The sequence below is a fragment of the Asterias rubens genome, chromosome 21 (genome assembly GCF_902459465.1).
Source record: "Asterias rubens chromosome 21, eAstRub1.3, whole genome shotgun sequence".
Lineage (NCBI taxonomy): Eukaryota > Metazoa > Echinodermata > Asteroidea > Forcipulatida > Asteriidae > Asterias > Asterias rubens.
Window position 1 is genome coordinate 7,031,110 of NC_047082.1, and position 72,089 is coordinate 7,103,198.

Genomic DNA, 72,089 nt, shown 5'->3' on the forward strand with positions numbered 1-72,089 from the left:
AATACAAAACACCTTGTAAAGCGTGGCGTACCAATTTAGAGTTGCTTTCATTGTACACCGGCAGAGTTTGAGTTTACGGTCAGCGCGTTTCTTATTGCAATTACTTACATCATATTATTTATAGACTTTCTCTCCAGAAATAGCACGACCATTATAGTTCAACACGTAATAATCGTTCTGCATATAGGCCTATCCGTTGAATTTTCGAAACATATTCTTGAAAACTAGAACTATCAAATTTGTTTGATAGTTTAATATCATTCTAGCGTTTTTATATGAACGAGCAGACACACAATACGACTTTAAAGGAACACGTTACCTTGGATCGGACGAATTGGTCTATCAAATGCGTTTATAACCGTTTGTTATAAAATGCATATGGATAGAAAAATGTTGTAAAAGTAGAATACAATGATACACACAAATATCCTTCGAAATTGCGTGTTTTTCCTTTATCGTCGACGACTCCCATAAATGGCCGACCGTGTTTCTTCGCGACTCAAACGTAAAACCGTGAAATTCCGAGGCATGTTCATGTGTGGATCATTATATTCTACTTTTAATATTATCTATTTAACCATATGCATTTCATAACAAACGGTTTCAAACGCTTTTCAAAGACCAACTCGACCGTTCCAAGGCAACGTCTCCCTTTAAACATGTCATTGTAAACAACCACACCCAGTGTTCTTCGTTAAACCATGGAGGAAGGAAGAGAAGGAGTTCGAAAGACGGGACTTCAAAAGTCGAACCCGTGGTACCGCGGTCGTTTAACGACACCTCGTAATCACCCACATACCTTACACAAACAATGGGCGACCAGGGCCCAATTTTATGGCTCTGCTTACCGTAAGCACAGAATCGGCGCTTACGGAAGCAGGGAATTCTGTGCTTACGGCAAGCGTGTTTCACGGGTTAGCGGCGAATTTGGGCTTCTGCGCGTGCGTACTTCACGTTACTAGGCATTCTACGCTTACAAGGCTCTTGCACGTAAGCGGGGAATCGCGATCGTAAGCGCAGAATTCGGCGGTAAGCAGAGCCATTAAATTGGCGGGCCGTTCATACCCCTTCTCTTTCTTCCTCCATGGTTAAACAGACACCCAGACATTATCTCTGTCATTTTGTATTGCTGTCGGAATAATAAGTCTACCCGCAGGTCGCTCAATATAATAAATTCCCTTTGTGATTTATCTGCATGAGCGGGTGTGATTTTTCGTGCGTGACCTCTGTGTCAATATATAATTAGTCAAAAGAGCTTTTGGAATTTGGTAGTTTTCAGCCTTTTCTGAAAAGTCTCAACCAAAATAATGTACCAGTAAATTGAAATGAAGAGCATATATGTCGTTTTGTATGAACAAAATCGGTGCAACTGAAATGTTAAAAAGATAAATTTGTACGTAAAAATTGCTTCAAAAACAGAGAAAACAAGTTACAAAAACACGGCAAATTTAAAGTCACCTGGAAGTGGTATTTTTTCAAAATAAAGCTTTTGTCACTAATATATGTGTTTTGATGAGTGGAATGTGAATAAACAGTTAACCCTTTAGTCCCTGCACCGCCCGAGTTTGCTGAAATCCAATTTCTCAAGATTCTTGCAGTAAATTACTGGAACCGTAGTTCAAATTTTAAAAGATAGCCATGGCTTAATGTGTATGCACAATTTGAACCTTGATATTAGTATAAAAGTACAAGTTATCATGGGAACAACAAATGCCTCTTGTTAAACGGCTACGGTAATTTTTATGGCGAATATTTTTATGCACGGATAAAATAGACACAATAGCTTTTCAAGGCTTTTGTCTGGCTCAATGCTCATACTGATTAGGCGGCTGGGCGGTACAGTGGCTAAATGGTTAACTAAGGTTTTACAAAAATCAGTTCTTATGTTATTTACAAATTTAAGAGTAGACCCCGACCCGTGTATCAGTCTACCCGTTATACTTTACCATCCTCAATTAATAGTATATTTACACACAATCATGAGATTCACTCACACTTTACTCGTCAAGCCTCCAACCTTCATATACCATATACCCGTACTTCTCTTGCTTATAAAACAGTTAAACTTGAGGGACCCAAGCTCTGGAACTCGCTCAACTCTCAACTTAAAGCCTCAACAAGTCTTTCTGTATTTAAGCGTAAATTTAAGTGTACTTTGTTGAATTCATATTGTTGATAGATAATGTCTTTCCTACATTGTAAATCTAAGTGTACTTTTCAATGAATTCATATTGTCAGTAGACGTTGCCTTTCTTACTTTGCTGACCCGTCTTTGTTTGTCTTTGTTTGTTTTGTCCATTGTTCGTTGTTACAGGTAACTACTTTCATTGTTAGCAGCTTGTGCATTGAGCCTTTTTGAGTACACCTGTCCTTTCCGGGACATGTTTCCTACCTGGAGGGGTATCTTCTTCTACAACACATCAATTTAAATAAATATCGGCTCAATGCACAAGCTTGCTCAGGGAACCATACCCTTACAAGCCTTGCTTCTGTATGGGTCCCCCACAGTTTCACGAATGTCAATGCTTATTATTCATTTAATTAATCTTATCAAACAACTATTTATTTGTTTATTTCCAACTAATACATTGCCTATGATTTGATACTGATTGTGATTTTGAAACTGTGGAAATAAACTGATTGATTGATTGATTGATTGAGAGGGCGCTGTTCGTGACGTCAATCGAGGCAGACTTTGCCTGTAATGCGTATAGTAAACACACGTGCAAAGTACATGTACGTCCAAGTCGTGAGTTTTTTTTTTTTTAAACGTACAAACTCACGCCTTGGTCCGTACATGTACTTTGCAATTGTGTTTACTCTACGCATTACAGGCAAAGTCTGCCTCGATTGACGTCACGAACAGCGCCCTCTCGGGTCGGGGTCTACTCTTAAATTTGTAAATAACATAAGAACTGATTTTTTAAAACCTTAGTTAACTGTTTATTCAACTTCCACTCATCAAAAGCTTTATTTTGAAAAAATACCACTTCCAGGTGGCTTTAAGTAGGGCCTACAATATTTACGATGTATCGGCCAAAACTTGTCTACTTTTATAATGTTCACTTTAATTAACTAGTCCGCGTAAAGATGTGATGGTCGTCAAAAAATAATAGTTCGTTACAAGACGGACTTTTCAATTAAAAATGAACTACATTTTCTTAGCATGAAGGTAAACACATGTTCTTATGTATACACAAAGTTCCTAAAACTAAAATATGCCTTAAGCCAAAATTTCCCTTTTTTATTTATGAAAACCGACATAAATTATTACATTTAGAGCTAAAAACATTGTTAAAACATTTTGACTCTAATTTACCTCAGTGCGCACGGTATAGGCCTACTGGAGCATGGTAATGAATGATTACATTACTTACATTGACTTCGTGGCGCAACGGTAGCGCGTCTGACTCCAGATCAGAAGGTTGCGTGTTCGAATCACGTCGGGGTCAAAGAGTATTTTTGTTCAATTGTTTCTCTTTCATATGGTAGCATAATTTGACACTAACAAACAAAAACCACTAGGCTTTAAGGAAGTCCAAACGCAGACAGCATCATTGCCAGGGCAATAGTCAGACTCATTTTTGTAGAGCCCGCGCCGTTGCACTTGACGCCGTCGCAGCAGTACAAACAGAATTCACGTTGTGTGTTGGTGTCGGTTGTGCAGTATCCCTCAGGCTTTTGGCACAATGCTTTCGCGGAGGAAGTGCCGACGAAGCACCCTCTGAAGTTCTGGCCGTTATCCTGGAATACTGCTTTCTGTAAACAATGGTATGTATGAGCTAATATTTCAAGGCTGTGTTTTAAATTAAAACCAAACAAATAATAAGTTTTTTTGTTACTTTGGACGTCTCTGATTTGCTTTCATTTACACGACTGATGGGAACGTTGCTTAAAAAAAACCGTAAAATATTTACTCTATGATTTACCGGGTCCACAGGCATAATTGATATAGTACCGATCTGTCAGAAGAAAACAAATATTATTTTATACCACTGAAAAAAACTTGCATAATGAAGGCACTCCTAAAAAAATAATGTTACTTGTTTCGGTTGCAGCCGTCGAAATATGCTAAGTGCAAACGTGTTAACCCCGCCTGCCCAAAACATGAATTGCTTGTCACATTTTCCAACAATAACCGTTTACAAATGAATCTTGAAGTGACGTCTCCATGGGCGTCACCGTTTAGCTTATGCCAGTGACACGGAATAATAGTTCAGCTCACAATAAATGAGTTCGTGATTTAACAAATGCTACTGAGTGTTCTATGTAATGTAGTTACAAATACTAGGAGTAATTTACTACAAACGTATAAGGAAAAGAGCAAAAAAAAAGATTTCGACGTTAACAAAGATAACCCAACACAAGAGGGCGCTAAAGCAACTACTGGCTGTGATTGATTCTATTATTCCAAAGAGCAAGCCACGTGTTTTCCCTTACCGAGCATCCTAATAAACATTCTGTTGTCCAACGTGGATGGTCCCCCAACAGTGCAGAGGTATCCATGCTGTTTCCTTTACAGTCACTACCAACAACACTGCTGTCACATAACCAACAAGTTTGGTAATTAGCTAGCACAGGCAATACTAAATGGGAAAAACAATGCAAACGTAGATCTTCCATTAAAATAAAATCACAAACTATTTAAAATAAAGGTTCGTTTCGTAAAAACGACATTAATATGTATAGGTTCGCCTCTTTTTTCAGGAATATCCATTGACCCCAAACACAATTTAGTTAAACCAACATAAAACATTATTCAATAAAACTGTTTGTTTTTTTCCAACTCAGTTACTCTTAAAGGGAAAGTACACGTTTGGTAATTGTCAAATACCAGTCTTCTCGCTTGGTGTACCCCAACAAAGCATAAAATATAAAGCCTGTGAAAATTTGAGCTAAATTGGTCATCGAAGTTGCGAGAATATGATGAAAGAAAAAATACTCTTGGTGACGAATTTGTGTGCTTTCAGATTGAATAAAAGACTTCTGGTTAGAAGTCTTTTATCATTTTAGTGAGAAATTACCTCTTTCTGAAAATCTCGTTACCAAGTAAATTTTTAAGTTAATATTTGTTTTGAGTAATTACCAAACGTGCACCTTCCCTTTAAAATGCCCAGCTATTTTATATAAGCTCATTTGAGTCCTTTAGACCCAGTAATGATTATATTTATCAAATTAACTATAAAGTTCAGTTCATATTTTAATTGGTTCAGGAATCAACGTTTAACACTTAAATCGTTGTACACGTTTTGTTATTACTAAACAAGTTATAATTATCACAAGTATTATAGTTAGTGTAGCTTTAGAGAAAGCGTACCTTTATACCCGTAGTTTGAATGTAAAGAAAGACCGTTACGAAAACCTTTCTCAGCCATCTGACTGAAAGCCCACAATCCATGCAACAAGGATGCTTGTTCCGTTCCTTATTTTATTGCAACTTCAATGACCAATCGGAGCCCAAACAACGGTTTGTTTTTTTGTGCATGTTGCGATACACCAAGTGAGAATATTGGTCTCTGTAAATAAATTATACCCTGCCTTTAGGCTTATCCCCCATGTTTGATACCAATCATCAAACATAAATCTCTATACAAGCACATCCACTTACCGCTAAATAAAAGCACCACTGTCCAGACGAGAATAGTCATGTTCACTATGTTAATAGTAAACAATTGGTGTATTTCTAGATTTGACTTCACTCATTAATTCAGATTTACAACGAACAGAACGACTGTGTGAGTGACATGGAACAAACGATGTCGCAGTAACTTCGAGCTCGGTCATTGTGAACTTGGCATTGAATCAAGTGTTTATTCCCTTCGTATATTATTATAATGCACAGACCATTAATAGTCAAAAATATTGTTTGTAACACTTTAACAATGGGTGGTATTGATTGTTCTGGATCGAGGTCGTTTGCTGTCAGCCAGCCCAGTATGGTGCACTATAGATAAATAACCATGGATCTGTAATTGTCGTGCTTCACATTTTGATGCAAATACGCCACTGTTATCATTATGATTTAAACAACTTAAATAGATGCCTACTTTGCAGTGAATACAAGAAGTCGGTGTGGTGCTAACAAGAGCAGCATTAGCAGCAGCAGCAGCAGCAACGGCAAAAGCAGCAACACCAGCAATCGGTATGCTAATCCGCAGCAGCAACGAACACTCAAAAAGGATTTATTTACTAAGAAGTTACTATATAGTGCCATCCGACTCATTTTTCTGAAATAAGTATTTAATGAAACAACCTCAGCCTAGACAGTGTATATTTTACGCTACCCTACCGCTGTAATGCAGTATACACATCTTGGCCTACAGTGCAACTCCTTAATCATTCAAGGATATCGTACCCATAACAACCTTTGTTGACAACAGAGAAAGAATTCTATTGGATATACCTCTTCGCTTCACCGCTCACTCAAAACTACTGAGATGAAAATTAGAAGTAAAGTTTAGTTCTTAATTAAGGTGGATACCATTATACATGTAATAAGGTATGCAGCATTAACATCTTCTTAAAAAACACCTGATCACTTCATTTTATTTTGTTTCTAGCAATTTGTTTAACAATAATAGTTATACTTGTAATTTTAAACCTAAATAATGTTAAACTTGTACAACAATTTACTGTGATCGAACCATGCTAAAACTGAGACGAAAATTGCTTGTTTTACTTATTTTTCAAAAACTACAGCACCTCAGTAAGTAAAATTTCAAGGGAAGCTTTCTACTACCATAATCTACAAACCGTGTAAGTTTAATGTAAACATTGTGGACATTGTGTTTTGTGTTAGGACAAAGTACATAGACCCTTTAAAGACACTGGACACTTACTATTGATTATTGTCAAAGACCAGTCTTCTCACTTTGTGCATCTCAACATATGCATACAATAATAAACCTGTGGAAATTTGAGCACAATCGGTTTTCGAAAGTGCGAGATAATAATGAGGTCTCGAAATCAAATTTGTGGAAAATTACTTCTTTCTCAAAATCTACTTTACTACAGAGGGAGCCGTTTCTCACATTTTCTTATACTATGTCAGGTTTTTTGCTAATAATTATTTTCAGTAATTACCAATAGTTTCCACTGCCTTTAAAAGCGTAATAATGTAGAAGTACGGAAAATTTTCAATTTAGATTGAGCTATGGAAGCAAAACTCCTTATAGTTCGCAATTTTACAGTAAGGCTTTGAGGCTTTTTAACTTCTAATTATCTTTTTTATTTGCTATAAATCGAGTATGTTATTTAACTGTCAAGGTGTTTCAATTGTTAAAACTATGTAGTATAGTTAAATAGTTGGATGTCCCCCCTCACATCAATCTGTTGGCGTACCAGACATCTTGGCATATATGTTTAAGTGCCAGAAGGTGACACGTATTTATGCCTTTTACATCCTTAGGGAAACAAAAGTTTAACCAAGCGTTTTTAGATTGCACAAACTCCATAAATGACTGCCCATCAATAAATTTGAATGACAATTTGACACACCTCAAAAACGCGAATTTGAATGCAGCTTTGGTGAATTGTGAAATTGTATGAATATTTTGTAAAATCAAATGACGCAACAGTACATTCGACTACAGTCCTAAAACGAAATCGAATGCCCTTTCATTAGCGTTCGATTTTGTGCGAAGTAGAATACCGTAGTGGTTAATGGGAGACTTTCTGGGACGATAGAGGGCAGCAGACTTACCGGGTAAATCCATTGTTCTCAGAATTATGCGCATGTTCAGAACTACGCAAACAATAGACCTTACCGCAAATACCGGGGCGCGCGCGTAAAGTTTGGAATTAGGTGCATTGTGGTCTTGCTGGTATCCAAATTTGATCCATATATATCCCACAATGCACCTCATTCAACAGTCTGCGCATGCGCATTGGTATTTGCGATAAGGTCTATGGAAATTTACCCGGTATGTCTGCTGCCACCTAGCGTTGGAATGTCTCCTATTGGCTGCTCATTTGCCGAAATTGACCGAGAAAACCTCTATTGTTTGTGCTACCAAGGGTCTCTTTCCCGAATAGCATTATTGGTGTGACTGGGGTAAAGATTCCTGTCCAATGTTAGAATTATTATTTTTTAAAGCGGTGGACACTTTTGTATGTTACTCAAAATAATTGCTAGCATAAAACCTTCTTGGTAACGAGTTATGGGGAGCTGTTGATAGTACACGAACAATGTATAAAACATTGTGAGAAACGGCTCCCCATGAAGTAACGAAGTTTTCAAGAAAGAAGTAACTTTCAACGAATTTGATTTCGAGACCTAAGAATTGGATTTTGGGGTCTCGAAATCAAGCATCTGATGAAAGCACACAGCTTCTTTGGACAAGGGTGTTGTTCTTTCATTATTACCTCGCAACTTTGACTACCAATTGAGCTCAAAGTTTCACAGGTTTGTACTTATTTTATGCATACAATTATGTTGAGGTACACTGGGTGAGAAGACTGGTCGTTGACAATAAATTACCTATAGTGTCCATGTATTTAAACCACTCTCCAAATGTCGTCATCGTGAGATAAACGATGCAACACGAGGTGAAGGCTACATTGGAGTTACATTAATGCACTTTCTGATCACAAGTCAAATGGTCCAGAGTCGGGAGTCCCAGAGGGAGATTCACATCCCCCTAAAGTGCTACCTCATTTTGTTTCTAATAATAACGATTGCAGTCAACGTCAAGGGCAATTATTTTTAGCACAAAATAAAACCCGCTGCAGTTAATTATAATTATGAAATGGCGTATCAGTTTCTAATCTAAGAGATGAATTAGTGGCGATGCGTTGCGTTAGACAATTATAAGGGAATCAATGTGTGGTGAAGAGGTTTTCTACTAGTGGTTTAATCCCAACGAGGCCTGGTTCTTGATTATTTTACCGAGACGAAGTCGCGCGAGGTAAAATCTGATAATGTATGCGGCGGCACGTCTAATACAAAAGCAGCAGCACTACTCATTAGATGTATCAAGATACGACATGCACGTCTGAAGCCTGTTGATCGCTCATTTAGCGAGTCACTGGTGAGCAGATAAAAAGTGACACAGAGCTATAGTGTCTTCATATTGATGCATCAGGCCAATGCAAAGTGGATTCACCAATTATTTACAAAGAAAATGTCAAGCCTTCTTTCTAACGCGACTTTTCTGAACGAGGCGGAACTCAGCCCGGCATTGGTGGTACTGCGAACGGCGTTCATCACCGTAACGAGCCTCACCATCATCTGCTTGAATAGCATGACCGTCGCCGTCATGCTGAGGATAAGAGGGGAGTTCCCACCAGATTCCACCAAAGTTGCCATGACCTCGCTCGCCATTTCAGATCTAGGGGTTGGGATCATGTGCGTTTTCTGTATCCCACTATCGACCTTGGACAGGTGGCCCTTTGAGGTAATGTGGCCATGCACAGTGATGTGCTCCGTGATCGTTCTACTTTGTGGTATCTCCGTTTTCAATCTACTGACACTCTCCATTGACCGCCTGTTTGCGATCACCAAACCTTTACTTTATCCAACTCTACTACCACAGAAACGCACGCTATTCTTCACCATATTCGGATGGGTAAATTCAACTGTATTTGTAGTACTAGTCATGGCGGCAGTGCAACCCATCGTGGAATATAACCGTGACGCAGTCATGGTGAGTTGCAGTACAGCGAAGCCAATTTTTACATTGATGTGATTTTTGTCTGCGTAATTTTCATATTCCCTGCGGTTGTCATGCTTGGTATCTACTTGAAACTCATCCACATCAGTCACGTGCAGGCTAAGAAAATTAACATGCTTTCCAATGCTGGCACGAGGCGGGAACCAGGCAACCCTGGTGCAGTTGGGAGCGGTAAGGCAGCCAAGTTACTCCTCGTAATTGTCGTGTTGTACACAATTGGCTGGCTTCCGTTTTGCTCTGTCAAGATTTACGCTGATCGGAACCCAGATGGGGTATCGGGTTGGTTGGAGTTCGTATATGTCTGGCTAGCCATTAATAATAGCTGGTATAATTTCGTTGTATATATTGGAATGAACAAAACATTCCGAAGTATGTGTTTGGAAACTCTAAGAGAACTAATCAAACACTGCAGACGAAACTGAAAGATCGATCAGAAACAACAGTTGTTTGCAGAGATTAAACATCACAACCGAGTGATAGTAATGAGAGATATTTAAAAGCAGTTGTTGAACGGTTCGTTGGTTGCGAAAGGGAAGGTATACATTTGGTAATCAATTAAAAGTAATGTCAATACAAACCACCTTTCGACAGTGCAAAGCATTTTGAGATCATTATGATAACTCATTTAAAAAATAAAAATAAAGGAATTGTGTCATAAAAGGTTCTAAGATTGTGTATTCTAATTTCGGATTATTCTCCCGGGCCCTGCGTGGACAACAGCTCCGGATGTTTTGGGTAAAAACGCCACAAACTTTGTTTTATTGTATCAATATTTGTATAGGATTAAAACTGTATAGGATCAAACTGTTTCAAAAACAAAAGGTATAACGTTCCCTAGACTTGTGGACAATCGGCCCCACGCGCTGAGATAGTGCTCTCGCGAGATCACTGCTCTCGCGCGGACTGATGGCTCCCCGATTTCGACTAATGAGGAGTCTATTTAATCCCCTTCGTTGTATAAAATTGTGTCCTTAAGCAAGACACTTGACCATTGCTTCGTCCTTCGGATGGGACGTAAAGCCGTTGGTCCCATGTGTTGTGTAACGCATGTAAAAAGCTTGAATCGATATTAAAGAAGATTATAAATACTAAATAGTAAACTTGCGGGTACACCAACTACAAGATCTTTCTTGAAGGAGTGTTGGCTCTGAAAAGAGCCGGTGTGGTCTCGACGTTTCGATTTGTATACTCTGCTTCTTCAGTTTCGACGTTTCGAAGACGAGCAAAGTAGACTGTTCGAAACGTCGAAACTGAAGGCGAGCGGAGTATACTGTTCGAAACGACGAGTGCGCCGGCTCTTCTGGCGCATAAATTCGGCGGCAAGCACGCAGCCATACAAATTGGGCCCTGCTCTGATTGGCTGACTGAATCGAAGCATACTGTCAGCTTGCCTGAACATCTGACGTCACACTTCGAGGCTCGTGAATTACGCCAGATACGGATATGATAACCGTATCCGTTCACGTCAACCGCATGTTGGATATTGTTTCGCAAACTATAGGTATGTTTCACTTGAGTGCGTTCGCATGTGTTTTTCTGACAAACATGACCGATAGAGACACTATACACTGCATTTTCTCATCGTTTTGCTTGCAAATGACTAGCAATTTTCTACATAATATCAAGCACGATACAAGTGAAAGCAATTCCGTAGGAAATGTTTTTGATCTGGGACAAAAATACAACTAAAAGTCTGCAAAACAGTATCCGTTTTTCTACGACGTGTATGAGCTCCCGTATCCGTCGGTAACGTGTATGAAAAATACGATAGTCGCGGATACGCGTCACGTGAACACACAAAGTGTCGACGTATCAGTATCTGTATCTGTATCCGTCGCTTGCGAAACCTCTCTATTAGCCGATGCCAATTACCTCTTCCATTAATTCACATGAAGACACGCACAGGCAATCCCTAATCAAAATTAACACTACACATGCAAGTACATGTACAAAATACACAATGCAGCCAGACGACCGAAGTAAACTTTCCATATCTGTGTTTTGATTGGTCGAGGTGATGTATGTCAGCAGCAACTACATCACCTCGGGACAATTAAAACATAGTATGGGAAGCTTTCCTAACTGCACGTTTATCGAATGAAATATTATTGTATCCAATTGAAATCATGCACTGGTTCTGAAAAGGAAGTACCCGTCTTTGCGGATGGACATGAGACCAGTCTACCCGTCGGCATACGTGAACCACATCGATTTCTCAACATTGAAATACTGAGACAGTGAATGTGTGCTGAATGTCATTGCCATGGCTCACTGCGCGGGAATCACCATGATGGAGAAAACCCGGTGGATATTTCTCTTTGGAACCCTTGGCTGGATTTTCCCGCTGTCCTGCTGGTGCCTCAATCTAACATGTAGGTATTTTCGATTACGTTTACATTCGGGAGTGGGAGAGGGTGGAACCGGTACGCCAAATTTCAACCTAAAATATCTTTGCATTAAGACGAATCGAAGAGCAGTTATTTTATACAACTTAATTTTAAGAAAAAGAAAAAAAACAAAAAAAAAAACAAGCGATGAATGAATGATGAGACGCAAGTTGTAAAATAGAGAAGGTACCCTCTATATATATTTAAGCAAAGTAGTGATGTTTTATGAGCATTTTTCAAAAGATTACGAGAAACTAGTTTCGTGTTTACGTGTAATACTTTCCGTAGCTTTGGATCTTCGGGGTATGGATGCCAGTCAGAGTTCCGATCTCCGTTACGACAGAGTTCACCTTAAGGCACAACTAGCGATTGACGGTGACTTGCGAACATCTTTGGGAGATTTCACTTGCGCGCATACAAGTGAGTTTACACCATGAACCAATTTCATAGAGCTGCTTAAGCACACAAAGTAGCTAAGCACACAAGGCATAATTATGGTTACCAGAATGAGGTTACCAGCCAAAGTACCATGTTGCATGTAGAATTTGTGGTATCCTGCTCATGTCTGCTTAGCAGAATATTTTAAAGCAATATTGTCTGCAGCAGCTCTATGAAATTGGACACAGGCATTACCATTAAAAGTTCACAGAATACATTGTAGATCTATATAAATTAGATGTATTGCACATGACGTCATTGGCCACCCTCTTAGATGAAACGTCACGAATGAAAGGCTATCATCGGCTGAGAGGTGCAGCGCGCACACGCGTGCACGTTCCCATAGTGTATCATAAAATATGGCGGTCGTTGGTGCAATCCATCTGTAGGCTACCATTGATCTCCTGTATAGACATTTCCATTGCAATGAATACAGCTCGAGTTTTTGTCAAACAAGGTTGGAGAACCATGGAAAGCCATAATTGCAAATCAAAAACAGATATCTATTGTTTCTAGAAAGGATACAAATATATTCAAAAATATATTGAATTTGTTGGAAACTAATCAACGAATCATAAGACATTATTTCAACTCATGAATCTTTTAAACAGATGTTGAATTTGGTCAATTGTTTTATCATGCGATTGATTGTTTGCCAACATTCAGCCGGCCATGCCAACTGGCATACGTCCCGTGTTTATCAATAATGGAAAGGTCTTGCATTGACCACCATTTTGAAAAGACTACTTTTGGTTCAGAGTCTTGCGCAGCGCGTAAACGCGTGCTCTTTTCTATTGTTTTACATCAAAGATGGTGGCCAATGACGTCATGTGCAGGGTTCGAGTCCCGGTCATGACACTGTTATCCTTTGGACGGGACTTTAAGCCGTTAGTCCCGTGTGCTGTGTAATGCACGTATGAAAGAGTCAATTAAAAGGGTTTTGTCCCGGTGTTCCTGGTTTGTTTGGCTGTATAGGCCTATTTCACCTGGTAAACCATTTGACAACAACAGCAACAACAACAACAACAACAACAACAACAACAACAACAACAACAACAACAACAACAACAACAACAACAACAACAACAACAACAACAACAACCACAACAACAACAACAACAACAACAGCAACAGCAACAGCAACAGCAACAGCAACAGCAACAGCAACAGCAACAGCAACAGCAAGAGCAGCAGCAGCAGCAGCAGCAACATCAGCAGCAGCAGCAGCAGCAGCAGCAGCAGCAGCATGCAGCAACAGCAACAACAACAACAACAACAACAACAACAACAACAACAACAACAACAACAACAACAACAACTTACAACGCAAGTGTTTCTTTTGTAGGTATTGGTCTCCATTCTTGGTGGAAGTTGGACCTGGGAACCAACCGCTGCGTGGGTCGTATCACCCTTGTCAACAGAGGCGATAGTGATAGTAAGTTCACACATTATTAAATTTCCCTCATCAGTAAAAAGAAGCTAACTAAGTGGCATTTAAATCAGTGACATTGAGTGAAATACATTATTTCACTCATAGGTGGTCGTTTGTCTGGCGCCATTGTAAAGGCAGGCAAGGAGAGCGACACTTCAAAAAATGCAGCGTGTGGGTTACCAGTGACAATGGACCAAGCATCGATCCCTGGGGCACACATAGACTTTGTATGTGATCCACCCGTGATTGCCCGGTACGTCAGTGTGGACAAGAAAGTTCGCGTGATCAGCGGTTTAGACAGCACCCTAACTCTGTGTGAAGTGATGGTTGAAGAGTACCACAAGGCAGACTGTCCTCAAACAAAAAGTAAGAAATCATTATGGGTGACATTACATAATTTCAAACCAGAACACATGGGTCTTCTACTAAACAATCATCGTCTTGGTCAAGTACCGCATGAGGTAAACATTGCTCATTAAATAATTAAGCAGGAATTCGTTCGTGCCTGAAGAAATAATAACAGATCTTTGAAACTGGGGATCGTCTTCCTTATAAAGGGACTGAAAACGTAATTGTCAAAGACCAACATTCTCATTTGGTGAATTCCACTGAGCCAGCATCTAGTCCTACGGTCTCCCAGAGGGAGACTGCTCGGAGCGCTGCCAAGTTAGTCAGGAGGTCGTTTCAAATACCGCTTTAGGCATAACTTCTCTTAGTCAAACCCAAATTTATTTATTTATTTTAAATCAAAGGTACGTGCACAAACACATCGTCACTCGCCACTCATTGCATGTCCACTTTGCTCTACGATGGGAAATGTGTAAACGACCTAAGCCCTCTATTGGCCGAAGTTAAAGTGAAGTCGCCAATGCAATGTTTCCTGAGGTGCAAGATGAATAACGAGTGTTGGTCTTTCGACTACGACATGACTTCTGGTCAGTGCAGGCTCTTCGATGTAAAGGCTGTAGACTTGAAGGCAGATGATCAGCCAGGCTGTTCGGTGTATACGGTAGTCCGTGGCTAGACCAGTTATGAATTACTCATAATCTGCAAATTATCGACGAATAGTCGTTCCTCGATTCTTGCAACTTCAACCGATAATTTTTATTTATTTATCACTAAATACAAAAGTCTAATTGAACAAGGAAAACTTATATTTCAAGTGACATTTTTGCAAATAAATTTACAAATAATAACCTTTAATGTATATGGTCATAGGTTTTGTTTTTATTTTTATGTGTAGGAAAGTCTGAAATAATAAGTTTTTTAATCAACTTCCGCACCAAACCAAATACGAGGTGCTTTGTACTAAAGATACTGAACTTAAGTAAAACATGTGGAAGTGGCTTATTTGAATAGGAAGTGACAAACAAAATAGCTATATCGTTAAGTTCTTTCACTTGACTGACCCCGGTCGGGTAAAGGGCCCCAGTTTAAAATCAATAGGAGGTACCTTAATGCAGGTGTACACACCTAGTGCACAATCATTGTGTGCATTGCCAGACCAGTGTGTGTTTAACTAAGTGTGTGTTTTAAAACAAATCGGTCGGAAAACGTGTATGTAGAGTTGTTGTCATGGAAACACATCAATACACCAACATTGACGAGTTTAATCTGACAGGTTTAATTCAAGTCAAATAAACTTGATGAAACTATTAATAAAAACAGCACTTATACACTCTGGTCCGGTTCAATTATGTATGTATGCAGTTGTTTAATTGTGTAATACAAAAACTATACAGTCAGGCACGTATGAAGATTCAATTTGTGGTGGGCGCAAACCGTGAAGCCACGTGGGTCGCGGTGCAAATTTGAGGGCCCGCCGCAGATTTCACAAAACTCTTCCTAACTTAGGATTAATCTTAGGACTTTAGGACGAGTTAAGTTCCGCATCCAAAGGCGTATGACGTATTGAACCTGTCCTAAAGTAGGACGGGTTACTCGTCCTAACTCGAGATAGGAATAATCCTAGCGTTTCGTGAAATCAGCTCATGGAAAGTTTTAGCTTATAGGGGTGCGGGTGGGGGGCTTTATAGATTATTTTTCATCAACATTATTTGGCAGTAGCACTAAAAACCTTCACAAAGTTAAAGGTTGTGTCAAATATGAAGCTTCTTCCTTTGACGAGCGAGACTCATGGTATTGAACACAAGCTTTAACAACGTATGGTGCGTCAAGTACTATGGTCATTATAGAAGGGGTGGTTTGACACTGTACACTGTTGTGAGCTCAATTGGTCGTCGCAGTTGCGAGATAAAAATGAAATAAAAAAACACATCTCTGTCAAACGAAGTTGTGTGCTTTCAGATGCTTGATTTCGATACCTCGAATTCAATTCAAATATTTTACTGAAACCCAATCTCAAAAACTACGTTACTTCAGAGGGAGCCGTTACCCACAATGTTTTATACTATCAACAGCTCTCCATTGCTCGTTAGGCAAGTAAGTTTTTATGCTGCGAATTATTTTGAGTAATTACCAATAGTGTCCACTGCCTTTAACGGCAAGTGACACGAAGAACGTGTGTAGTGGGGAGTAGGCGGAAAGAAGGGAGGGTGTGATGAGAAAGACAGGGGAGGGGGCTCCAGCCCCGCCCCTTATTACGCCACTGGTTATCTGCAATGATCAGAGTTGTGTATTGAGAGTATTTCGATATAGGACCATTTTCCTTAGATCACGTGGTTGCTGTACGTCATTTTTATGCCAACCTTCTAAATGTGCCTCAGGACGATGTTGAGCTCATGCGGTTTTTTTCTTGACCGAAAAAGGTTTTTTAATCGTAAGTTGCCGCAACTCTCCCAACTGTAATTTTTTGGGGAAAATGCAATGCTCTGGCAATAGTCGTCTCCACACTTTAAGGACTACCGCGATGTTATCTCCTTCTGGCCGAAGGAGCTGCCTCGAATTGAACTTCAGGTCGTGTTAGCTTAACGGAGCTGATGAATGGAATGCCGTTGTCACTCATATGGGATTTTGTCCCCCATCATCATGTGTATCCCCTTCCATACTGTAAATTATAATGCCGACTGACTGAAGTCGATTAAAAAGTGGGCGCCATCCGGTGAAGTTTGTCTACACAACAATTTGTCGTTGGGGGCCAAAATCTCCGGGTGTGAAAAAATAATCCTATCACAACAGTCTTGCCTCCTACCTTCGGTAGGCCCTATCAGGTGAGGAACCAGTACAACAAACAGACTATAGTACGCAGACAAACAAAATCAATAATCAACTTTAAAACTAAACTTTTGAAAAAATGCACATGTACTTTTCATTTATTAAAAGCCTCAAATGACAGCTCTTCCTTATTCTCCAACAAAACATAGTAATGCACAATACCACGAATAGACTAAGCCCATGTCTTAATCCGCACCCGAGCCTCTAAATGTGTAACCTAAGATGTTCAGGCTTTACCACCAACTCCAAAAAGTACGCCCTTTGACATTCACAAGAGGGCTCACTTGGTAAAATGTCAATAATCCAGGAGGGGCTTCACTTGAGTTTGCAAACGATACCGAACATTACACTGGCTATCGCCCACAGCACTGAACATGTGTAGTGTGACGTCTTGTACGTCCCCGTGACGTCATAGCTCAAACCTAAACACAGATTGCACTGAACATGAAAGTCTTTTACATGAAAATACAAATTCTAAGTCAAGTGGATAGTTAAAGTGTGCATTACGACACGTCGAAACACCAGAGTTCCATTTAATGTTTAATTATTTTGCATTTTACGAAGGGTTATATTCGCTCACTAAAAATATTAAGACTTCTTACCTACAGCAACCTCTGTTAAGTTTATGGCAGACAGTTGAGTGTTAGTAATAATTGCGTATATAAAGCCATTGGACACTTTCGGTAAACAGTATTGTCCAAAGGCCCAAACTTCATGTATCACAACTTATATATAAAATAACAAACCTGTGAAAATTTAGGCTTAATCAGTCATCGGAGTCGGGAGAAAACAACGGGAAAACCCACCATTGTTTCCGCACGTTTCGCCGTGTTATGGCATGTGTTTAAAATAAATCCGTTATTCTCGATGTCGAGAATTATGTTTTCTCAAAGAGTAAAGCATTTCATGGAATAATATTTCAAGAGAAGTCTTTCCCCATTACCTTCTGTAAACCCTGTAAGTTATTTGTAAATCTGTGAACTTTTAATTTTGTTAACCCTAACCCTAACCCTAACCCTAACCCTAACCCTAACCCTAACCCTAACCCTAACCCTAACCCTAACCCTAACCCTAACCCTAACCCTAACCCTAACCCTAACCCTAACACGTTTATTTTTGACAGGATTGGTTTGAGAGAGGGCGCTATAATTATTCACACACTAATAACTCTTGATTTAAGTCACTCTTGAGGGCGCTCTCATAAAAACAAATGGCTGCACCACATTGATAATTCCAGTTGGAGTATTTTGTGCGCGAGCAGGTAAGAATTTCATCCTTATAACTCTTTTTAATTAAGATGTTGGCGAGTTCGCACAATTAATAGATTGTGTTAATCACAAGCTGTTATCGTGAGTTTCCAGTGTTGATAAGGTTTGATACATTTCAGCTTTAAATAAGTTGGTCCAATATGCTCACTCATGAAAACCGATGCAATGAGGCAGTTCAGGTATACACACATGACACATTTACAATTCCACACTTATTATGGCAACAAAAGTGTTACATTGGAGGGGAATGTTGGATAGTAGTACAAAATGAAGTATGTTGCCATGTGCTTTTGTCTGTGTACATTAAGAAGTACATGAGGATTGTGGTTAAAGGAAAAAGAAGGTAAATTACCAAGTATTAATTTAAGAAGAAACTGGAAGCATAAGATAAAAACTGATAAGTCTTCAAGATTTAGAGTACGTAACAAGGACAGACATTTTGGTTATCATTTGATAGAAGTTATATACTGAAATAAATGTATTGTCCAATGTTGACCAGATAACAATTCTAGGGATAGTTAACAGCCAAAATTAAGAAACTGTCTTCCCCGTGCTATTTTAGAAATTTAAGTTTTTTAAACAAATGGTTACGTACAAACAAGGACATAATTTTGTCAAAAAATGTCTGTCCATTGTTCGTACGTGACGTGTTTTTCACATTTTTATTGCCTTAATACCTACAGCAATATCTCAGTTTTAGTGCTTACAATCTTTAAAAGTCATGAAGTTGCTTACGCAGTATTTGTAATTGTTTTCAAATTCTTTCTTTTCAGGCCATACTATGTCTGTCTTTTGTTACAACACATTTAAAGGAACACGTTGCCTTGGATCGGTCGAGTTGGTCTTTAGACAGCGTTTGTAACCGTTTGCTATAAAATGCATATGGGTAGAAAGATGTTGTAAAAGTGGAATACAATGACCTACACAACGATGCCTCGAAATTGCGTGGTTTTCTTTTTACCTCGTCGACTAACACGGTCGACCACTTATCGGAGTCAAATTTTTGAATCCCATTTATGGCCGACCATGTTAGTTTGCGACGTAAAAGGAAAAACATACAATTTTGAGTTATACTTCTTGTGTGGATCATTGTATTCTACTTTTTAAACATCTTTCTAACCATATGCCTTTCATGACAAACGTTTCAAACGCTTATTATAGACCAACTCGTTCGATCCAAGGCAACGTGTTCCTTTAAGATGACCTTGTAATTCCTAGACTTTTTAGTTTTTTTTAACTAGGAACAATTATAAACACTAAAACAGATTTAAAATGTAAAGGAAAAGACTGAAACAAAATAGTTTGTTTTGTCTCGCTCTCACATGCCTATCTTACAAATCCATTATGTCCATTAGTATGGAATTGCCCATTTAAAAAAAACCCACAATATTACATGTCACCGGTAATGCGACGTACAACGTCCGCCTCTGAAACACCGGTCAAAATTAAGTGATTCAGCGAATAATAAAACAATTCAATTGTAAGTGCCAACAAAAGCAGTAAACATCAAGTCAAGGTAAGACTCGTAGTATACACATGTACGTGTGTTGGGTGCGTGCATGTTTCCATGATCAAACCAAAAATAAAAAACTAAGGCCAGCAGCCCACCTTGATGAGCTGTTATTGTTAATGGCTCTGCATCATAGTCACCATTTAAATTAATTGTTAGGGTCTAACTACATTGTAAACCACCACAGGTTCAGTATCTTTATCTCAAATTGGTAGAAGGGTCTGTATTAAAAAAGTTAACAACCATGACAACATAGTGACCATGGCCATGTGATAAATTCCGAGATGAAACAGAATCGTTTCATACAAAAGAAAAACGCACATAATAACCCTTAGCATAGACGAGCATTCCCAATTAATTACAGCCAAATATTTAGAGGTGAGCTGTACCCACTGATTCATAGAGTAAGGACAAATTATCTATCCTTACTTTATGGTTGATTCGACACAAAATGACCAAACTACATTATTACATTATTACATACGTGCCATCAAGATCCAAAATATTGTTTATTACTTGGCACTCATTTTGGCGTATACATGTATACAGGCAATGCACTATTCATTTCCCATTTGGCTGAAACTTTGATAACTGATAACCCCCAAACCAAAAGAGTCAACAAACTAATATTTTGGATTTATTCAGTTGGTATCAATTGGTATGACGATGTATCACCTTTTTTTTTTAGAAGAAGACCTGAGAACCCATGAATCACTCCCCCATATTTTGGTACTTTCTTACAGACAGAGACTATTAATCTATTGGATGTCTGGACATGGACACAGTCACGGGGGATGTTCAGGTGGTCATGACCACGACCCTCCAGACAGAGGAGCAGAGTTTTCACTGTACACAAAGATCGACACCGAGCGGGTTGAGTGTTTGAACGAGGTCATAGACGGTTCAGGAAAACTAGTCTTCAAAGCTTGGGATGAACGTCTAGATACTGACAAGGTAGTGAACTATTAAGAGCGTCTTAAGTTATTAAAAGGCACTTTTGGTTTTGTTTAAATCCAATCTTGCAAAAATTAGGCTCTGCATGTTCTTTTTGCTGTCATTGTCTGTTGTGCTGGTCAAGAAAATCCACAACACAAAACAATTTAGGCACAATCGCATAATGCAATATTGACAAACTCTCAGTATTTTTCAGAATATTTGCCTTACATTTACATGTGGTGTGTGAAAAAGTATTGTTATTATTATTCTGGTTGATCATAAAACCAAAACCAAGGTTGGCAGCTGCTGGATAAAATAACCTTGTGGACAATACAAGTAAAAACTCACTATGTGTACAACTTAAAGAAGCAAAACTTCGCCTAAAAGGCTTCAATACTTTAAAATTGCACAACCAACACACATGTCAAGTAGGATTGAAGGCACTGTACACGTTTGGTAATTGTCAAAGACCCGTGTTCTTACTTGGTGTATCCCATCATAAGCAATAAATAACAAGCCTGTAAAAATTTTGGCTCAATTGATCAAGTTGCAAGAAAATGATGAAAGAAAAACGGGCTTGTTGGACGAATTTGCTTTCAGATAGAAATAAAAGACTTCTACCTAGAAGTCCGTAATTATTTAAGTGAGAAGTTACCTCTTTCTCAAAAACTACCTTACTTCAGAGGGAGTTGTTTCCCACAATGTATTATACTATCAAAAGCTCTCCAATGCTCGTTACCAAGTCAGTTCTTAAGTTAATTTTTTTCTTTGAGTAATTAACAAACGTGTACCGTCCATAAGAGTAAACAAAGGTTAAAGATAAAAACAGACAAAGTAAAGAAAGCAGCCATAAACAGAGAGGACAATTGAATTACCAAACCGTTCATGTTCATTTAACCTTTCAGTATGTTGAGAGTGATGACGATGAAGAACTACTTTTTAATATCCCGTAAGTATCAATTCAATTTTCATTATGAATCCCCTCAAAGCAAAAGATTGCTCTTGTTGTTCACTCATGTAATTGTCACATGAAGTTGTGTGCTTTTAGATGCTTGATTTCAAAACCTCAAAATCTAAATCTGCCTCAAGGTTTCCAAATCAAATTTGTTGAAAATTACTTCTTTGTCAAAAACTACGTTACTTCATAGGGAGCCATTTCTAAAAATGTTTTGTACTATCAACAGCTCTCCATTACTCGTTACCAAGTGAGGTTTATGCCAATAATCATTTTGAGTAATTACCAATAGTGTCCACTGCCTTTAAAGCCAGAATTTGATATCAAGGTTCACAAAAATGCCCTCATTTAGAAAACAAAAAATACAAAACTCTGACTCCAAGTTTGCTCAGCTTAAATGCATAAAGTGATATTGAAAAGTAAACTAAAAGATACATTTTGTTGTCAAAATTAAAACTTTGTCCTTTCACTCCAGTAAAATTCAACATCATAAACAGCAATAGTGTTCCGCTGGCATATTGCCAGTAAAAATTCAGGACCAGTTAAAATTCAATCCAAGTGGTCCGGCTGGCTAGGTCAGTCACCCTCTTAATATGAAATGTGGACCAGTGAAATAACTGAGGGCCTCAGTAAATAATAAGTTAACTGTTCCTGTGACTAGTCACTAATAAAAAACTGCAGTACAAACCCTGATAAATAAGAACTTAATACTCAAACTGTTATGGTGAAATGTGCAGTACTGTACAATATACATTTTGTTGGTGTGGAGATTTAACAATCATAATGGTTTATATTTGTTTTTATTTAAGATTTACAGGTAATGTCAAGCTCAAGGGTGTGATTGTAATTGGGGGAAATGAAGAGAGTCATCCATCGGAAATGAAACTGTGAGTTGCTGGGTTCCCCTTTAATTTTGTCAGTGACTAGACTTGATTCAAGTCCTGTTCTCATGTGAGAGGTCACTAAGCATATCGCGCCAACCAGCAAACAAGCTGTTTATCTATGGCATTGGGGATGACAGCCGGCCGCCGGCCTAAGCGTTTTTCATTACAACTGAAAATAAAGGACTCTCATGGGATTGTGAAATGAGTCACAATCCAGTCATTTACTAGCCAGCAGGACAAGTTCGTTATCTTGTCATTTCAAGCATGGAATTTTCAAATTCTTAAAATCTATCTGGAACTTTAAAGGGGTACAAGGACAAGATCAGGGCAGAAAATGCCAAAGACTGAATTGTGGCCTTGTGTAATTCCAGGCCTTTATTTCATCCTCCTGCTTTTTCTCTGAACCAGCTAGGTGGATACAATTTTGATTGTTGTTTGGATTTCTAAATTGATGTATGGCCAGTGGACCACTCAAAGGGACAACACTGGAGTTGTGTTATGCAGGAATTCAAAGCAGTGAAAATCAATTTCCAGCTTCTAGTTTTCAATAAGCGCATCTATGTGACTATACCAGTATTTATTAGACCATTTTTCCAAAGTAAAAACACAAAACATACAAAATAATGTTAGTGCACACTTAAAAGGCAATGGGAGACTTTCCAAGGCTAGGTGGCAGCAGACATACCGGGTAAATTTCCATTGTTTACGTAGTTCTGAACATGCGCATAATTCTGAGAACAATGGATTTACCCGGTAAGTCTGCTGCCCTCTATCGTCCCAGAAAGTCTCCCATTGATGGGGTTCAAACCTAAGTTTACAATGTGACCTGGAAACCTAGAAAAAAAAACGGGTTTGGTCCCTGCGTAACGTGTAAGGCAGATATTGTCAAAATAAGTAGACTTGCATTACGGCTAGATACTGTAGCTCATTTGACAGATAAACCAGCATGAATTCGCAGGTTCAAGTCTTGCTAAAGAAATGTATTCTTTATGCAATTGGACCCCACATAAACATGTTTCAGTGAGCTTTCAGATTGAAATATCAATTGTTCTTCTACTTAAGAATTAACACAGTTCCTGTCTTTTATCAACCGCTGCGTCTGTTTTTCTTAAAGATACAAGAACCAACCCAATATGACATTTGACGATACAAGGAGTGAGCCAGACCAGGTGTTTGAGATGCATCAAGACACATCTGGAATAATAGAATACAACACTAAGTAAGTGAGAACCCTGATCACTCTGCGGTTGGTGACTTGTATTGTTTCACCCCTTTCCATGTATACTCTTTCTATTGGAAAGTGAGTGGCAAGGACACTATCTTTTGGAAAAATAAGTCTTGCAAAAAAGAATTAGTTTTGAAAGTCATTCTCTACTTGATTTAGTTATTCATTTGCAGGCCGAACATCTTGTGCCTAAAAATGACAACCGACAAAATGATTGGTGCAGGGGGCAGTGTGGTATCACACACCCTTGCCTTTCCTGATGATTAGATATGTGTGCTCTTTGCGCATCATGTAAGAAGTGAGGGAAAAAATATTCCAACATTGTACATGTAGCATCAATTGACCAGGGCAATCGACTCTGTATCAGTTTTGATGTAAGTGACATTTCATAGTTAACATCGTGGATTAGGTTTTTAGCTTAATAAAGATCAATAGAAACAAAGCCTGTATGTATGTAAAAACAAAACACAACATAAAGAAAAACACACGCAACAAAATTAGTCAGTAGTCCATGTATGCATGGACCCTAATCCCAAACCCAACCTTGCTCCCAGCAGTGTACAAACAGAGCCTGTATGCATGGCCCCTAATCCCAAACCCAACCTTGCTCCCAGCAGTGTACAAAAAGAGCCTAAATGCATGGACCCTAATCCCAACCCAACCTTGCTCCCAGCAGTGTACAAACAGAGCATGTATGCATGACCCCTAATCCCAACTCAACCTTGCTCCCAGCAGTGTACAAACAGAGCCTGTATGCAAAAAATTATACAAACTTGTACTAAAACCCTTAAGTGACATTCTGAGTAACTGAGTTTGTTTTCTTCAAATATTAATCAAATATATGGACAAATTTCCCCAACAGAATTGCACGTTTCTCCAATGTGAACCATTTGTCAATTCACTTCTCAAAAAACTTTGGCGCAGAAACTTCCACAGTTTACTACATCGGGTTGAGAGGGGAATTTACAGAGGTAAGATTTTATTTTGTTGCTTTCTGAGGCACCATTGGTTGTCTATGTCTGAACAATGCTGAATGGGCCTCGCAATTGAATTAAAACAAACAGCTCCACTTGGTGACATTGTCCATGTTTTGTTCCACAGGCGCAACGCCAGGGTGTCATGATTGTTCAATATGAAGCATATGCCAACCCAAAAGACCACAAGACATCAATGACGGACAATGTTCAGCATGAAATCAGTTAACACACCCAATGATTATCAGAGTTAAAAAGAGTCTTATAAAGGAGACTGAACTAAAGACAGATGATGACTTGGGACATCTCTTAGTGATTCTGCAATTCAACACCCTTATAAGGAGCTGTGTCATCGTAATCAAAGAAGGATGATGGCTTTACATGGAATGATAAACTCTCACCCAGTTACACTGTATGCATGCACTCTCCTCAGATTTGATACAGAGGGAGGTCGTGCACAAACAGTAACTGGGTGACAGTTTATAATTCACAACCCTGCACAACTCTGTCATTGCTTGATAGAGTACTTAACAAATCTGTTTGTTCAACATTTTTGGACCATACAACAAAACTTTGCAACCTCTACAAAGCTATAATTTGGAAAAGCAGAAACTGATAAATCTCTAATTAACCCAACCTCTCCAAACCAGATAATAACACCATTGGTGAGTTTAACCAAAATAGGAAAGCCTTGCATTTGTGTGGCAATTTTGACGAAATTAAATAAAATTGAGGTGTTAAACATTGCAGGTTTGTTTAAAATGGGTTGTAGATTTATTGACTCAGAAGGGGTAAGCCTTCTATTTTTGGTTTAAATTGGGTTAAAAATTAATAAAATCACATGGGGTAAGCCTAGCATTTTGTTTGAAATGAGTCAAAAATCATTGCAAGGTCTAACTAAGCCGTGCATTTTTGCTTGAAATGGGCCAAACAAATTTCGAATCATATGGGGTAAGCCTGGCTTGTTTGTTTAAATTGGGTAAAAAATTGCTAACATCATAAGGGGGAAGATTTTCATTTTGGTAAAAAGAATGCTCACAAATCATCTAGTATTGCCTTGCATTTTTGTTTGAAAGTAGAATGCACCAACAATTTATCAATTCACAAGCGGTTTAGCCTTTCAGTTTTGTTGGAAATGGTCACAATTCAGATAAAGTTGTAAGGTGTATATAATGTAAGCCTTGCATTTTTTTTTGAAATGGGCCAACAATTGATAAAGTCACAAGGGGTAAGCCAGGCATTTCTGTTGGAAATGGTCACAATTCAGATAAAATTGCAAGGTGTATATTGTAAGCCTTGCATTTTTTTTTTAAATGGGCCAGCAATTGATAAAGTCACAAGGGGTAAGCCAGGCACTTTTGTTGGAAATGGTCACAATTCAGATACAATTGCAAGGTGTATAGTGTAAGCCTTGCATTTGTGGTGAAGTCACAATTTTTGTTGGAAATAGTCACAATTCAGATAAAATTGTAAGGTGTATATTGTAAGCCTTGCATATTTTTTTTTAAATGGGCCAACAATTGATAAAGTCACAGGGGGTAAGCCAGGCATTTTGTTGGAAACAATTGGTCACAATTCAGATAAAATTGCAAGGTGTATATTGTAAGCCTTGCATTTTTGTTTGAAATGGGCCAACAATTAATAAAGTCACAAGGGATAAGCCTTGCATATTTGTCAGAAATCGATTATTGTCAGAAGTTGGCAAAAATTGATAAAATCACAAGATACACTGTAGCCTAGTTCATTTTAGAGCAAAATTATGCTATGATATAACCCCTTGGGATTTTATCAATTGTGACAAATTTCTGACAAAAATTGAAAGCCTTTACCTTATGATCTTCTCAATTATTGGCCCATTTTCAACACAAAATTCAAGGTTTACACCTTGCAATTTACTAAATTGTTTGCAAATTTCTGACAAAAATGCAAGGCTTACCATTGTTATTTTGTAAATTTTTAGATAAATTACAAAAATGCAAGGCTGACACTTTTTCCTTTTTGAGCCATTTATAAACGAAAAGTCAAGGCTTTGTGCATTTGTCAATTTTATCAGACATGCAAGGTTTACCCCTTTTCATTTCAATATTTTTTTGTGATTTTGTAATTTTGTGTAGCATTTTTGACAAAAGTGCAAGCCTTGATCATTTAGGAGCAAATTTTGATAAAACACAAAACTATTTTGTTTTTTGCATTTTAGAGCAAAAATTTATAAAAAACGCAAGGCATTTTAGAGCAAACTTTGTTAAAAACAAAAGGCCTAACAATTGTAAAAGACAAGAAAAGACAAACCATTTTGCTTAAAAATTGCACAAGGCTATAATTGCAGTTTTTTCAATATCTGCTTAAAAATGCCCAAGTCTTTAGTCTTGCAAATATATATAAATTTTTACCTAAACATGCACGAGCCTATAGTTTTGCATTGTTAACAATTTTTGTTTAAAAATGCACAAGTCTGTAGCCTTGCATATAGTCTTGCAAGGCTATAGTCTTGAAACTTTATCACAAGGCTACAGCATTTCATATTTATAAATTTTTGTTTAAAAAAGCATACGCCTATAGTCTTGCATTTTTATAGATATTTGCTTAAAAATGCACAAGACTTTAGCCTTGCATTTTTATCAATTTGTTTGCTTAAAAATGCACAATGGGTCTTGCGTTTTTATCAAAATTTGCATTGTCTTGCATTTTTGTCAATTTTTGCATTTTTATCAAATTTTGCTTAAAAGTTTCGCATTTTTATAAATTATTGCTTAAAAAAAAAGCATTAAAAAATGTATTTTTATGAATTTTTGTCATTTTCCGGCAAAAATTGATAAAAATCCAGGGCCTTGTGCATTTTCAAGCAAAAATTGATAAAAAATGAAAGGCATTGTGCATTTTTAAGCAAAAATTGATAAAAATGCAAGGCTACAGTCTTGCATTTTTATCAATTGTTTTTCTTAAAAACGCACAAGGCTAATCAATTATTGCTTAGAAATTCACAAGGCTATAGCCGTGCATTTTTGAAATTGTTTTGCTTAAAAATGCATTTTACAAATTTTTGCTTAAAAATGCACAAGGCTACAGCCTTCGCATTTTTATCAATTTTTGCTTAAAAATGCACAAGGCTATAGTCTTCATTTTTATCAATTTTTGCTTAAAAATGCACAAGGCTATAGCCTTGCATTTTTATCAATTTTTTTGCTAAAAATGCACAAGGCTATAGCCTTGCATTTTTATCAATTTTTGCTTAAAAATGCACAAGGCTATAGCCTTGCATTTTTATAGATATTTGCTTAAAAATGCACAAGACTTTAGCCTTGCATTTTTATCAATTGTTTTTCTTAAAAATGCACAAGGCTAATCAATTTTTGCTTAGAAATGCACAAGGCTATAGTATTGTATTTTTATCAATTTTTGCTTAAAAATGCACAAGGCTACAGCCTTCGCATTTTTATCAATTTTTGCTTAAAAATGCACATGGCTATAGCCTTGCATTTTTTTTCAATCTTTGGTTAAAAATGCACCAGGCTATAGTCTTCATTTTTATCAATTTTTGCTTAAAAATGCACAAGGCTTATAGCCTTGCATTTTCATCAATTTTTTTGCTAAAAATGCACAAGGCTATAGCCTTGCATTTTTATCAATTTTTGCTTAAAAATGCACAAGGCTATAGTCTTGCATTTTTATCAACTTTTGCTTAAAAATGCACAAGGCTATAGCCTTGCATTTTTATAGATATTTGCTTAAAAATGCACGATACCTTTAGCCTTGCATTTTTATCAATTATTTTTCTTAAAAACGCACAAGGCTAATCAATTATTGCTTAGAAATTCACAAGGCTATAGCCGTGCATTTTTGAAATTGTTTTGCTTAAAAATGCACAAGGCTAATCAATTTTTGCTTAGAAATTCACAAGGCTATAGTATTGTATTTTTATCAATTTTTGCTCAAAAATGCACAAGGCTACAGCCTTCGCATTTTTATCAATTTTTGCTTAAAAATGCACAAGGCTCAATTTTTGCTTAAAAATGCACAAGGCTATAGCCTTGCATTTTTTTTCAATCTTTGCTTAAAAATGCACAAGCTATAGTCTTGTATTTTTATCAATTTTTGCTTGAAAATGCACACGGCTACAGCCTTGCATTTTTATCAATTTTTGCTTAAAAATGCACATGGCTATAGCCTTGCATTTTTTTTCAATCTTTGCTTAAAAATGCACAAGCTATAGTCTTGCATTTTTATAAATTTTTGCTTAAAAATGCACAAGGCTACAGCCTTGCATTTTTATAAATTTTTGCTTAAAATAGCACCAGGCTATAGTCTTGCATTTTTATCAATTTTTGCTTAAAATAGCACAAGGCTATAGTCTTGCATTTTCATCAACTTTGGCTTAAACATGCACCAGGCTATAGTCTTCATTTTTATCAATTTTTGCTTAAAAATGCACAAGGCTTATAGCCTTGCATTTTTTATCAATTTTTGCTTGAAAATGCACAATGCTTGAAAATGCACAATGCTATAGCCTTGCATTTTTTTCAATTGTTGCTTAAAAATGCACAGGGCTATAGCCTTGCATTTTTATCAATCTTTGCTTAAAAATGCACAAGCTATAGTCTTGCATTTTTATAAACTTTTGCTTAAAAATGCCCAAGGCTACAGCCTTGCATTTTTATAAATTTTTGCTTAAAAATGCACAAGGCTTATATATAGTCTTGCATTTTTTATCAATTTTTGCTTGAAAATGCACAATGCTTGAAAATGCACAATGCTTGAAAATGCACAATGCTAAAGCCTTGCATTTTGATCAATTTGTTGCTTAAAAATGCACAAGGCTATAGTCTTGCATTTTTATAAACTTTTGCTTAAAAATGCCCAAGGCTACAGCCTTGCATTTTTATCAATTTTTTGCTAAAAATGCACCAGGCTATAGCATTGCATTTTTACGAATGTTTGCTTAAAAATGCACAAGGCTATAGTCTTCATTTTTATCAATTTTTTCATAAAAATGCACAAGGCTATATATTATAGCCTTGCATTTTTATAAATTTTTTGCTAAAACTGCACAAGGCTATAGCCTTGCATTTTTATCAATTTTTGCTTTAAAATGGTCTTGCAATTTTATAAATTTTTGCTTAAAAATGTATAAGGCTATAGTCTTGGTTAAACATTTCTTGCATTTGTATAAATTGTTGTCTAAAAAGTGCGCAGAAATTGCTAGTCATGTACATTGTATCCATTTTTGCTTAAAAAACTACAAAAAATGCTAGCCATGTGCATTATCAATTTTTGGTAACCACAAGCCTTTTGCATTTTTAGGCAAAAATTTATAAGCCTCGCATTTTGGGGCGAAAAAATTCCAAAACAATTGATAATAAATTGCATCGTAATTGTCCATGTGTTGCAAACAAGAAGAAAATAACTCAAGAATTTTATGTAAATTTAATCTTTAGTTTATTTGTTTCGTTCAAATATTTGGCAATTCAACGAAGAGCAATTCCACGGCAACAGTTTGGGGTAAATTGGCTTATTTTAGGATACAAACAAAAACAAAGTCTTGATAATTAAAAAAGGGACCAGATGTGAACAGTTTTTGGCCATGTTCCTATTTAGGATTGGAGAGAGTGCAAGAAGTCGAGGGTGGGGTAAGCATTGGAGTCAGCATAATTAAGAGAGTTCGCCAAGTCTTCAGCTCGTTCACATCTTAACTGTTAGAGCTCTGGTTTTCTTTTTAAGTTAAGATTACTTTTTAGATAATTTCTGCAGTTCCAGTTTTACATGGTTTTCATATCAGTTGTGGTGTGGTACATTGAATCTATTCTTCTATTTATTTGACTTCCTGATTGGAAACTGCGACTGTTTTAATGTCTTTTTATCCAGAAGGCTGAGGGCGTTTCAATAGGTTAACGAAAAGATATGCGGAAATATATGGTTTGATTTACTAAATAGACCCCCTCCCCCCAAATTGTGTCTTTACCTCCCCCCCCCAAGAAAACAAATGCCTGGCTATGCCACAAGGTGATACACACAATATTACCTAAAATAACCACACAGGTCTCATGACCTGAAATACTTGATAAGTTGTTCATCAGTTGGCTTTAGAATAGTCTTGTCTGTCAGATTAACAATCCAACCAGGTTGAAGGCCAAAAAACACTTGTCTAGGATCCTTCATCATCTTCAACATTTCTCTCTTCGGATCTGTTGTTAAATCAGGCAGAATGTAGCCGAACTTCTCAGCTAAAGCTGCTTTTGCTAGTCGAATCTTATCTGGGTCAGCCAAGTATCCACGATTGCTGGAATCGGTATAGAATGGAACAGCATCCTTTGGGGGTAGGGCCCGTTTGGGAATGGGCTTCCCTCTGTTGAAGAACGCAAGGGGATGGGCCAGAGCATCCAGGCTTTGAAGGTCATAAAATCCCAGATGGATGACTCCACCTCTGCGCTCGATGGCTGCCAGCGTAAGCTCTGTTGCCCACTGAACCTCAATGTTCACCTGTGCCTTGAAGGTGTCTGCCCCCTAAGGTAAGCAAATGAAAAATAAACAAGGTTTAAAATCGGTAGACGCTTTAAGTAGCATTTAGCAAACCTTATAAACAAATGTGGAAATTTGTATCTTAGGGTTTGCCTCTTGGGGTTTGCCTCTTGAGGTTTGCCTGTAGGGGTTTGCCTGTTGGGGTTTGCCTATTGGGGTTTGCCTCTATGGGTTTGCCTCTTGGGGTTTGCCTGTAGGGGTTTGCCTCTTGGGGTTAGCCTGTAGGGGTTCGCGTCTTGGAGTTTGGCTCTTGGCTCTAGGGGTTTGCCTTGCGGGAATTGCCTTGAGGGGTTTGCCTCATAGGGTTTGGCTCTTGGGGGTTTGCCTGTAGGGGTTCGAGTTTTGGGGTTTGCCTGTTGGGGTTTGGCTCTTGGGGTTTGCCTTGCGGGGTTTGCCTCATGGGGTTTGCCTGTTGGGGTTTGGCTCTTGGGGTTTGCCTTCAAGGGTTTGCCTTGCGGGGTTTCCCTCTTGGGGTTTGCCTGTAGGGGTTTGGCTCTGTACTCGAACCAACAGAATGTCTGTTGTTGTTTGTGACTGCTATGGGAATTTGTGCACTGTACAAATTGATTGTGGCCGCTATTGGCATTTTGGTACAAATTGCTTGTGGCCGCTAGGGGTATTAATTTACTTAGGACCACCATGTGCAATGGGTCCCTTGGGTCTGCACACAGGGCTTTTATGTACCAGGGCTGTTGAGGTCTTTTAACATACCTCCTCAGTCAGATGAATGCCATATTGTTTCTTGTAAATATCAACATTAAGCTCTCCTGCATTCACAAATGTTGTTACATCTACTGGCTCGTCTGGGTTGATTCTTCCCACATCAATCAAATACTGAAGCTTAGAAAGGGACACTGGCAAGTATTCTCTCTTCAAACTGAAAACAAAATAACAAGTTGTTAGCATTTTTCATGCCTACATGAATGTGTTTCTGCACATTACTAGGTACACCAACAAAATACCAAACCACAACGAAAAGAGAAAACACTTGATCAACAGAAAAAGTTAAAACTAGAGCAAGACTAAAAAGGGAGATGAAATTCCCACAGACCTGCAATTTCACGATGGCCAGTGGTGGCCATTAAAATGGCTGTGATGGCCAGGACAATGGGCTTGATGGCCAGGACTAAATGGGCGTGATGAACAGGACAAATGGCTGTGATACAGGCCAGGACAAATGGGCGTGATGGCTGAGACAAATGGCTGTGATGGTCAGTACAAATTGGCGTGATTGCCAGGACAAATGGGCGTGATGGCTGTGACAAATGGGCGTGATGGTTGGGACAAATGGCTGTGATGGTCAGTACAAATTGGCGTGATTGCCAGGACAAATGGGCGTGATGGCCAGTACAAATGGCTGTGATGGCCAGGGCAAATGGGCGTGATGGCTGGGACAAATGGGCGCGATGGCCAATACAAATGGGCGTGATATGGCTGGGACAAATGGGCGTGATGGTTAGGACAAATGGCTGTGATGGCCAGTACAAATGGCTGTGATGGCCAGTACAAATGGCTGTGATGGCCAGGACAAATGGGCGTGATGGCCAGTACAAATGGCTGTGATGGCTAGGAATGGGCGTGATGGCTGAGACAAATGGGCGTGATGGTTGGGACAAATGGCTGTGATGGTCAGTACAAAGTGGCGTGATTGCCAGGACAAATGGGCGTGATATGGCTGGGACAAATGGGCGTGATGGTTGGGACAAATGGGCGTGATGGCCAGTACAAATGGCTGTGATGGCTAGGACAAATGGGCGTGATGGCTGAGATAAATGGGCGTGATGGTTGGGACAAATGGCTGTGATGGTCAGTACAAATTGCCGTGATTGCCAGGACAAATGGGCGTGATGGCCAGGACAAATGGGCATGATGGCCAGGACAAATGGGCGTGATGGCCAGGACAAATGGGCGTGATGGTTGGGACAAATGGCTGCGATGGCCAGGACAAATGGCTGCGATGGCCAGGACAAATGGGCAGGATGGCCAGGACAAATGGGCGTGATGGCCAGGACAAATGGGCAGGATGGCCAGGATAAATGGGCGTAATGGCCAGGACAAATGTGACTGACGCCCAGGACAAATGGGCGTGATGGCCAAGACAATGACTGTGATGCCCCTTGCAAAAACACCAATACTACGGCCACTTTTGCTGTGCACTTTTCCCCCATGCCTGTAGTGCTATTGTATGTGTGCAGAACTTTTCACAACCAATTATTTCAAATTGTGAAACTTAAGTAATAGATTTTGAATCCAGTTCACCGTTAAATTTTCTTTTTGACGACTTTTTAGACAAAATACAAATCTGACAAGGTCCCTAGGCCTGTCTTTTTCATACATTAAGAGCTAAAAATACCCCATGAATGGGTCTATACAATGTATTTCTTCAACATGCATGATGACATAAGAAAAAAAAATCATTGATTATTTTTTGCTGGGCGATTGGTAACATTTAGTATTCGTGACAGCCATGTAAAACCAATTTTTACCTCAAGTTTTGGTATGGAAAACAGGTACTAGTGAGGGCAGAGATTGTTGTATACTAGCTGGATGCGTTGCAATGTACATTATTTTTTGCTACAGAAGCTGTATTTATTTCTTTAGGAAGATGAGTTGTTTTTTTAAAGGCACTGAAAACAGTTGGTAATTGTCGAAAACCAGTATTCTCACTTGGTGTATAGCATTATTATGTTTTATGCATAAAAGAACAAGCCTGTGAAAATTTTCACTCAATTGGTCATTGAAGCTGCAAGAAATTGATGAAAGAAAAAAACACCCTTATCATACAACTGTGTGCTTTCAGGGCCAGAAGTCTTTTATTATTTTAGTGAGAAATTAACTCTTTCTCAAAAACTACGTTACGTCAGGAGGAGTTGTTTCTCACAATGTTTTGTACTATCAACAGCTCTCCGTTGCTGCTACAAAAGAAGGTTTTATGCTTATAAATATTTTGAGTAATTACCAAACGTGTACAGTGCCTTAAAGGAGTTTATTAAAAAAATGGCAAAGTAACAAGGGTAGCATTGAGATTAGTAGCTTCTTGGTACATGATTTGAATTATGGAGCTCTGATAAGTGTCCACCCCAGAATTTGACCCATTAAACCTAAGAATACGTACGTTATCTGTATTGCAGGATATGCAGCAAGGGGGAAATTTGTACATGTTGGAAAACACACGTACTGTACATTCATGTTTTCAGACTAAGGATCGAGTTTGGGGATATGACACAAGTGGAAGGGGTGTGGGTGGGGGGAACTGTAACCTCAATAAATCAGTACTCACTGATGACTTTTGTAGTAGGGGTACTTAGGTATTCTTAAGTAAAATGGCATCTGACCCCCTTCAAATCCAATACGAGGCAGTGTTCCCCTCATGACTTGTCCTCTTTTGCCACGCCCACTTGAGTTTCCTCCATGCTGACCACGCCCTCGTAGTTTATGCTGGACAACAAACCAACAAAAGAGTAAACATCTTAGATATAAATAGCATTACAGGTACATGTAGGATGGTTAGATTAGCCAAACAAATTTTGTTAATACCAACAGGACAATTATAATAGAACTTGCCCAGTCATGAATGCAAAAATTTGCTCATGAATGCAAAAAATTACTCATAATTTACTAAGCCTAAATGAAAAAAACCAACGTATTTGGACAGCAGAAACTTTTGCTGACGCGGTTAAGGAATGATAGGAATATAAAACCCTGTGATATCTATTATCAATATTTTTATTTTGTGACAACGAATAACAGGTTAGCAGGCTACACAGCTGAAGCTTCGCCCTCCCAGGTTTAAATTTCAACTTGGTAAATCTGCCATTATTCATTTCGCTCCGGGTTCTGGTAATTTTGTTTGTCCTAATATATTTCCTCCATGGTGTTTTAAGTGAGGGTTATGAATGAATTCATAAGACATTGAGGATCAAATTCGTGTTCTAAAAGAATTTGTGTCATGATTTTTGAAAATGATAAAAATCAAGCAAATCTGGTAGTCTCTAGACATGGGTCGAAAATGCGTTGGACTATTTCACCCCATTGTGTGCACAGAGTCTCATAACCCTTCTGCCGTCTGGAGGAGGGTTAAATTACGCCCATTGTTAATGGCCCTCTTTTAACATCGGTCTCATCACAGTCGCCATTACAGCCCACCTTCGATACATGTCTAAAACGCAAGAGTTTTTAAAGGTCACAAAATGCGTGGTACTTTGATTGCAAATTTCTCCCATTTAGAAAAATGTTACACTACTCCAAAGTACTGAGAAGTAAGGGCGCCCAGCAGATCTTGCAAGTCATGAATATCTATATAAGGTAATGTCACGTGACGCTGTATGGCTGCGCTGATTTATCAATCTGCGTGCATGTTCACAGTAAATATGAATATATGTATGAGATGAAATTGTGCGATGATGTAGCCGGACACTACGTTTTTCAAATCAGCGTTGATAGGTGAAAGTTTTACGACCGTTAGCCAGCAATAACTGAAGTTTCTGTTGTACTACACTACCAAAACTTTCCCCACATACTCAATATACATCCATAATGCTTGTATATCCATTTTGTTGAGTGAAATTAAAACACATCCTCAAAAAATACAATTTTCTGTTCGGTACTCACTGTTGTTTTTCTGCCGCATCGCACGTCTTTTACCTTCTCATTATGCAGCCTACTACATGTACATGTAGAGCGACGAACTGCCGAGCCGCGGCTGAGTCGGACTAAACTATTCTGTGATAGGGGTGTTACAAACCCATGCGGCAGTGCATGGGCGCTTTATGCGTGAACAGCGGGTATTATTGTGAACAAACAGCGCACGCACTACCACATGGGTTTGTACACCCCTTTCGCAGAATGGTTTAGTCCAACTTGGTCGTGGCTTGGCAGTTCGGCGAGTAGGCTGGTGTACAGCGCTTGGTGGTCGAGTGACCAAAAGATAAAGCGTTGAGCATATTGAGAAGTCAAAAAACATGCGATGCAGCAGAAAAACAACAGTGATACCAAGCAGCAAAATGTATTTTTTGACGATGTTTTTTAATTTCACTCAACAAAAAGGAAATACAAGCATTATGGATGTATATTGAGTATGTGGGTAAAGTTTTGGTAGTGTAGTACAAAATAAACTTTAGTTATTGCTGGCTAACGGTCGTAAAACTTTCACCTATCAACGCTGATTTGAAAAACGTATAGCGTTAAAGAGGCCCAAAATACTAGACCCCTCCTATAAGGCTCACAGGGGAGCCTTATTTAGTTTCTAGAAGTAGATATTCATGTCATGACCTGCAAGATCTGCCAAGCTCCCCGACTTCTTACGATCAACAGACGGAAAATATTTACAGATGGCGGCACCAATGAAAGAGTTACATTCAATGTAATTTTTGTACATGTTTTTTTTTTCAAGTTTCAAAATCAAAATTAAATCATCAAATTCAAACACACTAACTTGTACAGGACACAGCTGGACAAAGTCATCATTTGGTAAGCCCTGGGATCCAAGCCCTGTCATGTGTCATATTAATTTCACAAATGTACGGAATAAAATAAGGTACTCTAAATGGGAGAAATTTGCCGTCAAAGTACCACGCATTTTGTCTACTTATTATTTTCACGAAATTGATGCAACAGTAAACAACAAGGCTCGTTTAATTTTTAATCCGCCGTGCAGTGTGTAATAACGTCTAACGACACAGCAATTAACAATCTGTTTAAAACATTGTTACATACTAACTTGTCATATATCTACCTTAGTTCGAGCTCCAGGGTTGTCTTTGATGTTATTAAGTGCAACCCTTGGCAGATTTCTTATCATTTCCAACGCACGCTGTACACCCGAGCTTCCCATGGTCGCCGCCATCTTACATTTAATTACCCTACATGCATTGCATCAAAAAGTAAACTGGCACCATTAGCGCGAGCCTTCCCACCCGGCCGGCCGCGGGATCCCGCGGCCGGGTGACGATCCGAACATGTTCATTTGTTGTCTTCTGTAAATCCAGCCAAAGAAGGACTGTTTCTAAGTCGATTAAAAAAATGGAAATCCATAGAAAAAAACATCAGGACAATTTTTGAGAATGGCAACTTCGGACAGATCAAAAATCGGGGGCTCACGTGGGCGTGCGAGTATTACAGAACTGCAGCTGCGCAAGTGTGTTAAAAAAACACGATAAAGGCCCGAAAACACCTAAGACTAGGCCTACGCTAAGACTTCCAAACACATGTAGTTATACTAAATCAATGTTTTAACGCTTATTATCTTTCTCGCTCACAATCAGTTCCATCGATTTGTATTTATTTTAATTGATGCATTGGTGTGAAAACAGAATGAACAATTATTTCGTTTCGCTGTTGAATGAGGGCGCTACACCACTCTTATTGTTAATAAGGACACACTCGAAATAGAAGAACAGCAGCTCACTAGATGAACCACACCCTGACGAATTTTTATGATCAAAGTTATTCTATCCAATGTTTCAAAATTTCACTCGTACACACCCCCTCGGTTTGTAATGCACTTTGCGAAGTCATTTATCAAAACTCGACAATAATGGACGTTTCTAAATCAGGTAAACAACTTTATGTCGGGGGCTAACACATTATTATTATAACAAAAGTAGAAATAAATCTCCCCAGGTTTGTCAAAACATAAGAATGTGATTTTTCAGTAAGTCTTGTGCCTTTTATTCAAAGTTAGGCATACGGCATTGAAAAAACTAATGCATTCAAGTGTAGATTGCTAGAATTCATCAAAATATTTCGTTGTGAATCTGAATTTAATTTCGATTCCTAAATAAAAACAGATCGATTTGTGATCTGAGACGACACGATGTATGAAATCGTACTGTAATAACGGTTGTGCTTTGTTTGGTGTGTGCCTGCAAAGTGTTGGATATTTTTACCGGATGGGCATACTAGTGTAGGCCTATAGACCGATGACGTCAACATTTAGGTCCAATTCTGTCTGGTTTTTATAAAAACAAATTCTTCTTTTTTTCCCTTTCTTTTTTACCTTTAAATTGTAAACAAAAGGTCCCCAATGAATCCTAAAAGACAATCTTTATAAGGAACTACGGAGTGTATAAAAAATAGTTCAATCACAGTTATTAGTTACGGGCCTACCCCAATGCATTTAATTTTAGAAATACAACATTGATGAGTATCAAATTTAAATTTTGACGTCATCAAAGAAATCAGCAAATTAATAGGTTTCATGTTGTTGTTGTTGTTGTTTTATTTTATTTTGTCGAGTGATAAAAGATATATACATGATTTTGTTCGATGATTTTTTTTCTTTCTTTGTGGGCTTCATCGGTTAGTACATGAACCCGAGATTAATTTTATTCAATGTTAAGTTAGTGATGACGGGGTTGCCATAGATGGTTCCGTCCGCTAGATCATTCACCTTCCACCATACCAGCGATAAACAGATTGCGATAATTAGATGATTACTACGATATTCAATTTGGTGCCCTTTTACTGGACGAGTCGTACGTGGGGGCCTGGGAACGGGTAATTTCCAATCTACACGTCAACTGCTGATGCCTCTAATACTCTGGTGTTTTCCTTCATCCTTTGCACTCCTGCTTTGAATACATGATTATCTTTCCCGCTCCGTTCCATCTTTTCTCAGCGTCTCAGTTCCTTCTTTCTTATTATGAGCCATGCAAGTTCCTTCCCCCGCTCGCTCACCATAAACTCTTCCATCCCGCTCGCTCCAAGTGCAAATTTTTCCTTAGGGCACAAATCTGGCCGGGGCGTACAGTGCTGATGCTGTACATATGCACACGATCTTAATCTTTCCCAAGTTTAATCTTCAATAAACTGAAGTGATGCAGAAGAAAGGATGTGTTTGTATGTGAGAGGAGGATGCGACCGAAGCAGGCAGGAGTTGGGGAGGCATGGCCCTGCATCTTGTGTGCTTTGGTCTCATCGTTGAGGCGTGTCTGTCATTCTAATTGGATGTTCTCAGGCATTATTGATCAATACTTTCTTAATCCTTTTAATATTTTGTTTTAGGAGAGAGCTGAGAGTGTTGCCTCGTGCTCTCAATCTACCATCTCTGACCTAATAATTCCCGCGTTAATCACTCACCGTGTGTACAACTCATAATTTTATAAAATATCTGCACTTATATAAACAACAAACAGCTAAGTCACTCATTTTACCTCATTAAGTTTGTTGTGAAGTATTACATTTTCTATTAAAAAAACACCTAAATAAAACCATGCATTTTTGTTAAATTTGTTGTTCTTTTGGTGATGCACTAAGTGAAAACACCGCCCTCAATAATGGTGTGTGCCTATATGGTGACTGTGTGTCATGGGTTTAACCTTTCACAATCATGTTTTCCACTCCATTATCCAAATCAATGAACGTCTATCATGTAACCAGTTCAAGATCAACCGGCCCTTCCATGGCCAGTTAGTAGCCAAACTTGACAGTTTGGGTTTCTTAAAAAATAAAAAAATTAAAGCTTTTTGGGTCATCAATTGATGGCGTTTTTTTTGTTCATTTAAAAGTTTCATAGGCATAGTATGGATGTGAATAGTATAACATGTATTTAATATCTCATGGTCTTTTTACACTTTCATCATAATTTATGACAAAACAGCTTATCTCGGTACTTGCGTTTCGCAAAAAGCGAGTTTTTAGTTTTTTTGCCATTAACACGGGGAATAGTCTGTGCTCCTTGTTGGTGTGTAAGCTTATAACATCGCTAGTAAAGACATGTCAAAACTGTGTTTCCAGCGTTCCATTTTATCATGTGTTATAGAAATCAAGTCTTGCTCTGAACTTTTAATATTAAAGATGCCTATAATATAACTTCTTTGTAATAATTGTCAAAGAAAAGTATTCTCATTTGGTATATAGTGTAGGCTTATGCATAAAATAAGAATTCCGTCGACATATTGTGGCTCAATAATTGGTCATTGAAGTTGCAAACAAATAATTGAAGACTGTGCGTGCTGATGCACGAGCGAGAAAGGCTTCAAACCGGAAGTCTTTCTCAGAAGTCACCCTCTCACTTTTATGAAAATGAAATAGCAAAAGTTGGTTGGCGCCTACACACTAACTTTGGAAATAATTATTTCATCTCTTGTTTTGTTCCTTTGTGTTATTACGAATGGGACAAGGGCTATTTTACACTGTGCATTATTTAGTTTACCCTTTTAGGAAAAAACTAAAAACGTGGATAACAGCTGGATCGCAGCGTCACAAAACGTTATTCTACTTAGATATTCACAAAGGTTTTATGCACGTGCGCTACCATAAAGGCATAGGTCAGTGGTGCACCAATGTGTAAAGGTAGACAGACTAATGTTTTTAATCTTCGCAATCATCGCCCCATCCCCTCCAATAAACAAATAAACAAATATATACACACACAACAAAAACATAAAAAAAACGATAATGTAAAACAATTTTGTTCAAGAAAGTGAAGTGGTTAAACCAAGTTATTTGGTCATAATGCCAGACCCTTTTTGCAAACTAATGTTCAACGAAGTAAGCAACGTGTTGTCAACAGAGGGGGCTATTTGTACGGCAGCTCCATTTTGCAATAATTCAAGTACAAGTCAAAAGTTGGTGTGGTTGTATAATGTTTTGTTTTACTTTTTTCGATTATACCCCTTCCCCATGTACCCTTGATCTTAAGCTGTATCATTACTCTGTCCCGTTGGACTTGCTTCTTAGTTTCTATTACATGATTGGACTGGGCTTTTTTATATTAACTTTCTTTCTGACGCTCTATTTTCCACACGTTTGGTAATGTGCATATCTCAGGGGAGTGGCGATGTTTTCTATCTTTCCACAGTGAGAGTTACGTACCTTTATCAATTATTGTAAACTAAAACAAATTATAACGGCCCCTTCAGCGGGTGAAGTATTGGTAGGCCAACGGATGCAAGTATCGAATCACCACCCTTCCATACTTCGCTCGTGCTAGCGTTCTTACTGTGTGTGTACTACGAAACCCTTGGGATCAGCCCGGGGTTGGAGTAACGGTATACTGTTGTTGTTCAGAATTTTGATGTTCCACCCGCCCCTATGATGCTACAGGCCCGGTGCATGGATCCAGACAGGGCTGGTACAAAATGTTAATGGTCTCATTAAGATGAGGGGAGTGACTACGTCGTAGTTCTACCTCTATGGTCGTCAACCACGGTCTGGCCAGATACTTATTTCTTCTCCTAGTTTGCCAGTGACTGGGCAATAGTACCATTGTTAATAGGTCATTTGTTTTCAATATTATAGACCTAGGTCTGCCTTTGAAAGAGTTAAAGATTTGTTGTGCAGACTCTAGAAGTTGTCAAACTCTTTGAAATTGCGCTTGATAGGCCTATATCAGACTAGCGATTTTGAGCGCACTGTTTTACTTTTATAGTCTCAGTTTTTCACTGAATTAAATAGAACGGCTTGTCCCCTTTGTCCACTTCTGTGGTTTGGACAACTGGTTCCGTTATCTCGTGGTATGCCAATATTGTGACCAGAACAGGCGTGAAAGTGTGTGATTTTGTTTCACTTAACGACACGCAAAACCAATGGTAAATCTAGATACACTGCTGGTTGCCCGTCAGTCAGACTGGTGCCCAATTCCATCGCATCCGCTCTGTGCACGGGTATGTGATGGCACCAGTCCCACTCAAATCAGCATTCTTGTGCTGTCTACCCCCCGACGACCCAACCCAACTACCTCTAACAAAAAGGAGAACAAAATAGGGGGGGGGGGGGTCTCAACTTAGGTCGTCTTTTTCTCAACGTTGCAGTCCAGTTTCCAGATTGACATATTTTAATGCTAATTTCCTACAGCCATCGTTCTTGTTAACACAATTTACTTGTATGCAAATAGTTGTGTTGCTATTTGCCATTATGACTGCATTGTACGTAGTCATTTTATCCAATAATAATAATATACGGCGGTAGTTTCAACATTGACGTTTGTAATTGAAAATAATTGTTTTCTCTTCCTCTTCACCATGATACAAATACAAAAGCATTAAACTCGGATGAAAACCTGATCCCAAAATGTACTCACTGCCAAAGTACAAAACAAAATGTAAAATTGTTATTGCAACAAACAAATACACCATACAAAATACAAACACAACCGATTGCTATATTGTCTTTGTGAGTGTTTCTAATTGAAGGGCTTGCAGCTTTGAACATTGAGAATGATTTACGTCCAAGTGATGTTTAAAGGGTGGACTTCAAAGGTCTGTCATAATTTATGAGATTTAATAATGAGGATATTATTCTTCTTAACAAAATGACCAACAAAATGTGATCACTAAATTATTTTTGGTGATTGTTTAAAAGAAATAAAAAAAATCTGCCATTTTAAAAGACATATGAATTATATTAGAGATAATTATGTTTCTATTAATAAAAGGGAATGCAAACATTTTTGCATACAAGTTCAAAAGGTAGGCCTTTAGGCATAAACAATATAAATTAATTTTCAACTTTCAAAACAAATCAAATCGAGTATTTTTTTCTGTAAACTTTTTATTTTTTTCTGAGAGCGTGACCTGGACGGTGCAGAACGACTGACTCAAAATGAAGAGGTCTGAAACTATATTGAACTTGATTGTGTTCTCGTATCTTGCGAAGTGATGAACACAATTATTTTGTTCTTTTAGGATAAGAAGCAATCGTTGATTGGTTGATTGATCCTGCTAGATGTTCCATAGAGCGAATTCGGAGTCACTTAAACAAAATGAAACGGAATCATTTGGGTGTATGTAGGTGCATTTTAAAGGAATATGATGCCCATGGCTCAGTTAGTATCATTTACATCAACTGTGCATGGGCGAAACTCAAAACGTGCATTTCTTTAGGCCTAATAATCTTAATTCTACAACAAAAGAAGTGGAGTTAAGTTCACACCGTTGCTGCCGCGACCAAGTTAATTATCAACGAATAATGAAGTTTACCCGTTAACTTGATTTTCTGCATGTCGACCAATACACCAAACACAAAATTGATCATTTTGGGGGTAGTCCTGTATGTGCTTTCCCCTCGTTCGGTTTCAATGGCGTTGCCATGGTAACGAAAACTCCATCATTTTTTGACAAATTTGTGTTTTTATTCGTTTAGACATGAGCCGCTTGGTGTCCCTCGGATTCTTAGCGTGTGGTCGCCTGCGTTATACCGGGGAACTGTATCCATTGCACGGCTAGAATCCTTGAACGTGTACGGTATGTTTACCACGTACATAGTATGCGTGATGCGGTCACAAGCAACGTGGTTTCAAAAATTGGTCTTTCTCTTTTGAAATGCCATAGGGATTTGAAGAAGAAAGATGAACAGTTAAGTCGGAAAAAATGATTTCATTGTATAACATAGGCCTTGATGATAATGGTAGGGCCATGTAATAGGCTCTGTAATCATACAGAAGGTTTGTCTGTTTCAAAATAATACAAGAAGAAAAGAAACATTCCTACATTGCTTGCCACTTTAAACAAGTTGAAACTTCAAATCTGAGTCTGCGATGGCCTTGAAAAACATCTTTCTCATTGTTGAACTGGTAACAATAAATTTATAAGAAATGAAAACAACAATAACAGCAGCAGAGCATTCAGTAACATCAATGACGACGACAGCTTTTCTGTTTCTTGTCAGCAAACAATGAACAATTCATTTCGGCAAAATAATGTTTAATATTCCTACCCTCTCCATCGAGTCTCATCCAAACGGTGACCTTTGTGCCAATGTTTTGAGCATGCACTTTGTACGATTCCAGCGTACGCGGACACCGTGGACTTACTCAGATCCTAGTGGGACATTTAGCCACGATGCACCGGTCAGAAACGGCAGTGAGACACGCTTACATCCACGGGAGGACATGGCGTTTATTCCCAGTATGTGTATTACTATTACGAGACTGTATAAACTATCTTGTGATATGGTGGTATTAATCGATCGTTAGAGTTCAATACTAATATTATTTCATTGACACTTCCAGTGAGTTGACAGCCTTCAAATTACCCCACACTCCTTTGCTAAGTGATGTCACTGAGGCGTCAGTGTATGACGAAACCAACATTGGGTCGTTACCCAAAAAGTGGCTTTTAACATGCTCAACAGTCACTAATCGAATTTGAAATAATTACAAGATAATTGAAATCGTAAATCTTGTTCAGCAAAAGTATGGATGGACATATTAAGTGTCACAGTTTCCTTTAAAAATCAAGAAATAGTTCGGCATAATTTTAAGAAGATAAAACAAAATTTTAACTTCAATCTGTACACTCCCAATGTATAGGAATTGGTTGTATGTCATCACTGTGTTGTCTAAACGTTTATTGGTTGTATGTCATCACTGTGTTGTCTAAACGTTTATTGGTTGTATGTCATCACTGTGTTGTCTAAACGTTTATTGGTTGTATGTCATCACTGTGTTGTCCATACGTTTATTGGTTGTATGTCATCACTGTGTTGTCTAAACGTTTATTGGTTGTATGTCATCACTGTGTTGTCTAAACGTTTATTGCATTCAAATCGATTATAATGAGGCAGAACGGGAATGGTATGGTGTCACCGGCTTCTTGACAATTCATGTCATAGCTGCTGTACTGCACAGGGAATACGTCCAAGATCATTTCTCAACTCAATGACGGCTCCATTGAAATTTCCCCAAATTAGACAAAATGGTTCGTTCTCAACACAAACAACTTAAAATGGGTTAAAATAAGGTTCAATCTAACATGAGTTGCAAAAGCTATAGACATAAATAAGATCCGGCGTTTTGTTAGAGACCTTATGTGGTGAACTTGGTGTATAGCGACCCTTCAGTTTTCTCTTATTGTACTAAAATGTGAGAAATTTGTATCGGTGGGAAATCGACAGAAATGACTGCCAATGATTTGTTCTGCTGGCACCCGGTCCCCTTTCTCTCGACAAAGCTTGAAATAATTAATTCCCAAAGTTGAATATTTTTCAAAGACTTTAACAACCAGCCGGCTCAAATAGTGCTGCATTCACTGCCTGTTCTGCAAAAACACCGCCAACTCCGGCTGTGAACAAAGGCTTTGTGAGGCAAGTCGGAACTAAAGAAAAATAATGTACTGTACACCACTGTCAAAATGTGTGAGGATTAAAGCTATAAAAACAGGTCAGCGTATAGGGTAGCTCCGAAGGTCATTGACCGCTAGAATTTAAGGGCATTCTGTTTAGTTCCCCCTAAACTCAGTGCTTGAAACCCCCCAGGTCTTACATGGCTTAGAAAACAGGGTAAATGGTACTCCAAATTCTTTGACGGAAGCTTTAGGTAGAATTGACCGCCATACGGGGACCAGGGGAAAGATCTGCTCGATTTAATGGTTAGGAATGAAGGTTGGCAAATTGTTGTAAGTGGCCGTCATGACTTTTATGCATCGTTAATTGGGCGAAGATGAAGGATTTTTTGCACCCATATATACCGGGAAGGTGTGTATGGGGGGGGGGGGGGGGGGGTTGCAGTCAGTCGACATAGGTTAAGGCAAGGTATACTTAATGCAACATAGCAAATCAAGTGGTGTTTGAAGCTTTTCTGGGTGTAGACAATATAATAATTAACTCTAATAGTAAACTTCAACCATGTATAGAATCTCTTTTGAAGGAGTGTTGGCTCTGATAAAAGAGCCAGTTTGATCTCGACGTTCCACAAAATGTACTCGTCTTCAGGAGAAAGCCAAATAACAAAAGAAGTTCACTTCAAAATACTGCACGGAATTTACATATTAATTTGAATTCACCGAGTTTTACAATGTGTTAAGACCACCCCCTCTCCGTTTCTCTCTACGGAAGGGTGCGATCACATAAATTATTGTATGTCAGATGGGAAACAATGGATTGGTCACAATAATAACCAGGCGTGACTCGCGTTATTCTTCGTTGAATTTAGCTTGTTCCTTGATACCCATCATAACGCAGATGACGTCAGTATTGAGAAAACTAAAGGGTCAAGTAAGACTGAGTCACCATTCTCAAACCTTTGTGTGAGGGATATCACTTATAAATGTGAATTATGTGTGTGTGTGAGTTTTTTTTTAATGGCGACCGATCCCCCCAGGCTAATTAAAATTAGCGTCAAACAAAGCACCTGCAAGCCTCAGATTGAAATCTGTAAACCATGGCTCTTCATTAAGAGCAACTTATAAATTGCAATTTAAAAAAAAAAAGAAAAAAAAAAGGATTAGAGCCGACCTGGGGTTGGTGGGTGTCATAGAATATATTGATAACATGGGAGTTGAATGGGCGTAAGAACTTTATACCTTGACGCGACCGAGGCGCGTCTTTCCTGTTAATCATTCAACTTGTCATGTCTGACAAGCGCCCCATATGGGGCCATTCGTCTTCCGATACCTGGCTCCAATTTCAGGGAAGAATTGCACCCGTCGAATAAAACAGGGCGTGGTCAGATCCCTTTCAGATGGAGTGTTTGTCCCGTTTGCGATAAATAAACATCGTTGAAGATGGTTCGGCACGCAGGGGTCTTGGTGCGTTAAAAACCGAGGTTTATCATGCACAAATCTCCGGGAACGTTTTGCCTCACTTGGGACTATGGACAGAGGACCTACTTCACTTCATGTTCACAGTTTGTGCTAGACTATAATTTGCACTCAGTACACACCATGAGAATGATTTGAATATCAATCACGTGGTCCATATCTCGGGGGGGGGGGGGGCACCCTCAGACATTAGCACTCAATCAAAATGGCGACCTTAGTGTTTGGACTATCGCAGCTCTAAACTGCCAAAGTAAAATGGTGTGATAGAAACCGGGCATTAGCCCTGAATCACCGATCACCGAACAGAACACGTATGTCAAGATTTGGGTGGCTGGTTAGTTTTCGAAACAGTTTTGATTCAAAAATGGAAAGCAAACAAGAAAAAAAGAAAAAAAGAAAAAAAAACATGGGTATAAGACCTACACGACGAAAGTAATTTCATTTAATGCCAGTGGACACTATTGGTAAATGTCAAAGACCAGTCTTCTCACTTGCTGTATCTCAACATATGCATACAATAACAAACCTGTGAAAATTTGAGCTCGATTGGTTGTCGGAGTTGCGAGATAACTATGAAAGAAAGAAAAAAACACCCTTGTCACACAAGTTGTGTGCTTCCAGATGCTTGATTTCGAGACCTGAAATTCTAAACTTGAGAGTCTCGAAATCAAACTCAGAGGGAGCCGTTTCTCACATTGTTTTATACTACCAACATCTCCCCATTACTCGTTACCAAGTAAGATTTATGCTAATAATTATTTTGAGTAACTACCAATAGTTTCCACTGCCTTTAGACTCGCTGAATGTCTCATATTGGGTGAACACAAATTTTAGAACCACAAAACGAAATTGTTTATGAGTTTTGGTAAACACACTTTAATGTTATGTGTATAGATTATTCTGTAACTTGTATTAAACACTAAATGTCACTTACAAAGTTGGTTTCACCTTGGGCGTGCCCCTATTTGACAACAGAAATACTACGCAAAATCATTGCTATAAATCAAGACATAAGATTTAGTTAGAGCGTGTTTCTAGTTGTGATGGGGGCATCATTTAAAAATAATTTGAAACCGAAGCCAACGCAGACGTAAACATAAACAATAAACAAATTCTGCTAATATAATGCGACCAGCAACCCCCAGCCATCCCCCCTTAAAACACGCAAGCCTGGTTTGTGACTCTAGCTTGTTGTGAGGCTGTGCCGACGGCGACACAATGGGACCAGGCTACCCCACTCCACCCCTCCCCAAACCCCAGCTCACCCCAGCCATCCTCCCCCTATCACACGAAGGCAAGGCCGGCTTATGTGATCGTTATGTGATCGTGTATGATTCCCACCAAGCCTCGTTATCGTTTATGAAATGAAAGCAAGATGGTTACCCGGGAATAAAGTTTGGGTTACACCTTGGACTTACATTGAGTATTGAGTATCGGTATACATAAGTCAAGGCTGGGTACTCCGTGACCTACGATTGTAATACGAGGTCACCTAGGCCATAATGCCACTCTCCTACCCACTGCTCTTGACCACTGTCCGGCGGCCATAATCGCTTAAAGAGAGTAAGGTGCAAGAAAATACACAGAAGTGTGCAATTATGTCAGCTGCATTTATAAGACCAGCCCTGACACGGTCGTTTGGGAACCATCCTTTGTTCGTTCGTTTCTCTCTTAAATTAATGGTAATCCACTACCGGGTTGGCCGTAACCGTGGGTCTGTTTTCTCCAATATTTTAGCCAAAGTCAAAATGGATGTTGTAAGGTTCGATAGGGGTATTTCCTTCCGGTCCAACGAACGGCAATTTACCCCTCGGCTCTTTTCTTCATTCGTGGTTAGACAATTTTAACAAGCATTGTGTGTGGGTCAATTCCAATCCAGGTGATTTGCATAGAGTTAGCGGCAAGTTTTTATTATTATTATTTTCCTTTTAGATGTCATTATTCCGTAGATAATTATGTTTTACTGGACAGGTCGAAAGGCAGTTGTCCACTCCGTTACAAAGTAACCCGTATAACAAGAGATGGCTAGTTAGCTGACGGTTGGTAGAGCGCCATGTTTATCCGGGGTCGTTGGATCAAATCCCTCTCTATCAGTTCGTCTTTGTTCAACTCCAACTCATTTGAAACCCAGTCAGTGTGGCTTATTATTAATTTTTGATACCGTACACAATCTTACTTCACAGTCACCAAGACCATCTCTGTACTATGGGCATTATAATTATTATCATCGTTATATCAGAGGATGTAGTACGCAAACCGTCCATAAAATGTTTAGATGACGATTTAATAAAATTCACTCGAAGACTAACGACGCTCTCTTTGCGAATAATGACCATCGCATAAAGAAAACGGCGTTGTATGTGAGTCTTGTCCCTTGATCTTATGTTGATAAAGCGATGACGCTGAAATGAAAACAAGATAATACATAAGGCGCCCTGCTGTTATGATGGCGTAGTAGTTTTCAGCTTTATTAATGTTCGTACAAACGAACAGTGCTGTATTATGCGGAGATCTCACGTAGACCAAATGCTCCATCGAAGCTATGAAATAAAGCGGGCAATCTAAAGCTGGATTTCACCTTTATCTATTCGTAACTCACGAACACGTAGAGGCTTCAACCAAATGCTCGATCGGAGCAATGAAATACAGCGGGCAATCTAAAGCTGGATTTCACCTTTATCTATTCGTAACTCACGAACACGTAGAGGCTTCAACCAAATGCTCGATCGGAGCAATGAAATACAGCGGGCAATCTAAAGCTGGATTTCACCTTTATCTATTCATAACTCACGGACACGTAGAGGCTTCAACCAAATGCTCGATCGAAGCTCTGAAATACAGCGGGCAATCTAAAGCATGTTAAACACCAACACCACCCACATGTTAAACACCAACACCACCCACACGTTAAGTGGTACAATTCAAAGTTCGGGCAGGTCACTGTTTGATCTCAAAAGATGGCCAATACATCTGTAAAAAAGCAACACCAAACATTAGTATCAATAACGCTAACGCAAAGAAGATATATACATATATATTTTTTATTTATTTTTCAGAAGATGACGCAGCAGGTTAGTGGAAACGTTGAGTCAATTTCAGAACTCGCTCCACACTGCAGTGAAGTTTAAAAGCGAGAAGTTCCCTCCCCGGTCCACTAAGCGAAATTAGGAGTCTCGTCCAATTTCCTACAAAACCCTACCTCCGTTCATAAGTTGGACAGTTCTTTTAAGAACTAAAAGGTATCTCGAAGTCAAAACAAAGAGTGTTACAAGCTCTCTAAGACTCAATCTACACAAAGTAAAAAATCTACACATGGTGTTACCGCTAACTGATTGTACTACAAAGATAACCATACTTCAACTTCATGAGCGCTATGGTACACTCTGTTCACAAAATAGGAAGTATGTGAAAGTCTATCCTAAGGTATGAACATTTATTTGTGTCAAACTTCACGAACCACCTGCCAAGCATTTTCAGCTAAAATCAAACCCCACCAAAAGTCAAATGTTCCAGTTGCCTGTATTTCATGTTCGATATGAAGTTCGTGATGTATGGAACCAACGCCCTTCGCACAAACAGATGCGTAGTTACAGATGACGTCTTGAATCTTGTACTAATCTTGAGTCGCATAATAGAAAGGGACCTGTATTTCCCAAGTCCAGTTCCTGGACCTTGTATTATTAAAGTCTACCCTGTGCCACTACTTGACCCCCTAACGATGGCCTTAGGCATTACCTCGGTTCATTTTCCCTCGTTGCCATTCTTTTTTGCGAGCCCCCTGATCTTGGAGGTATAGAAGTCACCCCTAAGCCCTCCTGAGTAACCTAAATGCCTTCTCATCGAGAGTTTTGGATTTCCTACAGCTTTTAACCCTCCACAAGTAACGAGTTGCTTCCACAAAAATCCAAGCAAGCATCAATTAATAATAACAAGACCTGGGCTCCTCACAAGATGCTGGGGTATAACCTTCGATGTAATTTAAGTTTGGGGTCGGCACGCCATCAAAAAAAATAAGCGGCTGAAAGTGCCCGGGCTCTCGGGGTCTTTGGGTGCGGTGGCCGGCTTAAAGATCATGTACAATTAATGGGGTGAAATACGTTGTGACGATGTGGATTGGTCCATCCGGATTACTACTCAACCGAGATAGTCTTCCGTTACGATCGTCAGCCGGTGCTCACTGTCCCTATCTCACTCACACTACTTTATCTCTTATATGGTGTCCATAAGACGGATTAGGTTCTCTTTCTAGCGTGACTGACGATCTTTCTTTCCGTGTACTTGAAGACGGTTGACTTGCATGACGGCTCGAGATCGTCAAAGGGGCATCGCGTTTCCAACTCACGGCATTGCATGCTCATATTTCCTGGTCCTGTCCGGCGTACCAGCATCAGAAACCGGGAGACCGGGGCGTTATGTTCAACCAAGAGTCTCTGTTGCACGTTTCGCTTCGCCGTTATACGCTAATTCTTTTTGTTGAGAAACGAAATCGGGCAATGGTGTTGTCTGAAGTGGCTATTTTTTGGTCAGTGATATTGCACTTTTGTGCATTGAATTTCTCAGTTAAGAATCCGATCATTAAAGACTTAAGGAAACTAAGTTTCAACTTACAAGTATACGGAGAAGAACAGTTGACAAATTTAGGTTGTCTTATGCTTTGTATTTGTTGAAAATATAATCATTTGCTATAAGGAATGAAATTGTTCAATTCCATTTGTTCCAATGGGGCGGGCTTATTTTTATTTTTTTATTTTTTTTCACTCTTGATTGGACTTATACGACTCCGTTTATTTCACACTAAAAAATATCTCATCATTCACAAAACAAAACACTCCAAAACTTATTTACAAACTAAAGGAACGAAAGTAATTTGTTTATTTGTTTATTTGTTTATTTATTTATTTATTTATTTATTATTTTTTATTTTATGTATTTATCTATTTTGGTGCGTAGTTTTTTGATCAACTTGTATTTGTTGCACTATTTTATTCAAGGAATGCGACAAGAGCAGTTCGACGGTCGGTGTTATCACTGCAGGCAACTTCTATCTTGCCTTTTTTTCTGCAGGTTGCCGAGGGAACTGGCCCCTCTGAACAAAATTGGACTTGTTCAAACCCCGCCAGATTTATTTTCTTAAAAATGGATGTATGCATATCTCAATCAAATTCTGCGGCGACTGTGAGACCCCGGCTTGGCTTTGGCACGGAAATTTGAGGATAAGAATCTGGAAGAGCAAAAGGCCGAGTTTCATTTTGACGACTAATCCAGCCTCAAAGGAAACATGGAGGGTCAGTAAGACGCAACAGAAGGGGGGTTTAGGAACCTGAAACACGGGGACAAAAAGCCACTCCGTGCGGGTGATCTCCGTGGTTGAAGACGAGGCCTGCAGTCGTACCGTACTATGCTTGCTATTCTTAACGCCATCTGTTAAATCTTAAGATAGCCTCCCATTTGCAGCCAAGACGTTCCCGAGTCTTTAGTTGGCTCAGTCACTCTACTCATTGACAAGGATTGGAAACACATTAGTTTTGCATATCCGACGATAGAGACTTGTAGTTGAGGTGAATCTGAGCAGGGTGTGTATACAACGAAATCTCGTCTAAATCCCACGAGAGTCTGTTGTTACAGATTCCAAAGAATTGTTGTCCGGATTGAATGTACATAGGAGATGAGATATCCAACAATGGTTACCAGCATCAACACAGGCAACAACTTTTTTCAAAATTATTTTCAACCTTTTCATTTTCGTGTTTAATTTTATCCATTTTTATTGCTAATGTTTATTTATGTTGGCTCTTTTTAAATGATTATTAAGAGTAAAATAGTTTGCTGAGTGTGAATCACATTGGAGATGATCTCAACACTCATCTATACTGGACCCACAGAGTAACCTCTTGTCGTCCCAGCAGAAGTCATTGAGCAAGAAAATAGCAAATAATGGAATGACTACAGTTTAGTTTCGCTGTTAGGAACACTCCAAAGACCGGAGCAACACAGCTTTTGCAATCAGGGTAACATTCCCTGCCTAACAATGATTTTTTTTTTTTAAGATTTTAGAGAGAACTGGTAGCAGTACGAACCATATCAAGCTTCCACATTTAAACTTTTTTTTATCTATGAGTCGATTAAATCATATTTAACAATTAATTCCACAATATTGTCAAATAAAGGGACCTACTTTTAAAAAATTCATAAGGACGGTCAATCTAACAATAATTTTGTTATAAAATATATTATGTCAGACAAAACTGATAGCTATCAACTAAAAACAGGTTTATGCCCAGGTGGGGGACAGCACAATATGTCATTTGTCCCTTTTACTGAAGGGGCAATACATTTAGACCAAGGGCGTAGCATAAACCCATTGCCGTTCTAATGTATAGTCAGTTGCCATTCGTGTTATTTTACCCTTCTTATTTCACATCTGATTTGCCATTACCCCCCCCCCCTTCTTCTTTTTTTTTGATACAATTATTTTCTTTCAGTTACAGGCTGTTGCGTTGCGGTTTCACTGGGCGCGCAATATGGCATATTCAATTATCCTGTGTTATTGGATTATCAAAACCACCTCTTGTAACATTCAGATGCTGTGACCGCTTATTGTGAGGAGAGTGTTGACTTTAGTCAAGAGAAACATTGTAGGATTGGAAACAATGAAGAGAAGGGGTAGAAAGAAAGAGAGAGGAGAGGGGGGGGGTTAAGTTTTCCACCCCTTTGAGTCAAAGTAACGAGGCGTCGTTCAATTAAGAAATGTAAACAGGCCTTGGACTTCTGAGGGGCGAAACTAAACAAGTTTTGTAAAATTAAAAATTCTTAAGATTCAAGCATCTTATAAAGTTACCGTCAATTAAATTACAGAGCCCTTTAGCCGTTGAAGCGAGTAAGGTATTAAAAAACGGGTGGCGCAAAACAACATGATTAGTGACTCGTGCAAGAAGGTTTCTTGAATGGTTTTAGAGAACCAGATAGTCCTTCGACTTGTTCATTCTATCAAATTGCTCCAAGGGAATCTGTGTTCCTATTCTTCTACATCTTTGTTCCCGTTAGTATCTGTTTTTAGAGCCCTAGAAAAAAGTGGTAGTTTGAGGACTGGGGGATATTTAGACAGCGTTAGGGGGAAGGGTTTAAACCGTGTGGCTCAAGTCTTGTTGCGCCGCTTGCTACCTCCGGCAATACTCCCAATCCTAAAACATGACCGGCCGTCCAACCTAAAATCCCACATGCAATGACCGAACATGAACCTCTACGTTGAAGGATTAGTCGCTGTTCCTCTTATCCAAGCGGTTTGTTCCTGCCTCTACCACCTTAATTGTTTTTTTTACATATCTTTTTGGTTTGATCTCTTTTTATATCTTTGACGGTATGAACGTCCGATCCGGTCAGACCGATTGTATGACCGTTCGTCACTTTGATGTCTGTGCCGTAAATGTTGAATTGTTTTGTTACACATCGTACTGCGGCAACTTTTTCTTCTCTTTCTGACTTCTGGGACTTTTTCGTCAATTATAAAGATTCGTAAAACAGCCAGATACAGACACATAATTAGCTGCTCATTTGTTCAACTATCTTTGTACAAAGGTAAGGGCATGACATCCTTTGTTTTAATGTCTTATTTAATACTTAACGAACTTGTGTAACTTATTTACGCATTATTGTCTTGTGCAATTAGGCATAAACTACTAGTGTTGTAATGGTGTATTTTTTAATTATATGCACAAATCGTTGTGTTTTATTGAAACAATTCGCGAGTTAAACTTTTATTTTGTTATCGTCGTCTTATGAGGCTTCAAAAGAAAGACATATTTTCATGTCATCATAGTGGAATGCAACTACAATGAGATGGACAATCGGCCACGACAATCACGATGACATGTCGATGATTATGAAGGGACATGTTTCAATATTTGTATTATTATTAATTATTGGACCTCAACAAGAACATGTACATATAATAGTATGAGAGCTTGGTAAAAGTGAAACGAAAACCACGTTGCCAAATGGAACGATTGGCTCCCACCTCATCAGCCCCTGTGAACTAACTCAACTTGTTTGTTCCAAATGAATTGACTTATTGTTTATGCTTAAATAACCCAAATCTCAAGCATTATGCCTCCTTTGCACTGTATGGTTATATCTGGGCCATCTCAATGCCCCCATGTCACCCCCAATGAGCACCCCGTCCAGCCCATTATTCCTTCTAAAGGCAATTCATCAAGACTCTTCCACATCGCCCATCATCAATCTAGACCAAGAATCTTAAATACAGAGGAAGACGAAAACTCGGGCATTTCTCCTGAAGGAACTCCCCTTCTCTTGAACGCAGGTCAAGTTGAATCTGCGCCATTTATGTCCCCCATCGGCCTCATCAAAATATGACGCACTGTCGTACCCCAAGCTAACCCAACCCGACCGAGGCAAACACTAGCTAGACACACTTCCTAAAGCCACAGACGCACGGACTGTGCCCCTTATCAACGTATAAATAGTTGATTTTAATTCATAATGTCAGACAAATTGTCTTCAAAAGTGTGCAAATACTAGCGGCTAATTTGTAATAATTACGCGAGCGGTTATAACTGGTTGTTGAAGTCCCGCGGTAAGAGCGTGTTGTTGCCTAATAACCACTTCAACCATAGACAAAGCGGCTCAGTGCTTAGCCGCATCCCCCTTCCAACAGGAAAACTTCATTTATTCGAGATGTGAACACCAAGGCAGTTGAAAGCATTGATCTAGGGGCGAAAGAATAATTGCATACCAAAGTGCCCTAAAACGCTTATCTACACGCCACTTTTTGCTCAAAATACCGATAATTTAAGCAGCCTGAAACAAATATAGCAAGGTATTAGGCAGAATTAGGACACTTGTAAACTTTGGCTAGAAGATCTTGAGTTTTAGAGCGACGCCTTGATCCCGGCAACCCCTGGAAGTTTGTGAGGATATTAACGACAATCAAGTGTTTTTATTAGAGATCGTTGATTACATGGGATTGCCATCAAATTGCTTTGTTTATCAAAGGTTATAATCACACACATGTATTGAATTACTGTACTGCGACCTTGCGCTCTTAAAACACAACCAGAAATTACCTTAGAAGAGAGTTAAACGTTTTCAAATGATGAGGTTTGTGACATCTTCGATGTCTTCTTCCAGCACCCAACCCCTTATCAAATTTATAATTTTTTAAACAGTTAACGTTTAAAGGAACTTTACATAATTGGTAAGGCTAACAAAACAGTTTCTGGCAGTGTAAGCATTTAATGTAATCCACCATACATAAACTGAAATACCTTAGAGATATACCTTGAGACTGTTAGGCCATCTTGGTCATGAGTAAAATAGTGAAAAACCGATTATACATTTTTGCATGACATCGATGCAAAAGCAAATGAACCAAACGCTCAGTGACCGTTAAACGCTATATTATGCGAAGTTAGATTATTTATTTCTATAAAATAGGACATTTCAGACAGAAAGTTTCAAGGAATGTTTTCAATTAATTTCACCTTCTCTATTTTATCCACCCTGTGTCATCCTCCTTTTTCAATTACTATATGATTTTATTTTCTCAAGTGAGAACTTTTCTCTGAGTTGTATTTAGTTTATTTGTTGTGACACCCCTGTTCTCAAGAAATGTTGTCATTCCTTTTCCATCTCCAACATTTCGATCTCCATCTGTCAATTTCTACCTTGATGATTTGTCAAGTACTCTTTTACCATCTTCCCATTCAACAGTCTTATAACCTTCAACTTTCATAATATCTACTCTTATCCTGAAACTCCTAAAAGTTCTTATTCATCCAATATCGTTTGTTCTTAATCTTTTGGTTTCAATCTTTCAGCGACAGATTCTATCATTCAACCTAACATCTGTCAAGTTTCCATACTTCATTTTGTATATCCATATTTCTGTGCACTCCTTTGTTAAACTTGCACCAGCCCGTCTTCATCCAACCTCCTTTGTTTTACACCAGTCATTGTTCCGCCTCAGCTCATTTGTCTTAATTTTTCTTTGATCATGTTCATATTAATTTACATCATGTATTATCTAATGGTTAACCGCCAGCTTATCCAGTTGTCCATCTGTCTCCTTCACCTTCCTAATGTTTTCCCTAATATTCTTCCCCCTTTTTATGATTCAGTCTACAGTTAAACTTTATTTTTGCAGCCATTCATCTTCAACTGTCTCCTCCATTTTCATATTTCTTCCTTGATCTTTCATATCTGTCTATTTTTAGTCTTTTTTTTCCAATCTTTCTCCGCAAACCTTTCATCTTTATTCATCTTCGTGTTTTTCCAACTTTCCATCTTTGCTCATTTTGCATTTTGCATCGCAACGTTCTCTCAAAGCATCCTCCATGGCACCCTCTTCCTATCCAAACAACCCTTACACGATTAAACCTGACATCGTTTTTTATTCTTCTTAATCGTCAAACAACGTATGTATCATAATGTTTGCCAATAACCAGATTCGTAATGTTCTCAATTAATCGTCAATCCATCTTCCTATTTTTTATCTTTTGCCTGTCACCATTCCTTGTTACACCCTTGTATTCGTTTTCACATCCTCCTTCTCATGTCCTCCGTATATGATGATGGCCTCCTTTTTAGTGCATTCTAGTAGGGGGTCCGACCGGTCTTGCAACCTCACAACCTCCCCGTACTTTATTGCTCTTCTCGGTGTCTTTTCTCAGCGGCCGTGTCTACCGTCTTACGAGCTAACACCTTTACCTCGCCGCTGACCACGCACCAAGCCCCCCCCCCCCCCCCATCCTCATAATCCAAACTCCCCCTTCTCTCGTTTTAGTTCTCTCTATAAAAGAGAGACAACAAATAGTGATATGATTAAATCCATCACTAATGAGGTCAAAACATCGATTGCAGATTCTGGTTGAACCTTGGTGTGAACTGAGTAAATCTGGGTCATTGGTGTGTCATAACCAACAAGCTTGGCTTTAGTGGACCGGTCGAATAAATATCACTGTGGCCATTGGATTAAATTACTAACAACGGCTCCTTTTGCAGCTTTTAATTCAAGCTATTGATGTATTCACATGTAAGAAGCGAAATAAGATATTTCATCGCGAAACTAAATATAAATCATGACAATACCTTTTTGATTTAAAGTAAATTAAAATTGCGTCTACAAAGAGACCACACCCGTGTGCATTTAATATTATGTATTTATCAGATAGCTTCTATAATACAAATGATATGATAAAGAGCTTGCTCCAAAATGCTTTATTTTATAGTACCGATGGAGTTGGTAATTTTACTACTTTTTAACTACTTTTGTGGTCTTAGTCATGTGTTATGCATACTATTACTTATTTAAACAATTGTGTCAGTTAGCCTTTGATATAGACTCACATTAGGCCAATGTCACTTATGTACTTTATACTTCCATTTAAATTTATTTATTTAAGAATCTGTTTGGGACGAGGATATTGAACTATTGAGTTGGGATGGCGGATGTATCATCCATACTTGAACCAGAATGGAGAAATATTTATTGTTTCCACACTCCCAATATTCCACACTCCGGTTTCCAATGACACATCATCAATCCAACCACCGTATAGTCAAATGTCACATTTTGCACATACAACACAAAACAGTGAATTTCTATTTGCCAGGGAGTTTTTCAAACGTTCTTATTGGGTTTATTTGGATTGCAACAACTAAAATAACTAACGATGTTTTGTACATGTCCTCAGCAGGTATTGTATCTCAACATATGCATAAAAAACAAACCTGTGAAAATTTGAGCTTGATTGGTCGTCGGAGTTGCAAGATAACAATGAAAGAAAAACACACCCTTGTCACACAAAGTTGTGTGCTTTCAGATGCTTGATTTCGAGACCTCAAATTCTAAACTTGAGGTCTCGAAATCAAATTCGTGGAAAACTACTTCATTCTCGAAAACTACGTCACTTCAGAGGGAGCCGTTTCTCACAATGTTTCAACCTCTCCCCATTACTCGTTACCAAGTAAGGTTTTATGCTTATAATTATTTTTAGTAATTACCAATATTGTCCACTGCCATTATACACTTTCGGGACAGAACAAAAAATAAAAGTTCACAGATTTACAAATAATTTACAGGGATTACAGATGGTAATGGTGAAAGACTTCTCTTGAAATATTAGTCCATGAAATGCTTTACTTTTTGAGAAAACATTAAAACAATTATCAATTCTTGTTATCGAGAATGACGGATTTATTTTAAACACATGTCATGACACGGCGATACGTGCGGAAATAAGAGTGGGTTTTCCCGTTACTTTCTCCCGACTCCGATGACCGATATAAGTTGTGATACACGAAGTGTGGGCCTTTGGACAATACTGTTTACCGAAAGTGTCCAATGGCTTTAAGACGAGGCATTGCATTCATTACGGGGATGATATTCATACGACAGACCAATTGTTCATGTTTAAACTTATCAGTTATCAGAGTCATGAACAACAAAGACTGAACAAAAATATCACTCGCTAAACAAAATTCTTCGAGAAAAAAAAATCACTGGAAAAGAAAATCACCGTTTTAGAAAAACAATATCATTAAGTTCATATTGGACTCGCGGGATTAAACTCAATTGTTGTAGGCCTACTCATTACTTAAAACTGTAGCATTTCAGGCAAAATATTAATAAAGAATAATAAATATTGCAAGTTTTCAACCACGACCCTCTGTACACCTTTTCACCTTTTAAAACTACAAAAACACTTTAAAAAAAGAAGGAAATATCCAACACTTAACCATTGGTTTGCATCATTTACACGCAACGCCTAAAGTTTACATGGGTGGGACTGGGAAAAGTTATGTTTCACTTCAACTTTAGAGGGGTAAGGGCTCTTTATTTTAAAATCAAAATGTGCCTTCGTTTTCCCTCACGGGAAAATATACCATTGTCAAAGCTGCTATTCATATTTAATGCGGTGTGTCCCCACCCCAAATACCAGCCACAAAATAATCGTGTTATACACGGGGTTATGATAATGTCACATTTTGACTGCCAAAGAATTATTTTCCTTTCTTTTCAAAACACTGGTACACGTGTTACCGCAAAATGCGTTGGTCGATGTTTGATTTCTTTTTGTTATTGCACATTTTGAACAACTGGGCTGAAGAGAACTGTGCTCATTTTAGGGAGGTTGGAAGGGGGTGTGTGTCATTGCAAAACATAGTAATGTAAAAAAAAACACGAGATGGTCCGTATGTAAAGCGATGTAAATGTCCTCGGATTAATTAGGTCGAAGTTTTGATGAATAATATCGGGTATTCAAAGCAGCATTTACCCCCTCTCTAGTTTATTCAAAGCGGCGTATACCCCCTCTCTAGTTTAAACCCTCAAGGGTCTTACATTTTGTTAGAGTTACAATTTATGTCAACACCCAACAGATGAAGTTTATATAAATGATAACTTGGTGAGACTGTTATTTCAGACTGTTTAGGAATGGTGAAAGCAAGGACCATTGCCAACATTTACGAAGTAAGCTTAGAGAGCTTTATTTAATCTGCTTGTTCCCTTAATATTGCCTGCATGGGAACCAGTCACGACAGATATATCACGACGTTTCTGTTGGTGGGTCAAGGTGTTCTCACGTTTAGTCAATAATATTACACTCACAATCCGTAGAAAGTCTTTCAAATTTCACTTCGTGTCAGTTTTTTATATGATTATTTTGTGTTTAGTCTACTTCTGTTTTCTGTTTTCTGTTGCTGTTGCTGTTGCTGTTGCTGTTGCTGTTGTTGTTGTTGTTGTTGTTGTTGTTGTTGTTGTTGTTGTTGTTGTTGTTGTTGTTGTTGTTGTTGTTATTGTTGTTGTTAGCAAGTAACAAGTCAAGATTAATAATTATATTTTGTTTTGACTGCAATTCCCAGTTGTATATGTGTATGTACTTTGACACGTTTTAACCCAGATATCAAGGAGGTGTAATTCTGTTTTCATTCTTAACGATCTTTCTGTCTATTCCGTCTCGAACATTAGCTGAAACTTAATTTTGTTGACACTAACGTCTTAAGAAACACAACGTATTCGCAAACAAACTGAAGATGAATGTGTTAGAGATAATCTCCAAACGTTGTGAACAAAACTTCCTCATTGTCTCACAAAGTGCTCCCCTAGTCTTTCTTTTGTCAAAGGAACTGGGAATAGAGGCGTCCGACAGTCTTGCTTTCCCAGATCACCAACAAGGGAAGCACTTCCCCTTATGGTCGAGGTGAATACAGTGATCAAAAAGTGTTTGTTTTGTGGCTGTATTTTTGTCTTGTTGGCAGGCTGTTTGTCCGACTGTAACGGGGAGGTCTAAGCTGCCGAGTGTCAGGGTCCGTTGTTGGAACCCGTTGCTGTTTCCGACGGGGGAATAATAGACGATGAAGCCGCACAATGATGCTCGCTTCTCGCGTAGAGCGTAAGTTGGGATCTAACAACTGATATCAGAGTCAATAGTCAAGCCCAACATGTAGCTCTCAACTTGTAGTGGTTGGAAAAGCCTAGTAAGTCTAGGCCACAAATTTGCATTTTCAAAATTTAAAACTTATGTATATGAAGAAAAATAATTGTAGTTTTTTATAATTGTAAATTAAGGATTTTTGTACTCATCCGTTTTCGGCGCTTGCGCTGTGGATTGTGTATGGAAAAAAAACCCCCAAAAAACAAACAAACACGCACACCTGAAACTACACATAACCCAAACAACCGTCTGATGTTACATCGCGACACTCGTCCACGACTACAAAACACATGATAAGGTGTCGTTTTCAGCACTAGATTTCCTTGCAATACTAGATAGACAGATCCAAAACTGTCCTCGCAGCACAAAGGCTAAATTACAACAATCTTTTTTTGTTAAAAACATTACACGTTGGAATTAAACAAGAGATGGAATAGAAGCCACATTTTACATTTAAAAACAATGTTCGAGATGTCTGTTTATGTTATTATTACTTTACACAGTACCTACAACCAATAAACCCATTCTGTTTCATATGGTGTGTTTAGAATGTGTTGGAAATAATACGGAGCTATTGCCGCTTTCATTAATAAATTTAGGCCCGTGGACCTTTGTCGTTCTGTTAAGATAAACATTATATTAATTTCATTGTCTACAAACTCAAGTTGCTAAATTGTGGCTAAAAGTAGAGGGGAAAAAGTCTGGCCCCTTTGGCGCTTCAATGGTGTACTCAGTACACTGCGTAGGGAACATGACAAGGATCGCAATGGTGTTTATATCGAGGTCACTGTGATGTGAATTGCTAAGAAAAAAAAGAAAATAACTTTGCGCGTAACAGTCACGGCGCCACACCAAATCAAAATATTGATCCTGATTCTATATGTTTGTGTACACTACTATGTAGCCGGTATAAACCTGCCTTCATCACTCTCACGGTTCCTCCCAGCAATTCTCTTCAAGCCTGTCGCATTGACTGGAGAGCCGGAGTGCCGGAGAGCCGGAGTGCCGGAGTGCCGGAGCGAGAAGCAAGCAACCCCCAAAGTGGGATATAATTGTTAGCAAGGCAAACACGAGCTAGTGAGAAGAAGACATTGGTATGGCCGTTGCAATAAGACGTAACTTGATGATGTAAGTCAAGTTGCTTGCCTCCTGCCTTGCCCCATGGTATCTAAGAAGGTTGACCAATTGACGATGAAGAGAGATTGTAGCTTTCTGGAGCAGAGGAATGTTGTTCACCCCCCTTCCCCATTCGTGTTGAAGCCCCTCAACTGTATAAAGCCCTAGAAATTCAGAATGTTTTACATTATTTTTGGACTTGAGAAATCTACACCTATCTTTTCAACATGTTTCAAGTTTGTATAACCACAACACCACGCCCATCTTAATTGTTTCTCTGCCGAATGAGATGCATTTAAATTCCATTCGACTTAAACATTTTTTTTCCGAACTGCATTGCTATCAGAAGGCCGCCCAAACCTCTACCTTAATCTACCTAAAGTTGTTTTTTAATGAGCTCATCAGTGACTTAATTTTGTGTAGGGCCTAACGACCAAAGATATTGTCCGTCTTAATGAATAATCTCGCCAAAAAAGACCAAACCTTTAAATGTGGATCTGCAGAGAATGTGACGCTGTGACTCAAACAATGATACTATACCATCTCACCAAGGGACAGATGCCCCCCCCCATCAGTTATTATTCCCGTCTTTTGTGACTTTATGTTAGTATTATTATCCTGAAATGAAATGTCCACTCCACATTGACAACTAGTGGGTAATAATTGACTATTGTCTTCATGACTATTCGCTTTTATGAACTAAGGACACTTCCACCCTTCATTGACCAAAACTTATAGTGGATCTACCAATATTGATTCATGTTTTATGACTACAGGCTAGTGCAACAACCATTGGTATCCCCCATTTAGAGGACCATCCTTCTTCCTTTATCTTCATCTCAAACCGTGTTTCAATTCATCATTTCTTCATGAACGTCTTAAATTGCTCTTTCGGAAACTAGAGTAATTCGTGTTTTTCTCTCCCTGTTTGTTGGTTACATTACCGTCATCTCATCCACGTGACAGATTCGTACGCATTGAAAATGATCTCTGAGTGCAACCCCCCAAAACGCGCGGGAAAAAACCAACACGCTATAAATATGCGCCTTCACGGACTCTCTTGGCATCATGCTCTGAGCTAGAAGAGCAGGCGTGCCCAATGAAACCTACGCTGTATAACCGTTATAGATACAGTGTGTAGAATACAAGATATGAATTAAGTAGGTTCCTTAAACAGTTGAGATGGTTCAAGATTCCTACAATATCTCACCGTAAATCCAGAGAAACTGTAATGAATTCTGACAGGTTGTACTCTTGGTGTTTAACACATGTACAGTATTAGTCACGAGATATATCAGTGTTAAAACGGTTTGCCTCCTACATACTAAGTGCTCTCAATACATCTATCTTATCTAACAGGACATTCAATACATTAATGAAAAATAAAATAAAAAAAACTTCTCTGCATAAATTCCCCTCTTTCGTCCCTAACCACCAAGTAAAGTTTACAAGTGCGGCAGATTGATAGCACCATAGCTTCGGTCGGCTGGTTTGACCAGTGACTTGGCTTCCCTAAATCTGATTATAAAATATGAAGCCCGCCCTCAATCTGTAGAGTATTCCCCCAACGCACATCTTGGGCTTGCGCACTCCTACGGACTGTGAGCTTCCCGAATCAACCAAGGGTGTCTGCTAACAGGTAAGTCCGCATCAAAGAGTGTGAACAAAATAAATCATTGTTTGCGCTAGTTTGACTGCAAGGGTTTCAGCTAACACATCTAGGGATTTTCCTATAGAAATTACAACCAATATTATCAGAGTCAGAGAGTTAAGTCCATGAGTTGGACACAATTATAAATTATTGCTTTGTTTTGTTTTTTATTCTCTCCCTCTCTCTCTCTCTCTCTCTTTCTCTCTCTCTCTCTCCCTCTCTCTCTCTCTCTCTCTCCAAAAACGTCCTAATTATTACTTTTACTATTTTTTATATTTTCGGCAAATAGTTGCTAGAACCAGCACCATAAAAGACACCTAATGTACAAACTTGACTTGATCTGTGTTTAAACGAGACTCTATTGGTCAAAATGTTTCTTGGCTCACAGTGTAACATTAGTTCTACCTTGTATACAAACTGTAATAATGCATTCATATTTTGGGTTATTAATTATGAGGTGATGAAACTAATGATGAATTTAAAATATAAAAAAAACTCATTTTGTAACAACATTAATAGGAAACAGTTACGTAGATTATCGTAGCTCAAGAAAAGTTCACCTCTTTTGTATTAGGTGTTTATGTTCAATTGGTGTTTTAGTCCTGACTAATTCAACTATTGCGAGAACCAATTCTGCATGATGTTCACACAAGTATGATTTGGAAGCGTAACAATTAAAGAGTCTACCATTTTAAAATAATTTGTTTGTAACATTTCTTCGCTCAAGAAGTAACAAGTTTCGTGGTCACCGCGCATTGTTCTCGCTTCAAGGTTTGAGCTAACTCAGATCTTTCTGCAAGCAAAATAATATCACTTCTATGAATAATACAATAATGTTTAGCGATAATTGTTCTGCTTCCAATGAAGCCCCGTACCATCAACTTGTAGCAAGTTGTGTTTGTGTACAGTAGTGTTTACATACGATCTATAGACATCAATTATTGCTATATTCAATAACTCCATCTCATTTTACAAAGTACGAAATGGCGGCAAACATTGAACCACGTCCCCCGTTGTCTATTGGGAGCTCACGGTCGTTTAGACTCCTCGTTCCCAGGTTGTTCAAAACAATTTTGTATCGCCTTCTCTTGTGTTCTTTCTACTTATATTAGATGGAAACCAATACATATCTCAATTAGTAACTGGTTCTTTTTATAATCATGACAAGTTGTTTTTATAAATAAGTGTTACAGTCGATAGACTTTTATTTACAAAAACGTCATTAATAGGATTCCATATTTCAGTGACAACCAATCAGAGAAAGAAAGAGCGATAATAGTCAGTTCCCCTTCTGATAAAATGAGCTTCGATTATTGTCATTGCACAAAACGGGAACTAAGTTTAAGAAGAATAAGGGTCTACTTGGTGCTCTTGTTATTTCCAAAGAGGAACAATCTCTGCATGGACGTCAGTGAAATGTGTTTTTGGTATGGAAAAGTATTTATGTAGGGATGTGTGTGTGTTTAACTTTTATTTGTCAAAATTGTAAACTAAAAACATGTGATTGGAATAATTTAACAGGGTCAACATTGTTAAGGATCAATTCGCACCAAATATTCGACACATTGTTTCGATTCGACTTCGATTTCAACGTATTGTCTGAATCTATTTTCCGAAACCAAGTAAGTGCACAACTCAAGGCGCCCAAATAATACAACACAAACAATTAATAAAACAAAAATGTAAATGCTTCAACAACACTAACAAGCAAGAAGACATACCACCAACAGCTATGGTAGCAACATCAACATCAACGTCAACAATATTAACAACATCAACAACAGCAGCTGCAATAACAACCACAGCAACAGAATTAACACAACATCTAAACTAAACGTATATGGGTTTTTGTACAGTATCGTTCTGTGAATTATTTCAAGATAACTTGTTGTTATTAATCAGTGATGAATTTAGCCCATTGTGTTATTTATAACAACATAAATCATCTTTGTAATGTCTTCATAACTGACACAGGGGATGATTCAGCGTGACTCGGTTCATTATTCTTATAATACACCTTCCCATTGTTGTCAAAACCCAGCATTAGGTTTTCAACAAAATGATTTCAATTATTAAAGTCGACCAATACGAGACCATGAAGGAAAATATAACGGACTGACCCCTTGTTGGTATAAAATGGAATCAGCACCCATTAACTGACATTGCATAATTGGGTATCAGACGATTATGTATTGTGATTTTCTAGGCAATAGTTGTAGTTTATACAGGGAAACTTCTTTTTGTTATAAACATTAGTGGGTATCATAAATCCAGGGCCAGACAGGCATTAAATGAAAAGATTTTGATTCTGCTGGTGTGTAAAGAAAGAAAACACGAGCCGATACATTTGTAGTAAATTTTGATGTTGCCATTTAATTAATTAAAAATCTAAATAAAATGTTGGTTGGACTGACGAAGGTATGTCTTTCTAAAAAATAACTAGAAAGGTTTCATAATCATAGAAACAAAGATCTGCCAAGAGTTTGACATAATATTAAAAACTGCTCTCCTTTTTTTTGAGAGAGAAAGAGAGGGAAAATCAGTCAAATTAACATGGACATTTTCTGACATCACACCCACAGTCACCTGTTAATATTCCCCCTGAACTACCCGCCGCAGCGACGTACAAATTCAAATCTGTCCCAGTTCAAATTATGATTTTTAATAACAATCTCGGTTATAATTTCGCCACATAAAAAAATCCGACTAACGGGTTGGGTTTGAGAACTAGGCCACGACACAATGGCAAATCGGCGATGTCAGTCACCTCGCCTGGCAGGAGGGGACTAGCAGAAGAAGAAAGAAAGAGAAGAAAAAAATCTAGGCGATAGGAAAAGGCATGAAAAAACTAGGCTCGGAGGCCGTTCACATTTCACGAACTGGCGATTTTAATCTGAGTTGACAAGGCGCCGTGAGTACGGTGGTACTATGCAGTACTCAACCATCAAATCCTACCACCGTCATAATACAGCCTGTTTTCATTGGCCAGGTGAGCCCAACAACCATTATTGGACACAAATTAAAAGGAGACAAATATGGGGGAAGAGGTGTTTTGAATTTTTCTCTCTATTGCTTCGGACCATCGTCAAGTAGATGGATTGTGGAAAAAAAGTACAGGGTTTGGTCTACCCCTACCCTAGTTTGTTTTTCAAGGGGAAAACCTGGAAATCGTTTTGGATAGCATTTTTAAATCTGCATCTCAGCCTGTTAAAATTAGGTAATAACTCTTATAATTCTGTAACTGGCCAAATAATATCGCCCCGAGATTTCAAATTCAAGTGAGGGGAAAAACTGTGGAATATTGATATAAATACTTCAAATACTGCAAGTTGAAAGAACAATTCAATTTTATTATTTCCTATAGCGTTTATGAAAATAATGTGACTTATGATGCAACACACAAACTAATTGCTATACAATATCACTGGGAAATACATATATCGGACAGTTCTGAAATTGCTTAGAGAGGTTTGTGTTACAGTGGTAACTTTCAATCGATGTGGTTTTTCTTTTTTGCGTGTGAGTGTGAGAGTTAGTCTCCCCACCAGCCTAACCAATGATTGCGCACCTGGCTTCAGCTGATAACACCCAATGCAAATACGCTGGTATTATCATCTGCTATCTTCTTGTCAGTCTACATTACGTCAGCCTCCTGCGTCTACACAATAAACCCATTCCCTTACCGTGTATTAACAATCCCCAGGGTACCATGGTGTTAGAATACGAAGCCTAACCCGGACAACCGGACCTTCCTCGTAGCATTATACAACTCTGGAGTAGTCTCACCTTCAAGGTGCAGAAATTAGGCTAAATGCCTTCCCTTGAAATCAAAAATAAAATGTTCCACGCGATCCGGCGTCCGGATTGCGGTTATTTTTCAATGGGTCCCCTTTTTCAGTTTGAGGAGGTTTTTTTTCCCTCCCTTATCCCCCTCGCATTTCAATTTCACGAGGCAGGTCTTTTGGAAAGGGAGCAGTTACTTCCGATGTTGTTTATCATCCAAAGGCCAGAGTGGTTTCTCCTTTCATTGGTGGGAGATTGGTTGCGACGCAGCTTCTAGTCAATGTCTGCCGGGAAATAAAGTTATACTCCAAACCTAGGATCACTCAAGATTGGTTTCGTATCATTGTCTCGTCTCGTTGTAAACCATTGAGTTTATTTCGCTCTTTGCGATCTGTAATATGAATGTATCTCAAAGGTCATAATTCTTGATGACCTAATGTAAGTTGTTAAAGGAAATACTATTGAGAGTCAAAGAGTTTGTTTTGATATGTAACGATTATTGGTTAACAGATGACTTTGTTGGCAAAACAAAAATCTAAAACGTAACATCAACTTGTCTTCAGAGTTTTGAAAAACCCAGAAAAGGTAAAAAAAAAAAAAAAAGATTTCGAAAAAACCGTAGTGTAATGAACACAATCTACAGTAAAACCACAACGAGGAACTACTCAATCAAACATTGAAAGGTAATGATAACATGACGTCACATCATGACGTCACAGTATAAGGCGAACCACAAACTGTTGCAGAGTTTGAGCTAAGTCTTGGTTTTTACATCAGGCTCATCTCACTAACCGAAAGCATAATAGCCTAACATGCTCAATTTTTTAAATATTGGTTATGATTTTGAAGCAAAGTTTGTAGACTGTTTCAATTTAAACAATTATCATTCATTAATTTTTTTTTCTTTTAGCCACATTGATTACACAAAATACCATTTTGAGAATTATGTCACTTTGACAACTAATCATGCCATCACATATTGGTCGGGTTCCCTTAACACTCAATGATTTGTATGCTTATATTCAGGCTTGTAAGGGTTTGTTAGCCTCAGATATCTTACAATTACTTGCAAGCAGAAAGCTGAGGGTTAACAAAAAGATGGCTGTTGCCTTCTATAGCAAAAATAAATCCATAAATAATGGAGTCACTCTTGCAAACCCATGGTCATTTTCCGGTGGTTAAGTATATCGGACCCTTTAGCACTACTGTAAATGATACAATGGTGAGTCGAATTTGATTATTCCGTCACTCTGATAATATCTTAGAAATAAAAGAACTTCATTATTGTACTCAATCTGCCCATGAAATATTCAGTGTACAAGTAAGAACTTCGGTTATGCTTTTTTTGGTTTGGATCCATGGCGTTCGACTAAGCACCTTTTCCGCCCGGTTGAATTTAACGAGATTGCCAGTTGAGTCCGGACAATGTGTAGCAGAAAATCTCTTTTGAAAAATTAATGAAACTTTAGTTAAAAACGACAATATCATACATAAATATATAAATCACATCAAAAACGGAGAAAGATAAACCTTTCATGGTTGTGGAATAAAGGATTGTTTTTTTTCTTTCTGAATCGATAAGCCCTTTTCTCTGTGTATTAATCTGTTATTTTTGGGCAAGGCTCTAGATCAAAACAACGTGCAAAAAAACCCACTATTATCTCAATTGTCTTCCCCAAATAGAAGTCTGCCAGTTGATTATTTCAGATAAACCTACCTACAGTTTCTTCTTCTTCGCCTTTTCCCTTATGATTCATTTGTGGGTTTTTCCCTTGCGGGAATAAAAAATTACGCAACGCAACATTTATTTAAGGAGTTCACAAATCTGTTAAGAGCTGTTTGCTTAGTGAAGTTTAAAACAAGATAAATATACACATATTATATATATCGTGATGTATTTCCTTGTTGCCTTCACAACCTCTCCGATATCTATTATGAAACTCCTTTCATAAAAAGCAAGGCAGAAGGGTGCAAACATCGAGTTCAAATTGTTTGCTGCAAACATTTTTTGTCTCTCTATTTTTGGTTATTGCTTGTTTAAAAAAAAAAAAAATTATTGATATTGTATTTCAAGAAAATGGCGGTTGAGGTCAGCCCAGTATCCCCTTTAAATCACTGTTACAAGAAGGTGCATCGGTCTTTGCTTGACGAGGCCACGATCAACGCGGATAATGACAGACATATTCAGCTTCAGGAGATATGATTGCAAATTCTCAGAGCAATCTGAAATAAACAAATGCTGGGGGATTTGTTTGGTGAAGATAGACGGCAAATTATCGCTGTAAGCTTGAGAGTGTGTGTGAGAGAGAGAGAGAGAGAGAGAGGGGGTGAAAGCTTGCACAGAGAAGACGGGGCAATGAGGATGGGTTAGCTTGCAGGAACTCGTGGCGGTTTCCCCCCGTCTCATATCATCGACAAGAGGCCTAGGTTATGATGACGGGACCAGGCATGGAGAAAGCCCGCGGTGTGTCGGCTTGATCCGACTGACGGAAAAGATTCAGGGAAATGTCACCAGCTCTCATCCTAACACGTTCCCTGTCATACATCACTCTACAAATGAAGTTTTCCTCTTTTCTTGCTCTTTCGTCCATTCTCTTTTTCTGAACGGGATTCACGTAGAACCTTCAAGAAATATTGCTTGAGGATTGGGACTTATAACAGTGTATACTTATGCTGTACATAAACCCCATGATGGTTGTAAAAAGCTGAGCCGAAGGGGGAACAATCGTTACTGTGATGAAGTCAGCTGACCTAGGGACAAACTTAGCCTGCAAACTTCCCCAGTCTTGAGGTTTTTTTGTTTCTTGTTCTCGTTGGGGAAACTGCGTGATCTTGCCCGGATACATGGGGCAAGGTCTGGCCCGGATACATGGGCATAGTCTGGCCTGGATACATGGGGCAAAGTCTGGCCCGGACACATGGGGCAAAGTCTGGCCCGGATACATGGGGCAAAGTCTGGCCCGGATACATGGGGCAAAGTCTGGCCCGGATACATGGGGCAAAGTCTGGCCCGGACACATGGGGCAAAGTCTGGCTTGTTTTGATTATACTGACCATTTTGATGTGGTGATCTGGCCCGGATACATGGGGCAAAGTCTGGCCCGGATACATGGGCATAGTCTGGCCTGGATACATGGGGCAAAGTCTGGCCCGGACACATGGGGCAAAGTCTGGCCCGGATACATGGGGCAAAGTCTGGCCCGGATACATGGGGCAAAGTCTGGCCCGGACACATGGGGCAAAGTCTGGCTTGTTTTGATTATACTGACCATTTTGATGTGGTGATCTGGCCCGGATACATGGGGCAAAGTCTGGCCCGGATACATGGGCATAGTCTGGCCTGGATACATGGGGCAAAGTCTGGCCCGGACACATGGGGCAAAGTCTGGCCCGGATACATGGGGCAAAGTCTGGCCCGGATACATGGGGCAAAGTCTGGCCCGGATACATGGGGCAAAGTCTGGCCCGGATACATGGGGCAAAGTCTGGCCCGGATACATGGGGCAAAGTCTGGCCCGGATACATGGGGCAAAGTCTGGCCCGGATACATGGGGCAAAGTCTGGCCCGGACACATGGGGCAAAGTCTGGCTTGTTTTGATTATACTGACCATTTTGATGTGGTGATCTGGCCCGGATACATGGGGCAAAGTCTGGCCCGGACACATGGGGCAAAGTCTGGCTTGTTTGGATTATACTGACCATTTTGATGTGGTGATCTGGCCCGGATACATGGGGCAAAGTCTGGCTTGTTTTGATTATACTGACCATTTTGATTTGGTGATCTATTGGACATGACATTGTATCTATTGCTTAGTGCGCATGTTTGTGGAATGTCCGTTTCGCAACATTACAGTTGTAAAAAGCGGAATTTGTTTTGTTCGTTTACAGGGTTTGATTTTATTCTCGTTATGGTTGTCTTTTTGATCACTGGTGAAACAGTTAGGGAAAAAAATACGAGCAGTTTGGGTTTTCCAACTACCCTCAGTTTGACCATGGTTTGACAGTCTTGACACTTTTTTTTATCACTTTGAACAATGTTGAATGTTTTTCTTGAAACCGCGTCTTCAAAATGGATGCATCTAAAGATATATTTATAGAGAAAAACAAAAAGCATTTACGATATTGTTTGACATTTCCGTGTGTCAGTTTTGTTACCTGGAGGCATACCAGCACTATTTGCATCTAAACGGAAACAAAACATAAATCTATCAAAAGAAATGCCCCCCTTCATGTCATACA

The 72,089-nt window shown here is 38.7% G+C and overlaps 3 protein-coding genes, 1 long non-coding RNA gene and 1 other non-coding gene across 6 annotated transcripts in view; 4 read left to right on the top strand and 1 right to left on the bottom strand.

The window, feature by feature from the left end:
* Positions 1 to 3,380: 3,380 nt before the first annotated feature.
* Positions 3,381 to 3,452, top strand: Trnaw-cca. The gene has a single exon. It is a non-coding gene; the product is annotated as a tRNA-Trp (tRNA).
* A 5,670-nt stretch (positions 3,453 to 9,122) lies between these two features.
* Positions 9,123 to 9,686, top strand: LOC117304797 (probable G-protein coupled receptor No9). The gene has a single exon (XM_033789409.1). The coding sequence runs from the start codon at positions 9,123 to 9,125 to the stop codon at positions 9,684 to 9,686; it is 564 nt and encodes a 187-aa protein (XP_033645300.1).
* An 8,615-nt stretch (positions 9,687 to 18,301) lies between these two features.
* Positions 18,302 to 26,937, top strand: LOC117304639 (PITH domain-containing protein 1-like). 2 transcript variants are annotated; one of them, XR_004520608.1, is made up of 8 exons: positions 18,302 to 18,363; positions 20,624 to 20,834; positions 21,722 to 21,765; positions 22,581 to 22,658; positions 23,770 to 23,874; positions 24,743 to 24,851; positions 24,982 to 26,134; positions 26,250 to 26,937. XR_004520608.1 is itself a non-coding variant. In XM_033789191.1 (7 exons), exons 2-7 carry the CDS (start codon positions 20,646 to 20,648, stop codon positions 25,081 to 25,083), a joined length of 627 nt encoding a protein of 208 aa, XP_033645082.1. In that variant the 5' UTR covers positions 18,302 to 18,363; positions 20,624 to 20,645; the 3' UTR covers positions 25,084 to 26,937. The 2 variants fall into 2 exon arrangements, 1 of the variants encoding a protein (XP_033645082.1); XM_033789191.1 differs by having other exon boundaries at positions 24,982 to 26,937.
* A 2,986-nt stretch (positions 26,938 to 29,923) lies between these two features.
* On the bottom strand, positions 29,924 to 37,212 carry LOC117304510 (39S ribosomal protein L15, mitochondrial-like). Its single transcript, XM_033789017.1, has 4 exons — positions 37,102 to 37,212; positions 34,648 to 34,805; positions 32,079 to 32,244; positions 29,924 to 31,352 (listed from the first exon to the last, which is right to left on the bottom strand). Exons 1-4 carry the CDS (start codon positions 37,210 to 37,212, stop codon positions 30,891 to 30,893), a joined length of 897 nt encoding a protein of 298 aa, XP_033644908.1. The 3' UTR covers positions 29,924 to 30,890.
* A 26,781-nt stretch (positions 37,213 to 63,993) lies between these two features.
* The window catches only part of LOC117304647, a 28,219-nt gene continuing 20,123 nt past the window's right edge, over positions 63,994 to 72,089 (top strand). Inside the window, exon 1 of the long non-coding RNA XR_004520611.1 lies at positions 63,994 to 64,054. This is a non-coding gene — a long non-coding RNA (uncharacterized LOC117304647). The remainder of the gene's footprint in view (positions 64,055 to 72,089) is intronic.

Bases quoted from the DNA above. Each gene is read 5' to 3' on its own strand.
- LOC117304510 (XM_033789017.1), bottom strand. From the start codon at position 37,212: ATGGCGGCGACCATGGGAAGCTCGGGTGTACAGCGTGCGTTGGAAATG. The intron at 32,245-34,647 runs GTGAGTACTGAT...TTTTGTTTTCAG, and splicing joins CCCTACTACAAAAGTCATCA to TTTGAAGAGAGAATACTTGC. The intron at 31,353-32,078 runs GTATGTTAAAAG...TGCTTACCTTAG, and splicing joins GCATTCATCTGACTGAGGAG to GGGGCAGACACCTTCAAGGC.
- LOC117304797 (XM_033789409.1), top strand. From the start codon at position 9,123: ATGTCAAGCCTTCTTTCTAACGCGACTTTTCTGAACGAGGCGGAACTC.
- LOC117304639 (XM_033789191.1), top strand. From the start codon at position 20,646: ATGTCTGGACATGGACACAGTCACGGGGGATGTTCAGGTGGTCATGAC. The intron at 20,835-21,721 runs GTAGTGAACTAT...TTAACCTTTCAG, and splicing joins AACGTCTAGATACTGACAAG to TATGTTGAGAGTGATGACGA. The intron at 24,852-24,981 runs GTAAGATTTTAT...TTTGTTCCACAG, and splicing joins TGAGAGGGGAATTTACAGAG to GCGCAACGCCAGGGTGTCAT.